This window comes from Thamnophis sirtalis, unplaced genomic scaffold, assembly GCF_051295495.1.
Source record: "Thamnophis sirtalis isolate CommonGarterSnake01/CBP01778 unplaced genomic scaffold, rThaSir2_p1.2 scaffold_13, whole genome shotgun sequence".
Lineage (NCBI taxonomy): Eukaryota > Metazoa > Chordata > Lepidosauria > Squamata > Natricidae > Thamnophis > Thamnophis sirtalis.
This window is the reverse complement of record NW_028261393.1, coordinates 12,413,513-12,474,460: the sequence shown is the minus strand read 5'-3', so window position 1 is coordinate 12,474,460 and position 60,948 is coordinate 12,413,513. Positions and strand designations below refer to the sequence as shown.

The 60,948-nt window shown below is 39.3% G+C and overlaps 3 protein-coding genes across 8 annotated transcripts; 2 read left to right on the top strand and 1 right to left on the bottom strand.

The window, feature by feature from the left end:
• Positions 1–1,423: 1,423 nt before the first annotated feature.
• On the bottom strand, positions 1,424–13,115 carry DNAJC8 (DnaJ heat shock protein family (Hsp40) member C8). Its single transcript, XM_087727192.1, has 9 exons — positions 12,993–13,115; positions 10,769–10,870; positions 9,882–9,938; positions 8,835–8,901; positions 8,524–8,618; positions 7,044–7,115; positions 6,314–6,405; positions 4,277–4,352; positions 1,424–2,196 (listed from the first exon to the last, which is right to left on the bottom strand). The coding sequence occupies exons 1-9, from the start codon at positions 13,059–13,061 to the stop codon at positions 2,074–2,076; spliced, it is 753 nt and encodes a 250-aa protein (XP_087583318.1). The 5' UTR covers positions 13,062–13,115; the 3' UTR covers positions 1,424–2,073.
• Positions 13,116–15,884: 2,769 nt separating this feature from the next.
• On the top strand, positions 15,885–18,197 carry ATP5IF1 (ATP synthase inhibitory factor subunit 1). Its single transcript, XM_014069922.2, has 3 exons — positions 15,885–16,042; positions 16,179–16,291; positions 17,975–18,197. The coding sequence occupies exons 1-3, from the start codon at positions 15,938–15,940 to the stop codon at positions 18,114–18,116; spliced, it is 360 nt and encodes a 119-aa protein (XP_013925397.2). The 5' UTR covers positions 15,885–15,937; the 3' UTR covers positions 18,117–18,197.
• Positions 18,198–22,728: 4,531 nt separating this feature from the next.
• HNRNPR (heterogeneous nuclear ribonucleoprotein R) lies at positions 22,729–55,290 on the top strand. 6 transcript variants are annotated; one of them, XR_015698364.1, is made up of 12 exons: positions 22,738–22,825; positions 29,647–29,815; positions 31,702–31,820; positions 32,164–32,271; positions 32,746–32,859; positions 33,876–34,052; positions 34,474–34,609; positions 36,037–36,257; positions 37,236–37,385; positions 38,894–39,015; positions 39,531–50,982; positions 51,262–55,290. XR_015698364.1 is itself a non-coding variant. In XM_087727823.1 (11 exons), exons 1-11 carry the CDS (start codon positions 22,751–22,753, stop codon positions 40,141–40,143), a joined length of 2,001 nt encoding a protein of 666 aa, XP_087583949.1. In that variant the 5' UTR covers positions 22,729–22,750; the 3' UTR covers positions 40,144–55,290. The 6 variants fall into 6 exon arrangements, 4 of the variants coding, with proteins under 4 accessions (XP_087583949.1, XP_013927104.1, XP_087583948.1 ...); XR_015698365.1 differs by having other exon boundaries at positions 39,531–51,343; positions 53,413–55,290; XM_087727823.1 differs by having other exon boundaries at positions 22,729–22,825; positions 29,650–29,815; positions 39,531–55,290.
• The last annotated feature ends 5,658 nt before the right edge of the window (positions 55,291–60,948 follow it).

Sequence of the window (60,948 nt, the reverse complement as noted above, 5' to 3'; positions counted from 1 at the left end):
ATTCAAATCAGGTGGACAGCTAAGCAGAACTAGCAAACCTATTGATGGCAACCTGGGTTCCCCTCCCCATTGAAATCTGATTTATCCTAGATAGGCCAGTGTGGAAAAACAGCAGCATCCTTAACTGTGTTATTATGGCACACTGAACCATAGGCATTGGATTTCACAAAATGCTGGCTAACATGTCACTTGATGGTTTGTGGCTCAGGGTGTTGTACAAGCCCACTTTTCTAGTTACCATATAAAATAAAGGTGCAGACGGATTCCTCTACTCCTTCCTCCAGACAGCTGATTATCTTCTTGTGAAATCTTACGTAGTCACATTATGTACTTTGTTGAATTACCAGAAAATGAATCCCTCCCCAAGTCTACCAAATCGTAACGGGTGAATCATATGTAACATCCAGCCTCTTCCAGATACTTCAGATGATTGCAAAAGGCGGGTCTCTTGGGGCATGTTGGTTAGTGGCCAAGAGATCAGTGGTATTCCAAGAAAGCATGACCAGCCCATAAATACTTGGAAGTTATTTTTAGATATGCTTTAGTATTCTATTGTTGGTCTGATGGCGACTCTCAGAATTTGCCTTATAGTATTAAACGCTTGAAGTGTGATACAAACTGGAATCCCAGCAAACTTTGTTTTCATCCTGAAAGGCATCAATATTCAATCGGTATAATATCCCCCTTTATAAGAACAGCAATTTTAAGAATAAGCATTTGAGTATTAAGCCTTGTCTTTGTGATACCTGAACAAATACCGTTGTGTTCTTGTACTGGGAATATCACAGAGTAGATCATAGACCAAACTAATTAAGGTCATACTTCGTGTCTTTACTTTATAAAACCTTATAAACCTTGTTTTTTGTGACATCCACTCAGATAGGAACTTCATCCGAATTCTATCCAAGCTTCCATACACAATGGGAGGCTAGGGCGGCTGAAAAGATCAGTCTTGCTGCCTATCTGAGATTAAGGATTTATTCCGAATAAGAAAAGCTTGGTTTGCCCTGGTTTCATTTTACAAGAGGGCTAAAACAGGTGGCGCCCCCAGGAAAGGTTCACTGCTAGGCCATCACAGAAGCCATATATGCCAAAATAGGTATCAATCAACAAATGTGTTATTCTTAATTTGCTGTGTTGTGATGATAGGTCAAAGACTAAAAGGTTGGTATGTGACTCAGTTAAAGCTATACGAATATTAATCTACTTAATTAATAATTAATACAGTGCAACAGAACATGCTGCTAGTTTCGGGATTAGATTTAATTTATATATATTTTAATCTTGTATTTTATATTTTAGTATGCCTTATTTTAACTGTGATGCCTCTGACATGAATAAACATAGTATGCTGAGATACAGAGAAAACATGTTTCTTTCAACCTGCAAGTTTTTGGAAAAATTGAGCACTGCCATGAAAATGTTTTGGGTAAAAATTTATTTTACATAGAGAACATTGCCACTAACTGCATATACAATGCAAGATATTATTTTATTTACAGAGGGCGGGGGTGGTTCTAGTAATCAGGCTATTTGTTCACCAAGCTGCAATCGTGGATCACAGTTGGAAATTAGGGGGGGGGGGAAACATCAGCTCCATGCAGCTCACTTGAGAACCTCTTGTGAAGCTTAACTAGGCAACTCAGTTCTAGGTTCCAGACTTCACCACTAGCAAGTGGAAAGAGATGAAAAATGGTCGGCTGGATGAGGTGAGCAGGAAGAGACACCAGGCCCAGTTTCAGGATCTGCCTTATGGAGATACTGAATGAATGCTTCCACAAGCTACAGGCTTGGTGGCAAATTTGAACAGCAATACCCTTGAAATACAGAACATTAAATTACGGGGATTACAAGTACATGTGATGGTGGCGCCTTTCTAAGTTAGCCAAGGATTCTAAAAGCAGCAGAAGGTCTGGCCTGGAAATTCAACCACGAACCTCAGGGAATCAAGCAGAAGTTAGAATATTCTGATCTTCAACCAATCATACTGAAAACAAAGATTCTACTGGAAAAGCAAGGAGAGACTTAAACATGGTAATACACAAGTGTCCACAGGAGCCTAGAATAGCCAGCTTATTCACGCTGCTCCATCTTCACTTTGGGTGGTCTCAAAAAGGTTCTATTTTTCTTCTCTTTCTTCCCTTTTGTATTTGCTTGAAAGTTCCTCCAGCTGTCCACACGTCCATCCCGACTCTCCTGGATATGAAGATGAAAGCAGGAAGACAGTCAAGAGCAGCAATGAGAACACAGCTATCATTTCCTGTCAATATCCTAACAGACAATGTCTCTGCAAGAAGAATGTGGTGGGAAGAGGGGAGGGGTTCAAATTAAAAGCCCCTAAACCAATGATGCTTCCACAGGGAAACTGTCAGTTTAGCCATAAACATTTCGAAGGCCAAGGAAAGTTGATAAAATATTGGGAGTTAAGCAGAGCTCTGTGAAAGCAACACAAAATAATTCCCTAGAGAGAAATTACTTTCATGGTGCCTCTTTATTCTTTGAAAACACTGTTATCATTATAGTCCTGCCCCATTGAACATAATTAGTCTAATTGCCTCTCCTATATCACTAGACAGGCACAGGTTTTCTTCTCCAATCAAAGACCTTTATGCCCAATCACATATCTACTCGCATAAATCTAGAGAGACTGTAACCCAAAACCAATCTCTGTTTTAGTGTCATGTATCCTTTCTCTGGTTCAAAAGTACCGGTGATCCTCGACTTGCAACTGCAATTAAGCCCAACATTTCTGCTGCTAAGCAAGGCCGATGTTAAGTCAGTTTTGCCACATTTTCACAACCTTTCTTGCCATAGTTATTCAGCAAATCACTGCAGTTTTTAAGTTGCTAGCACAGTTGTTAAGTGAATCTGGCTTCCCCACTGACTCTGATTATCAGAAGGTCGCCAAAGGGGATCACAAGACTCTAGGACACTGCAACCTTCATAAATATGAACCAGTTGCCAAGCATCCAAATTTTGATCACATGACCATGGGGATGCTGCAACGTTCATAAGTGTGAAGTCATTTTTTTCAGTGCTGTTGTAACTTTGATCACTAAATTAATGGTTGTAAGTCGAGATCTACTTGTAAACCTCGTGAACTGCAAATGTTAGCCAGTGAAGAGATGTTTTTGTCTGCCTTAGTAACAAGCTTGTTGAAAGAAAATTCCTATATCCCCAGAACAAAATTGCTACTTTTGACCTCTTGTCTCAAGATGGACAAGTCCCTGAGATGGCCATTTTCTCCACATCTATTTAAAATCACTCCATCCGTATCACTTAACTTTCTCCTGAAATAACAACTGGGTAGCATTAGTCTATCAGCGTGCTCTTTACATACCAGTCTTGACAACCAGTTTTCTTAACCTTTTCCACAAGAGTTTAGGATACATTTGACCTCCAGCACTTTGTTCAAAATGTTCAATGTGAGCTGGAGATAACTTCTGGATAGCTGCAGAAGCTTCTGTTGAGATTCTTCCGTTAAGAACTAACCTGACACTACCTGCTGTTGCTGGGAAAATGCCAGTTAGTTTTACCAAGAGCAGCCAAGCTGAATCGAAATCTGCACTTTGGCATTTCTGCTCCAGGAGCTACCACTGCATTTATGGCTGAGTTTTCTCAACCTTTTTCAGTTTATGAAAGAAAATTCCCATGCAATTCAGGAGCTGCTTCTGCTTTGCATTAAATCCCTGGACACATCACTTTCCTTTTACCTTCATTTTTATTTGCTACATTTTTATGCCACCCATCTCTGTATAAGGCAACTCCTTACCAGACTGGCTTTTGCAATCAGGATGTTTATGAGTGACTGTGCAAAAGATGAGCTATCCCCACTTCCTGAGGTGAGCTGTCAATGCACGATCATAACTGAAAATATGCCTAATCATCCCCAAGTTTTGGGAACCTCAATCACCTAAGCCCATTTTACTCAGGCAAAGTGTGACACTTATTACAAAATGCAGTCATTACTCGGCATTCGATCGCTTCAAAACTCGTTGAATTTGGTATTCAATGCATTTTGAAGCAAAAATCTTGTCCCACCTTTCTCCCGCTGGTAGACAGGCAAGGAAGAACTTGCTGATGTCAGCTGCCCCGTGACTCACTATTTCTTCCTGCCGAAATAGTGGGTCACTTGGTTTGCTCGGTACCCATTGGTTTTACCCAGCATGTCTTTTAGAACAAATGACTGATGAGGACTGAGTTACCACTCTATACGTTTTAAAATCAACTGCTGAAACTCCAATTTGAACCCCAAAGGATGCACAGCTATGGTTACCTCAAAGTTTTTCTGCCACTCTCGCTCACGCTTGGCTTTCTCCTGGGCCTCTATTTCCTCTTCTCTCTGTCTTTTTCTAGAACAAAAACCCAGAGAGGAAAAGTTAGCATTATGTTTGCTAGACAGAGCAGAAGAGATCACAAGTCAATTTCATCTAGTGTTCCCTAATCTGGCACCCATGTTTTAGATTACAACTGTCATGTTACCTGGCAGATAATGGCTTTTTGGGCTTCCCTGGTTGGTTTTGGCCTAAGAAGACGGGATGAACAGAGAATTTAAGAAGAGCATAAAACAAAAAGTTTTGGGAACTGAAACTAAGAATTCTCTCCTCCCAGGGCTAAAGACACAGATCACCCCCTGGAGCCAATATTAGATATTGCAATGTGAATACATTTAACAGAAGTATTTTCTCCTCCTATTCAATCCCTCTGTCACCTGTTATTACTATATTTTTCATCATACAGCTATGGCTTAAAAATATAGGAGGCCACAATTCAATATAAATTTTTAAGCCCTTGTTCAGTGGGCTCTAAAGAAAGTTTCTACTCCTTAAAGGAACTTGCATTACACAAATGAAAGAGTCTTAGGTTGCCTTAAGCCTCACTGAATTCCTCAAGACAGAATTTGACCAGAATAAAGGAAGGAAATCAGTAAACCATATTACCAAACACCTACGATACACAAGAGGCACAATAATATACACAAACCTGCCGGAGAGAATCTATACAACTACATTTGTCACTCACAATGTATCAGCAATAAATGATTACAATCTTTGTGTTACACAAGTGAGCTGGCAACACTGTGCTACATTTACTTTAAATGGTCACTTTGCTTATCTGGCATTTTGTACCTATTTGATCTTACTGCTTGCCATGAACCCAGGAAAATGGATTCATTCTGGCAATTTCAAGTTAGACCTAGAACAGCGATGGCGAACCTTTTTTGGCTCGCGTGCCATAAGGGGGGGGGGAGAACAGGGGGGTCGTGTGTGGGCGTTCCACACCCATAATGCAACGTGCAACCCTCCCAGTGCGCATGCTTGCATGAGGCGCTCCACATTTTTTGCATACTTTTTTCACCCTCCCCATGCTCCAGTGGCTTTATAGGAGCTTAGGGAGGGCGAAAAAAGCCTCCCCCGCCCCTTGGAGGCCCTCTGGAGACTTCAGGGACCTTCAGGAGGCTTCGCTGAAGCCTCCAAAGGCAAAAAATGATCCTATGAGCAAACCTGAACCAACCCTACGATCAAACCAGAAGTGACTTCCGGTTTGCCTATAGGGTGCTTTTTAGTCCTCCAGAGGCTTCAGGGAAGCCTCCTGAAGGTCCCTGAAGCCTCCGGAGGGCTAAAACCGACCCTACGAGCAAACCGGAAGTCTGTTCCTGAATCTCCAGTTTGCCTGTAGGGCCAGGTTTTTGTGCTCTGGAGGCTTCAGGGAAGCTCCTGAAGCCTCCAGAGGGCCTCGGGAGTGGGAGGCTCTTTTCGCCCTCCCCAGGGTCCTATAAAGCCTCTGGAGCCTGGGGAGAGCGAAAAATGCCTTAAAAAGGCTGAACTCAGCTGGCCAGTGCACGAATGCGCGCTGGCCAGCTGTCAGGGCAACGCCTTACGTGCCCTGACAAATGGCTCCGCGTGCCACCTGTGGCATGTGTGCCATAGGTTCGCCATCTCGGACCTAGAAGAATAATTTCTCATATGCGCTAGAAAGTGAGTATAAGTAGACCTCATGGTTACAACAGTATTGGGACCGAAATTTCCATCACTAAGTGATGCAGTCCTAAAGTACAATGTCATGTGATATTGCTTAGTGATAGCAGACCCCAATCCAAGCCATTCACAGCTTGTTCCCACCCAGCCCCAAGTTTCAGTAAGAGGCTGCCTCCCCAGATACTTCGTTGTGTAGGTTTATGTTTTAGCATTGTGATAAAGAATTCCATTTAAGCAGTCTTCTGTCACTGTCAATAATCAAGCCTTTTTATGTACACCAGAATGTTTAACCTCAGAGTATTCAATGCAAGCTGCAAGCCAGCATTGTGTCCTACCTTTCGTGCATTTCCTTTGCTTCCCTTTCTTTCCTTTTAATTTCGAGCTCTGCGAAGAGTTTCATTGTCTGTTTGTACACTGCCTGCTTGAACTGTAAGAAACAGAGATTCAGCACCAACGTTACGGCTCAGCTACAGTTCAATCAAACATTAATCCTGAAGCTAAATAAAAAGACCAGCTGTCTTCCAGGAACAAATCATAATAAACTAATACTAACCCAGAGGCTAGGCTTGAGGTTATATACTAGATGTAGTCAACCTATCATGAAGCAACTGCTAGAGGAAGTCTAGAGCACCCCAGCTATGCCCTTGTGGTATGCCTGCCACCAACCACTAAATGTCTATGGAGATTCTCAGTCATCCAGATCATGGTTGTCCCAAAGGTGCTTTTCCAAATGGCAACTGGATTTCTTTGGTTTTTCCTTAAAGACATTTTGCTTCTCATCCAAGAAGCTTTAGACATTATATCACTAGCACATCCCAGAATAATTTACATAAATATTGCATAAATATTTGCAGGATTGTTAATATGAAGAATAGAAACACATTCTAGTTTGGCAATGATGTGTAATAAAATATAATTCAAAGAATGCAAGAGAGGAGGAGTAACAGATATATTATTGGTCTGGAACCAAACCAAAAGTCCTCAAAATGTGGTGCAAATATTGATCAAATAAAGGAAGAGGACTAGGTGAATTTCATTCTTGGAAATATGAACTGGTCAACTTACTATTTGTGGATCATCTTCTTCTACATCGGTTGTCTTGCCATCTTTCTTTAACTGTTTCTTTTTCTCTTTTACCTAAAAGAGATTTCACGAATAAGAAACACGGAAGCTGCAGAGCATTTCATAGTACAGTATTGTGCTAGCTCATTCTAAAATCAAAAGGCTTGGACAAATCACTCTCATAAGCATAATTTTTGCTAGTCTATTTACTTGTTAGGATCTGAATGCCTGCAGAAAGAAATATATCACATGATCACTTTCCCAGTATTACAAGAAAGAGATATACTTGATGGAACTTAATTCTACCCAGATGTGTATGCTACTATCTGAACAGGAATAACTGCTCCTATTGCTTTATATATATAAAGGTAAAGGTTCCCCTCGCGCGTATGTGCTAGTCGCTCCCGACTCTAGGGGGTAGTGCTCATCTCTGTTTCAAAGCCAAAGAGCCAGAACTGTCCGAAGACGTCTGTGTGGTCATGTGGCTGGCATGACTAAACGCCAAAAGCACACAGAGCACTGTTACCTTCTCACCAAATGTGGTTCCTATTTTTCTACTTGCATTTTTTACGTGCTTTTGAACTGCTAGGTTGGCAGAAGCTGGGAGACGTATTGGAAGCTCACTCTGTTACACGGTACTAGGGATTTGAACTGCTGAACTGCTGACCTTTCTGATCAATAAGCTCTGTGTCTTAGTCACTGAGCCACTGTGTCTCTTCCATGTGTGTGTGTGTGTGTGTGTGTGTGTGTATCTATGTATGTAAAAAAGTAAAAAAGCATCAACTTTTGTATCATTCGTTTTTTGATTGTTTTAACCACTCCTCCATCTATAAGGACGTCTTTGGGTTACTGAAGGCTTTGGAAGATAATGAAGACATCTGCCACAGTGTAACATCAGTTGTCATTCTTCACAAACTGAAAAGGGATGCAAACAAGGCAGCACTGAAAGACCAGTAGCTTTATTTCTTCCATGTGAATAGGAAGAAAGTGAACAGTCTCTTTCTTACTGGAAACAACACCAACAAAAAGATACAGGCTGAAGCTACTGATAAACATTTAACAACTTCCAAGATTAATAATTTGTGTGAAACATATTAAAACTCTGAACATATATTTATTTTCTTCAACATTCCCAGCTTCATTTCTTTCTTTGCAGAATTTTAAGAAAAAACTTGAAGTAAATTTACATTATTAGACCAATAACTTTATTAATCCTTCAGATATCTTCCAATCTAAATTCACCGAATTCTAAAAGTTTAAAAGCAGATGTTAACATTCACAATATATTCTTTACAATGTGTAATTCTTTTTCTAATCACAGTTAATCTTCATCAAAGTTGTGGTGCAATAAAATATAGGTAAGCTGTGAAATAATGTAAACATATATAATTCTCAGTCTAAGCAATACGCAGACTGATGCCAACTGCAGTCGTTCACATCTCTCCCCCTGGAACACAGGCTGGCTGCCACGTGCGATACTTACAACGTGTTCCACATATTCCTTTCCAGCCTGTATCACGTCCAAGGCTCTCTTCTTTTGTTCCTGGTCCAGCAACAGCTTGTATGCTTTGTCAACAGCTGACAAACAAAACATTTCTATCAGCACATTCACACAACTTGGAAAATCTATACTACTAGAGAAAACATAAAAGCATATTTGTTTTTTTTTTTGGATCTAGCAAAAAAGGAAACCTGTAATTTATCTTTACATGCTAACATCAGAATTGCCTATTACCTATTGGATACACTGCTAATGTCTGAAATCTTGAGCCAAGAACAAAAAAAGGGAAGTACCTTCAAAGGCCTTTTGCGCTCTTTCAGGATCATCTTGATTTTTGTCAGGATGGACCAAGATGGATAACTGTATAATGAAAGAACACAGACATATCAAAACATTGGAAATAATTATATAAGCCAAGCCTTTCTTTGCAATTATAATAAACAAACATTCCTAGTTACCTACTTCTGGGACAAAACCTCCCTAAATTCTCAATTTCATTGAGCCAATTTCCTCAATGCTATATAGCTAGAGAAGCATTGCAGGTGTTTTTCAGAGGTATTGGCATCACACTAATTTTTTAAAAGGACACCTGTATATTGGTCATCTATGTGATTTATTCAATATTATAATACTGAATATTTTAGCAATCTTGCCATTAAACATCTTAGAAAAGCACACCTATAAAAATATATTTAGGTGCTCATATTTGTGATTTCAGTACAAAATATCCAAATTCAGACACAAGTTTCTAGATTGCATGGCTGTGGAGGAAATTTTGTCAACAAAACAAATACTATCAGAACAGTATTGCTAACTGCTTAGGAAATGAAATGAAAAGTAGGGGGGGGGGTCTGTGACTATAATAAAGATTGAATTGAATTGAATATTTATTTGTAGGTCACTCAAATCGGTTGCTACTTTGGGAATTTTGTAAAATACATAGTAAAAATGCAACTGAAACAAACAAAAAGTCTGCATAATAGTTACCAAACATTTCTTTGCCAACTCATAACCTGGTGAATTATTCTTTGGTTTCCTCTTTTATTATATGCTCGATGCTTATCTATCTAATCTTCTGCCTATTCATGCTGCATTGATTACTGAATGATCTTTTAAAGTAATGAAACAATTTAACCCCTCAAATAAGAGCAATTGGGGATAACCCCAAATACATGCATTTTTCTGTAACATTACAAAGCACTTTGTAAACTTAGTTAGCATGTTGCATATGTTCAATGAAACAGTGAACTGCAGTTCTCAAATAAATGTATCGATTCCTACAACTGCCAAGAGGGTCTCTTCCATGTACAGTTTCCATGCAAACTGTAGAAGCCACATACCTGACGGAATCTTTTCTTTATTTCTTCATCAGTGATTTCAGGATCCAATTGCAGTACCTGAAAAAGTCCAAGTGGGTTTTAAAAAAAAATAAAGGTCCTGCTTAGAAAACACACAAAACAGCACTATTAATGAAACGAGCTATCTCCATGCTCCAGAAACTTTTAAAATCATCAAGAAAGTAGAAAGCCAAAATCATTCAGTAGGGAAATTCTTCAGGGGGTATCTCAAAAAGCCATCCAGCAACAATTAGGCATGCTCAGTAGTTATCAAATGCTGAGGTGAAGCTGGAAAACTAGTAAAAAGAGTAAAGGACTGAAAAACATGATTCTTGGCAGTCTGAAGAGTACCATGTCATACTGCCACTTGTTACAATCCCATGTGTCCTTCCAGCACACTTAGCAACTGAAAAATAACTGTAGTGAACCAGCAAGACACAAATGCAAGAGTCTATGAATTTAAATGGGTGGGGTGAATTCTTATTTGGCAGCAAAACATACTTCATGTCTAGAGTGAATGCCTAAATAACTAGGTATACTTCTTGCTAGTTCACCAATTCATTTCTAAAGGGAATCAAGAGTGGTGCCATTTGTGGTATAAAAGAATGAGTAAACCTTAGGTTCAAAAAGAAAATCATTGGATTCTCAAATATATTAAGGAAATGATCCACTACGACAAGCAACTAAAAGATGCCAATGTAAAAGTTTACCACAAGTGACTGTTACGACACAAGGTAATAATTAGTTGTGTGCAAAACCAAATGGTACATATCCAGAATATTCCAGGAATGGACCATGCTAGTTTGCATATCTCTTTCAAGTAACTGGATCTATACAAAAAAACCTTTCAGTGATAGGACAATGACTAAAGAAAACAAATGTAAACATACCTCAAAGGGATTCAGATTAAAATAGGAGGCTCCAGGCCTAGTGAGCCTTTCAATCTGGTTTTTTGAAGTTAAAACAGAATCTCGCCTTTCAATTTGCTTTACCTGTAGAAATTAGGACATCATTAATAACCAGGACTGTACCAGATAATTGTGGGGAAAATAGGAAGCAGAAGATGTGTTGGGTAATAAAGTTGGGATACAAATAAAAATAATTTGGTTAATCCAAAAACCCTCAATTAATTGTGACAATATATCTTGTGAACGGAGATAAAGTCAGCTAGATTAAGGCACAACACTGATATAAAACTGCATAGGAAAATGTTGGGAATAATAGGAACTATTGTTCAACACATTTTGAAGACACTGTTAGGGAAGACTATGATGTACGCTTCATTGAGAGTGACTCAATGAATTAAATATGCTGAATAAACCCAACTGAATTAAATCGTTGAATAAACATAGCAGAATTATATAAATGTATCTGATTATATTATTTTCAATTTATTTCATATTTCAATAGGGATATTAGCTATACCAGAGAATCACTAGATGGCATCAGAAAGATAGATAACCTAACTCTTTGCTACCATCTATTGGTGTCCAAACCCAGTTATGATTATATATGCAACAGGATAAAATATGTTGATTATTACAGTTGTGACCGTTCTCCTCTTCTGAAGTTCTCTAAGAGGCCGTGCCGGTTGAACTCAGTATAATGTTCAATAAAAATAAACAAAATAACATAGGGCAAAATATAACAGAAAGGCAGATTTACATTTAGCCCCATACACACTTTCCAAGATTTGAAAATCCATAATTTTTACAAAATGGGAAGCAATCTCAAAAGCAAACAACCTGCACACTGTTCTCTTGCTAGCGTCACTGTAATAGTCAATGAGGTGATTAAATTACAAGCCAATTATATTATAATCCTAAAGTTGTGCTATCTATCAAATGAGATTTGGTTTGAAAGAAAAACTGAACCAATATCAACCCAAAAGGACGTGTGAGAGATCAAGCAGAAAACAAAGAAGTGAAGGAGCAGGAAGATCAGGACCAAAGAAAAGAACTGAAAGAATAATGCAGTTGGAAACCACATTAGAGACCATAGTGGTTTGGGTCAAAGTCACCAGGACACAGCCGAACTTCCACAGGTGACTGCAGAGCAAAAGTTAATGTGTCATCACATAAATGTGACTCATATATTTCTGATCGAATGCTTGTCTTACATGCAATGAAAGAAGAAGGATCAGAATTAAACCTGTGGCTCCAAGAAAAGAATTTGATGTAAAATAAGAAAACTGGCTGGCAAGCAGTGCTCTGTTCCTCTCCTACAATCAAGTGGAGAATAGAATAGAGTTGGAAGGGACCTTGAAGGTCTTCTAGTCCAAACCCCTGCTTAGGCAGGAAACCCTGCACCACTTCAGACAAATGGTTATCCAATGTCTTCTTAAAATCTTCCAGCATTGGAGCATTTACAACTTCTGGAGGCAAGATTAATTCTTCTGTCAAGAACTTTCTCCTTAGTTCTAGGTTGCTTCTCTCCTTAATTAGTTTCCATCCATTGCTTCCTGTTCTACCCTCAGGTGCTTTGGAGAATAGCTTGACTCCCTCTTCTTTTGTGGCAGCCCCTGAGATATTGGAAGACTGCTATCATGTCTCCCCTGGTCTTTCTTTTCATCATACTCAGTTCCTGCAAGTGACAGGATTCCTTTGTCTTTCTCCCTTGTCCCTTTCTCTTTTTCTACCCAATTTCCCTTTAATAGGCTCCCCGCCAACCGTAATCCCAGCAGGGATCAGCCCCAAGCGCCCTTCAAACTACAACTTCCATCCGCCCCAGCCAGAGTAACGAATGGCGACGACGGGGCAGGAAGGCAAACCCCCTGAAAGGTGAGAAGCCGGCTTGTTTGGGCCCGGCAATAGACCGCGCCTTGAAAGGCTCCTTCACCCCACCCCCACCCCCACCAGGTCTCCGCGCGCAGCAAGCTCAACGCTTCTCCCACCCTCTCAACCCGAAGTGGTGCCGGGAAAAGAAGAGCCGAGCTGGGGAAGGAAGGACCGGCAAGACAACCAGGATCTATACAAGAAAGTCGACCCAGAGAGAGAAGCCTAGCCCGGCTAGAGGAAAACCACTAACGGCCCCAGCCTCCTGGGATCGGCCGAAGCGGGCCAGGAGGACAAGGCCTCCCTTCGGGCTACGGGGACGGGGACGGGCTCGCGGTACCTCCGTGTAGAAGGTGAGAAAAGCCTCCTCAGCCGAGCCCTCCGCTTCTCGCTCGCCCGGAGCCGCCATTTTTGGTACCACGTGACCCGCCGCGCGCCCTTTCCACCTGATCGCGACAGGCGCCGCCTGGCCACCGTCACGTGACCCACAACGTCTACCTTTCCGAGGGTGGGGGTGGGAGGGAATCTCTTAAAGGGCCAGAGCGCCGAGGTTGAGATGCCTCTTAGCCCGGCGTCCTTTTCCTGTAGTTCTACTCCTGGCTCGCTTAGGCACAATGGAACCATTTCTGGGTTTAATTTTTTTCATCGCCTTTTTTTGTGGGGAAAAAGAAATATTTCTCACAATGGCTCTTAGTCATTTCCCTTCTCTTCTTTTATCCTGCTCACGGGTGTTTCTCAAACCTCCTCAACTTAGGGGGGCAAGCTTTTTTCCCCCCAAAGCACAGACAAGGAATAATGGATGGAATCTGATCAAGGAGAGATTCAACCTGGAAATAAGGAGAAAATTTCTGACAGTGAGAACCATCGACCAACGGAACAGAAGTTGCCTTCAGAAGCTGTGGGAGCTTCATCCCTGGAGGCTTCCAAGAAGAGACTGGACTGCCATCTGTCAAATATGGTGTAAGGTCTCCTGTTTGGGCAGCTGGTTGGACTAGGTGACCTACAAGGTCTTTTCCAACTCTGTTAATCTGTATCTGTGGCAGTGTTTCTCAATCTTGGCTACTTGAAGTCCTGTGGATTCCACAGGACTTCAAGTCGCCAAGGTTGAGAAACACTGATCTATGGTAACTTTTAGCTGTGTAGACTCCAATTCCCAAAATGCTGTAGCTTTTCGGAGTTCAAGGAAAAACACAAGTCCGGTTGCCTTTTGAAAAAGGATCTTTGGAACAACCATGACCTAGGTGATTAGGGGTCTCCGCAGACACACAGTTTAAAGATGCTCAGGTTAAGAAACACTGTTCTGCACAATCCTGTGGGGCAGGTTTAACTAGCTAAGAATTTCAAGCTGGATCTCTTTGGTTTAAAACCCTCAAACCAGGGGTGAGTTCTTGCCAGTTCTAGCTTCTTCTATAGAAGAGGTTCCACAAATCCACCGTGCCATTTGGAACCGATTCCAGCTCCCTCCCCCCGCCCAACCTCACCATGCTTGCCCTGCCCACCGCTCACTGGTTGGCTGGTTCGCCAATCGCCCCACCCACCTCTATCTAAACTTTAAAGTCTTAAAGCTGTCATGTTTGAACACCCCTGGAGTTTTTTTTCCTAAAGGGTTAGGGATGCAAGGGTCTTGTAACTTGACAGCTTTAAGACTTGCACACTTTAATGCCAGAGTTCCTGAGCCAACATGACTGGAGGAGGAATTCTGGGAGTTGAAGTCCACAAGTCTTAAAGCTGTCAACTTTGAACACCCCTGGTTTTTTTTTCTAAAGCAGTGTTTTTCAACCTTTTTGTGCAAAGGCACACTTTTTTCATGAAAAAAATCACGAGGCACACCACCATTAGAAAATGTTAAAATTTTTTAACTCTGTGCCTATATTGACTATATATAAAGTAATTTTCCCACAGCACACCTTACACTATGTCACGACACACTAGTGTGCCGCGGCACAGTGGTTGAAAAACACTGTTCTAAAGGTTTAGGGATGCAAGGGTCTTGTGACTTGACAGCTTTAAGACTTGTGTGCTTCAAATGCCAGAGTTTCTGAGCCAACATTTTGGTTGCTAAGCAAGACTGTTGTTAAGTGAGTTTCATCACATTTTACAAGTTGTCCATGCCCACCCAGTCACATGACTGCCAAGCCACTCCCACTCGGTCACATGGCCAACAAGCCACTCCCAAAATCAGGCCACTCTTACAGAAGAGGTTCTAAAAAAATTTGAAACCCACCATTGCTTCAAACGTATTGTTGCTCAATATTAGCACTACTGCACGCAAAATATTTTCAATCTACATTTTGCAGTTTAAAAAATGGTGGTATGTATAGTGCTCCTGTTATATTACTGAAAAGACATGCTAGGTGTATATTGTCATGGACCATTGAGCCATTATTTACTGGGGGGAAATCATTTCAGCAGTGGATTGTTGAAAAAACTGGCTTAAATTTTAGGAGTCTTCCATGCTGGGTTATAATGCAGCCAGTTTGTGTGATGTACTTACTCTATGCACAGAGATAACCATGAAAAAAATAAAAGCAAATTATGAGACAGTGTAATAAACCATTTGATATACACTCATCAATATCCCTAGGGAGGGGGGCTTTTTTGCACCATATGCTTACCCACTGACTGTAGTTAATTCAGCTGTTTTATCAGATTATCTCAGTTTTCCAGATGGCATAACACTGATCCATAAACTAGCCACACAGATTCTTGGCACATAATAAGCTAAAAAGTGCTTGATGCCCTGTTTTGCATGATATCTCAGTCACGGCTTCACTTTTTCCTTTAGTGCTTGGTAAAAACGCAGGACCCAAAAACGCGTAAAGATCGGCTTGCTAACCGAAAGACAATCCCTTGCAATCAGACCGCCCAAGCCTAATTTAATTATTTTTCAAGGATTAAAAGCAATATTTCCCATTGTTCAAAAACGAGGAAAGATTAAGATCTCCCAATAGGCAAAAAAAATTACTCATAGCTATTATTTAGTAAGTGCACACGCTACATATCTATATGTTTACAGTCAATGTCAGAATATTATCCCGGAAAGCCAAGAACAGGGACGGATCCTTTTAGGTCACGCCTCTCCATAGACAAACGTGTCCTAGAGCAGCTCCCTGGGACGACGGAAGTTCAAAATGTGAACGACCTAGCTTCTATAGTTCCTGCGTGGCTCTGATTGGCCTCGTTCTTTCCCTCTTCTCCTCCGATTGGCCTGCGCTTCACTTCGCCCCTCCTTTTCCTCCAGCAAGCAAACACACCCACCCATCCACCTCCAAGGACAGAGCTGAGATGGCTGCTGTTGGTGCGATGTTCAGGTCTGGATTGCGGGGCGTGATGGCTTTACCTCAGCAGCAGCGAGCCTGGAGCTCCGGCTCCGGCTCCGGCTCCGATCAGGTACCGTCGCCTCCGGGGCAGCAAGAGCTGTGGAAAGTCTTCGTTGAGAAGGGGAGGCGGGCGGGACTTAATAGGTGCTGGAGGCAAAGGCGGAGGCGTCTTAATGTAGGCCTCCTTTTTTCCTTCCCTTCGTGAGCTGGGTGAGCTCGGCAAAGGTGCTGGAAAAGGCGGGGGTGGCGGTGGAGCCATCCGTTCAGCTGGCGGCGCATTTGGAAAACGGGAAGCGGCTCAGGAGGAGCGCTACTTCAGGTATGGTTATGCCTGCATTCATACATTGCGTTAAACACGAGTTAGCGAGCGTTGATTTACCCGTGGAATGTCACGTCGGGACAAGAAAAACAGATCAAGGTTGAACATAGGACCCTGGTTCACACGGGCTGAAACAAGGGTTGGGCTTCCGTTTTACCCTCATCTAGTTAGGGCAGAGGTCTTCAAACTTGGCAACTTTAAGATTTGTGTACAAGTTGCCAAGTTTGGGGACCCCCTAAGCTAGGCTATTCTGCAGATTCACCCATACTGTATTTTAGTGACTTTGTCTTTTTTAGATTTAGTGATACATTTTCAATTTCTGACCTGCTTTCCCTTTAGAAATTCAAGATGGTATGCAATGCATTTCCACTTCTGATTTTTCTTAGTAGTAAAGGATTGGGGGGGGGGGGGAGGCTGAGAAAGTTCGTCCCAAACTCACCCAGGATGTTTCTGTGGCTGATGGCACATTTGAACCCAGGTCTCCCTGGTGTGATAGCAGATTTGAACCTGAGTTCCTCTCCCTTTTTCCACAACTGCATTTCCCGTCTCTTGCATAAGAGTCTGATATATAAATATTATGGGTAATACGCCAAGTTGGGAGATGCTGGATCCAAAGTCAAGTTAGGTCTTCCTTTAGTAATGGTGATACAGCCATATTCCTTTGGCTGTGAAATGAGAAAGATTAGCTCTGAAACAGCAAGTAAAGAGTGTGAAAACTAATTCCATGTTTTTGCCAAGAAAATATGGATGTGTCCAGGTAGCCAACTGATAATTCATCTCAAGAGCACGCTGGACTTTATTTTGGAGCCAAACATTTTCCAGTCAACCCTATCTCTCAGTTGTAATAAAATTAGGATTGGGAGATACCAGTATATAGACTGACTTCATTTTTTGGGAGAAAAAAGTCAATTACTCCTGTAATTACTAAAGGGTACCTAAACTCATAAACTTCACTAATCCTGAATCTGGTTTCGGCTATAAAATGTTGTAGGTATCTTATTCCCAATACTCACTTCTGTAATATGGGAGATAATATCAATTTATTTATATGGATTTATTTTAAGGATAAAATCTATATGCATGAGAACTCCTTTAAACACCTGAACACAGTGAAAGATCTAAAGAGAAGTAACTATTAACTATTCATACTACTTTATCAAATGGAAACATATTTCCCCCATTTGTTTCTCCCTTGCTCATTCAGAGGGCAACATAGCTGGCATCTCATACAAATTTAGTATTAGATTGATTTGGAGGTCTCCTCGTGATTGCATTTCATGTCCATCCGGACATATATTCCCCTAGCTAAATCCTTGAATGCTTGATATGCAATTCTACTGAAAGCAGAATATTTCATGGAATTTTGAACAGCAAACTTGAACCTAAATGTTTTGCATGCCCAAATTATGAGGCATGGGGGAAATAAGCCTTGAGTTTGTAAAAGGAAAGGTGGAATAGTTAATAGCAAATAACATAAATGAAGTTATTACGGTTCTAAATTAGCCAGACCAACTTTATATTAATGTGTTTGCTAATTAGCAATGGGATAACCTGTGAGGTAGATAGTCATTAGTATATGTTGTAAGGACTGAAGTGAAGGATGTGCCATTCTTTTTCATGACATTTAGCTGAGGTTTGAATGAATGACAATAATATATATTATTTATCCTATTATTTTTTCAGGGAGAAAGAAAGAGAACAGTTGGCAAATCTAAGAAAACATCATGAAGAGGAAATAGGTCACCATAAAAAAGAAATAGAGCGTCTGCAGAAAGAAATTGAACGTCATAAGTACAAGATCAAGGATCTTAAAGATGATGATTAAGTTGCTGCTATTATTGATGTGGTATCTGGCCTTGCCCAGGATTTGATTCTTACCATAGTGTGAAATAAACAATTCACTCTATCTTCATAGTCAGTGTCTTCTCTAGAAAATATTTAGTACTTATGCAATCATTATTGATAGGTATTTCTTGAATCATGATTTTTGAGAGGAAGAAATGTATGATTAAAAATTTGAAAGCTAAGTTTCAGAAGGGCCACTATTTTTTCCTATTGCTTGAAAGTATATTCTTACAGTGTCTTCTCTCTAAGGATGGATAATTGTTCTTGTCCAAAGCAAGTTGAGGGAAATGAGAGATTTGGGGAGGGGAGGGGAGAATTACATGAACTTTTTTCTAGTTCTTTACAAATTTCCTAGAGGACTAAGGAATGATGTTGTAATCTAACAAAAATTGGAGATAGTTTAGCCATCATAATGATTTTTAATACGGTACTAGGCTAGTTCATGTAAAAAGTAAAGCTTAAAATATTCTAGAATATGTAGAATTTCTGATCAAAACATTTAACAATATTAGCAAATCAGAATTTTAAGAGTGACTTCTGAGCACATTTAACTATCATTTTCAAGGCTGTATAATTCTAGAGGCAAAGTGATCTTTCACATTACAGAAGCTATTATTTGTATATGTGGAAATAGTAATCATTTATTGGGGCAGAACAACCTTCAAGCATTATTAGCAGTTATAGTTAGTTTATCAACCTAGAAGTTAAATGGGAAAAAAAAGTGTCCTTGTAGTGTGACTCCAAAAAGAAAGGTGATGAAAAGTCTAAGGTTTCTAGACAAGATGAGCAGCACAAAAACCTAATATCTAAATAAATTCAGAGGGAAAATTAACTAGAACATCTTATATTCTCCATAGTGAGGGAGGAGTAGTATCCAGAATGGGTTGACCTTGTCCTCTCATGATTGGATGAGTCAGATAAGCTCTTTGGGCAACGCCTCCTGGCCACCAGGTTTTCCCCAGTTATTGACTCACCCAACTCACTGGAAAGGTGCACCATTCTGGATCTCCAGTAATTTACAAGGGATTAAGGAAAATAAGCTTGGACTTGGTGAAGCTTGCCTCCCTACATCGCGCACAGCCTCCTCCTGCAAGGACTGGACTGCCACAAGCCCCTGGGGCGGCACGCTGCCCTGGCCACTGAGTGACACCGGAGTCACTCAGTGAGGACCTTTGCCGGGCAAGCAGGAGGAGAGGGAACAAGCCTCCTGGAGGCAAGCCCTTGCCGCAGAGGTTCACAGGCACAGGAGCACTCCCCCGCTCCCCTCGGGTTGAGCCACGAACCGCGGCTTGTTAAAATGCCCTGGAGGGCCTGCACTGGCAGCGATCACCAGAGAACAAGGTGAGAGAGGCTCAGAAAGAGCTGCCGGAGGCAAGGGGAGGTGAGAGAGAGAGCCTCCAGTGGCAGCTGAAGCCACATGGCAGCCTGCAAAGGCACAAGCCATTTCCATGTGCTCCAGCAAAGAGGAGCTTTTTGAATTTGGAGCCGGGGGCCATCTTGAAACCACGTGGTCCAAGATCGCAGCCCCCAGCAGCTCAGAGGAGGCTGGCAGGAGTCGAGCTCTCAGCCCTGCAGCAACAACATCGCAGAGGCATTAGCCAAGGGCGGGGGAGGCAGGCAAAGGCCAAAAGGAGGCATATCTCCATCAAGGGGGGTTAAAGAGGCAGGCTGTGGATCAATTCCCCCCCCAAAGCCTACCTCCAAGTAGGAAAGGCAGAGGCTTATTTTGCAGACAAAATGGTTAACAAAATGCACAATGATTATGAAAAATTGATCGGAAACATTACCTATATTATTTTAATATAATTAATAATTTAAAATATGGATCTAATCTGTCATTAGGATACACCAATGAACACAGCATCATTGAGGAAAAATACTATTGCAGCCTCTTAGATTGTATCCCACCTTCCTCTCCTCTCTCCGTGTGTATACACACACACACGCAGAGTAGACATACAACTCAAAACAGTGAACATACAGTATTATTTTTTATTTTTTTTATTTTTTAAAAAGATTTTATTGGTAAAAAGAAACATCCATAACTTGTAAAAAAACAATACAACTACATTTCAAGATATTCCCATACTATCAAATCATTATAGACATCAAAGGTTAGGTATCTTATTCCTTCCCTCCCTCTTCTCTTCCCTCATTTCTTCTTTTCCATACCCTTTTCTTCCCTCCCCCCCTTACTTCCTTCTCCCCTGCCTTCCCTCCTTTCTTTTATCCTTTCCTCCTTTCCTTCCCCCTCCTTTCCCTCCCTCGATCCCCCCCTCCTTCTCACATACCTTCCCTCCCTCCCTTCCTCTTTCCCTCCTCCTTTCTTTTCTCTTAATCTCCCTCCTTTCCTCCCTCCTTCCTTCCTTCCTTCCTTCCTTTCAACACTCCCTCTCTTTCCCTCCCTCTTTCCCTCTTTACTACCCTCTCTTCTTCCCTCCCTCCTTCCTCCCCCAGTTTCTTCTCTTTCTTCTCTCCTTCTTTCTTCCCACCTTCTTTCCCTTCTCTTCTTTCTCTTCCTCCTCTTTATCCTTCCCCCCTTCTTCTGCCTTTCCTATTCCTCTCCTTTCTCCTCTCCATCCTGACTTCCCTACTGTCCTCCTTCCCTCCCTTCTAACCTTTGTTACATTTGCATATTTTCCTCTGCTGAGGACAACCTGGTTCTCTTTTCCTTTCCTTGCTTAAAGAGGCAAGGATTATAAATCCTCTCGCTCATCTAAAATGAAGTTTAATCGCTAATTTCATGCAGGTAATTATAGCGGATTTCCTATCAGCTTTTTTAAGTTTTCCCAACATTGTAGTGTAACAAAATTGCTCGACGGTGGGTTCTCACCCCAATACATTTCTCCTTTCGCTTATCTCTCAGTTGTTGTATATTGTTCATTTGAGTTATTGGTTTAATCGTATTAGGTTAGTCAGCTATCTCTTTTTGTGTCTAAGTCTTCACTGACTCATCAAGCCATTTGTACAGCTTCTCCCAGACTGTATAAAAGTCTGTATCTTCTTTGTCATTAATTCGCATCGTCAATCTGTTCATTTCTGCTAGTTCTAAAATTTTATTCATCACCATTGTGTTGGTGGGGGCATTTTCACTCTTCCAGCACTGTGCGTAAACAATCCTTGACGCTGTCAGAATATGGACTAGGAGGTATTGGTTAGATTTGCAAATTTTTTGATCTATTATCCCTAATAAGAAAGTTTCCGGCTTAAGACATAGTTTAATTGACAAGATTCCATTCAATTTAATAATTAATAATATTTAATAATCCTTTGTATTTCCCCACAACAACTTTGTAAGATAGGTTGGATTGAGAGATAATTCTCAACTGGTTTTCATGGGGGCCCCTAAAATTCAGTCTCCTGGCTTCTTGGTCAGCACCTCCATCAATACCTGTAAATGACTTCTTCAGCTTGAATCTCAATAATACACAGGGAAAATAATAGTTATAAACTTACGGTTAACCGCTCCAAACTCGATTGCAGAAAATATGACTTCAGCAATAGAGTGGTCAACGCCTGGAATGCTCTACCTGACTCCTTTGTTACAGCCTCAAACACCCATAACTTTAACCTTAAACTGTCTAGCGTGGATCTTACCCCATTCCTAAGAGATCCGTAAAGGGGGGCGTGGATAAGCGCACCAGCGTGCCTACCGTCTCTGTCCTACTGTCCCCATTTATTTATACTCATTTCCTGTGTTCATGTCCATGTTTATACTTATACCTGTTATCTCGTACATGTTTGACAAAATAAATAAATAAATAAAATCAATACATCCGACTCTCCAGTGGAGTTTACTTCCTAATAAATGTATTTAGGACTGCAGTTTCCCTTTGTTTTCTCTAGGATAACAACGCAGGATTCCCTTGCCAAATGAGAAACTATTAGTTCAACTGCACAGAACAATCTTAAGTCTTTTCTTAATACTGAGGACTAGAAACATAGGAGAGTACTCATTCCCATGCCTGCTTTGCTATCACAATAGCAGAAGGCTGTATTTCCAAGAAAACAGGAAATTTAAATAAGAAAAAACTCAGAGGTAGCAATCACAAACAAGGTGTTTTGGGCATAAATAATCCTGTGTTCTTTTCTTGACAGCCTGGTTGAGAAATAGCCAAAACCTGAGATGTTGCTTCATTCACAACCCATTTTATTTTTATGGTATTATGTCTTCTCTCTACAAATAGACTACTAGCTTGTCAAGAACTCTCGGTCTAGTTTTGGTCATAAGAAGCTAGCTTTCTCTCCCTTGAAGGACAAATTTGGGTAGCCAATTAAAGCTGAAGTGGTTAAACCCGGGTACTCTCAGGTATGAATTCAGCTTTATTCAGTGCGGGACAATGAAAGGGGGGTGGGTGGGAACTGAATCCCGGCTTTTTCTCTCCATTTCGACCTTACCGGCGCGCCATAGTTTTATCGCTTGAGCGGATTGGCCAGACGGGCGCCCTCGGCCCGATTGGCTAGAAAAATCACTGTGGGGTCCAGCCTCCCGGGCGTCGATAGGAAAGCAGGCCTGTCCTTCCGAAACCCCGCGTTCCGATTGGCCCGCCGAACTCAGTCCCTGGAAACAGTTCCGGGAAACCCCTCGCGTTGCCGGGATCGCTCTGGCGGTCCATGAGGGGAGGGAAGAGGAGGAGCGCGCGCCATTTGCAGCCGCTGCTCCAGCCGCGCCGCGCAGGTCCCGCTCCGGTGAGTCTTGCCAAGGACGCGCCCGGCCGAGCGAACCCGGTGGCGGCGGCGGAGAGGAGGAGGAGGCGGTGGCAGCAGCGACGGCGGCCGCGCGCGTGCCTTGCGTCGGATGGGGAGGAGGAGGAGGAGGGGGTGGGCGGGGAAGCGGCCGGCAGGGCGAGGCCCAGGCGGCGCTGCGACGGCGCTCCAGGAGCCTTTTGTGGCCGCATCGCGCCTCCGGGCGAGGAAAGGTCCCGCTTTCGCCGGAGGGCCCCCCGCTGAGGGTCGCCTGATCAGCGCGCGCTGGGCCTTCGGCTGCGACCCTGAAGCGAAGGAGAATGAGCGGCGCCCGGCCTCCTTCCCGCCTGGGCCTCGCCCGGCTTGCGCGCTTCACCTCGATCGGAGGAAGGGGGGCGACTCCGCACATTTGGGGCACAGGCGGGGCCGTCCCGTTAACCGCCGAGAAACAACCCTCGGCTTTTGCCCCTCGTCCTCCTCCCGCGGGTGAAAGGCCAGGTTTGAAGCGTTTGCCGCCCGTCGGATAGCTTTCCTTTAGGAGGAAGCCCGGTGGAAATCAGAATCACCAATAATAAAACACGCGAGGGATGGACGGGTAGGATGGCAAGTCTTAGGCGCCGGCTTGAGATCGGTGGGCTCGCTGGCCGGTAAAATCTGCGGTGTGGATCGAGCCTCCTCTTCGCTCTGTATGACTACGGCGTTGAAGCACCGATTTCCGAAAAGAAAAAAAAAACACCCATAACAAAAGCGAACAGTTGCTGCTGCAACTTGCTATCCCCCCCCCCCCCTTGTTGGAATCACTGATGCAGCTTTCAGGTTTGTTTGTTTTTTAAAAAGGCTGCGGGATATAGTTTTTCAGTTACTTTTCTACACGCCCATCTCTGGTAATGAATAATCTGAAGTTATTTCATTGGGTGGCTTTTGTTTATTTATTTATTTTGTCAAGCATGTATATAAGATAACAGATAGAAGTATAAACATGATTTTGAATACATGAAAAGGATACGAATAGGACAGGGATGGTAGGCGCGATGGTGTGCTCATGCACACCCCTTACAGACCTCTTAGGAAAGGGCTGAGGTCAACAGTAGACAGTCTAAAGTTAAAGTTTTGGGGGTTTGGGGAAGAAACCAGTCAGGTAACGCATTCCAGGCATTGACCACTCTTGCTGAAGTCATATTTTCTGAAATCGAGTTTGGAGTGGTTTACCTTAAGTTTGTATCTGTTGTTTCATCTTGCATTGATGTGGTTGAAGCTGAAGTAGTCATTGACAGGTAGGACATTGTAGTAGATAATTTTACGTACTACGCTTAGGTCAAACCGAAGGCGGTGTAGTTCTAAGTTGCCTAAGCCCAAAATTTCAAGTCTGGTGGCATACTTGCGGGTAGAGGAATGGAGAACTCTTCTCGTGAAATATCTTTGGACTCTCAATTGTATTAATGTCTGATAAGCAGTTTGTTTTTTGTTTTCCCCATGTTGTCAAATTGGGAATGGACCGAAGGTGACTGGATGATAATTCTGGTTCTTGAGGAAAGGGTGAGGTTGTTTGAAAGTGCTCCCCCCCCCCCAATGGGAAAATTAGTGCTTCTCATTGGGACAGTATTGCTTACTATTTGGCATAGGAATTCTGAGTGAGTTAAGTTTCTTCTGTGTGTAATATTACAGTACTGTGGTACATTAAGACCACATGGATGTTCTAAGTTTATATTCCTATTTCACTCAGTGGAGGTTAAAGATGATACCATAGAATGCTTTGAAGGCTGTATATTTGTAAGAGAAGGAAGGACTCCCTGGAGAAGAGCCTAATACTGGAAACGATTGAGGGCAAAAGAAGAAGGGGATGACAGAGAATGAGGTGACTGGATGGAGTCATTGAAGCAGTTGGCGGGACTTCAATGGACTCTAGAGGATGGTAGAGGACAGGAAAGCCTGGAGGAATGTTGGCCATGGGATTGTGATGGGTCACACACGACTTCGCAACTAATGACACAACAACAATATTTGTAGGAAATAAGATTAAACCTCAGAAAATGGTTTGATAAGAGTTTCCATACTTTTACTGTCTAACCCTGCCATTTTAAAGCAGAGAATAATGACATAGTTTTTGAAATTCTTGTCAACTTGAAAATTTAAGACCCTCTGTAAATCTTGAATTATGCAGTATTCTTTGGGGTTCCCAACTTTCCATTTGGGAAATTTGAATAGCTGAATAACTTTCTGCTGCCAAAATATTCCATATGTATTTTTTGGCAATATAGCTTATGCTTCTGCAGTTAATAGCATATACAATGCATCTTATTTGGAAATTTTATGTGTGTTGGCAAAGCTGCAGCAGTACCACTTTTAATTAAATTTCCTTTGTCATTTCTTCAAGCTTTGTTGTCTTATGAGGATAGGTTAAATCAGGATTTTTAAAATTAGTATTGATTGATAGCTGTTTGGCATTCTGTGGACAAAATAAGGACTTGTGGTATGCTTGCAACTTTATTGACTTTAATGCTGTTGATTAATTTTGAGGTAATTTAATGTAGTAGGATTTTTGCTAGCTTTTTAAAGTCAAAGTTAAAATAAACTTTGTGTTACTTTGGTTGTCTTAAGACATGCATTCATTTAAAACCAAAGTCAAGCCATGCCAAGAAGCCGTTGAGCTGGATAGGGTAGTAATTATGGCTGTAGTTTGGATAATTGAGAATAAGCCCCCTTTAATGCATTTTGAATAGATATGGTTATAGTTACACAGTCTTGCATTGATGCAGTCACAATCCCTGTTCTTAAATCAGAAGAAGCAACCTAGCAATCAGTTGCCATTCTCCATGTAACAATTGATAGGAATGTATAAAATACAGAAGACATTCTTTAATAATAGATCTTTCAGGTGGCCTCGCAAAACAGAATTCGTCTTGCAAATATCTCTTCACTTTGCCACCAATTTTTATAGTAGCACATAGATTTTGCTGAAGGATGTAATCAGTGCAAATGCGGAAACAGAAGTGGAAAGCAGAATGACAACTAGTCTGGAGGATAGGATTAGTTTGAAAGAAGACAGGTAAAAGAAATGTAGAGTTATTATAAATGGAGCATTCTCAGATTTCTTCAGTGTCCTGCTTATGTATGTCATTTCTGACATTGCGCTGTATTCTTTTAAGTACTCTCTGTTAACAGTGGTACAAAGTGCAACAATTAAGTTTAGAACTTTAGTAAGAGGCAAAACAGTGCCTGTCAAATGCAGTGAAAGAAAAGTCAGGGGTCTTGTCTGCATCTTGCCTAGTTTCCAGACTTGGGGGGAGGGGGGAGAACCCAGATCACCCTCTAGCTACTTGTTTTGGGTGTTGCCATCAGTATTATGTGAAGTCAAAAGTTTATGGATGAAGGACAAGTATGATAACAGAAAGTCATATGAGGTCTGATAGCAACTTCTCTAGTTGGTGCAAGTCCTGTTCTTCCATAGCAGAAGGCTGAAAAACTATTGTAGTATCTATATCTGCAGCTTATCTCTTTTTTTTTCTTCCGTTCAATTGTATCCTATTCTCAGAGACTGCTGGACAAATCCCTGCAGTTTTCTTGGCAAAGTTTTCAGAAGTAGCTTGCCATTGTCTCCTTCCTAGAACTGAGAGAGAGGGACTGGCCCAAGGTCACCCAACTGGCTTTGTGCCTAAGGCTGGATTAGAACAGGCAGTCTCCCAGTTTCTATCCTAATGCCTTAACCATCACATCAAACTGGCATTCTCATTCTACTTGAAGACAAATTGTATTTTCTAATATAATGTGGCATCTGTAAGCCAAAGTGATAGTGAATTCCTACATATGGAAAACACTAAAGTTCTGTGTGAAACTGATAATTCAGTGAGCCTTAGATCTCTGGCGCCTTCTGGCACCATGAGAACTAGTGTATTATGTGGTTAAGATAGCATTTTTCAACTTTGACAACTTTAACATGTGTGGGCAATTCTGGGAGTTGAAGTTGTTAGAGTTGCCAGTGTTGAAAACTACTGGATTAAGATGTTGGACTAAGGGTGGGAGACTTCTAGTCCACCCTCAGTCAAAGAAACTGAGTGATTTGGGCCAGTCATTCTCATTCAGCCTCACTTACTTCACAGACTTGTTGGGAAAAATAGCAGAAGGGACTGTTTTCATTGCTTGGAGCTTCTGTGACAAAAAGTGAGATATCAATTAAATACATAAAGTTTTGCTAATACAGTATAACGATGAAGATAGTGAATATTTGTTAGAGACCATTCTTGAGTTGCTTATTGCTGATATTCTATGTGAATTTGTTTTGATTATTTAGATATTTGTTTTTTCCATTTAAAAGAATGTTTTTAAAGCGAGAGTAGTGGGATCTTAAATTATTTCCTGGTAAACCTGCATTCATATTATAACCCTTAATACCAGTCAAAACTTTGTAGACTTATTTGAATAAAGAATCTTCTAAATCTGTTTTTACATTGAGGAAGTGTAATATGAATTAAGTGTACCAATAATCTTTTGGTACTTATTAGTTGGGAAAAACTATCACTTCTGTCATAATGGGAGTTGTACTTCGCATCTAGACAATACCAGTTTAATGAACGTTGTTTTAGAATAAGTACTTTCTCTTGTTCTTTTTTGTGCTCCAAATATTTTTTTTAGAGATTACCTTTACTTTAGTAGCATTGCCGTTTTGTTGCGGAAGAGACTTTAAAGAGCATTTCTGTCATTAGGACAACAAAATTATCTAGAAGAAATGTGTATTGTTTAAGTTGATCAAATTCACACCAGTCTTTGTTGGATAATAGTCTTGCTGTTATTGCCATAAAACTATTTAATTTTTGTTCATCTTGAATTATGTTCCTCATTTAAGGAACATATGTGAAGTTATAATTCAAAATAATTCTGTCAGAAGGTTCGGAAAAGCTTCTATTGAGACAATGCTACCATAAGAGGGTATAGTGCTACTGAGTAGAAGTGGGCACAAAACAGAAAATATGTTCCATTTATGAGACAAACAATTTGTAATGTGGGAGTTAAGGGACATTCTCAGATAGCATGTGGTCCAGCAAAGCTCAAAATTAGATCATTTTGATTGTTCTGTGTTTTAACTTAGAAAAAAAAATGCAGAGATGTCTTATGAGGTGAATAAGGCAAAGCCTCTCTTCCCTTCTTCTCCTTCCCTTTGAGTAGTTGCCACTGGGCTTGAATTTAAACAGAGCCAGTATATCTTGCTTTCTCCCCATATTTCTTTCCCCATAGCTGCTGTTGATGGCCTTGCTTTTCCCCCCACTATGGAAGACTTAATGCCTCTGTTATCTCTGGGTACCCAAGAGGGTATCCATCCTTTGCATATGCCTATTACTGTGCTGTTGCAAGAAATAACCTTAATTATTTGTGAGAAATTGTTTTTCACTGTTAGATACCCTCAAACTAATGGAATACAGATGTTATCTTAGGAGGTGATGGGAATTATACTCCAACACATCTGGAAGCATCAAGTTGGAGGTGCTTGGTATAAGACTCAGTACAGCTTTTGTTGTCTAAGTATACTGAATTTGGGTGACATGAAGTACATAAATTAGGGCTGTGATTTAAAAATGCTGCAGCTTGAAAGAAATGTAAGATTTATTGGACATTTTGCAAAAATAGTAGAAATTAATTATATTTAATATGCTCATAGTAGTATAGTATATTGATATCTGCAACCAAAATTCATATTGTAATGCAAGTTCTGCAGTTTTATGATTATGGCTTACTAAATGGTTTCTTGACATTGACATAGTGGTGGTTTTAAAAGCAAGCTGGAGTATGAGTTAAGTTTTTTATTTTGACTTGCTTCTAATTATAACGAATGCTTCTGCTTGGAGGGATGCCTTTAAGTTGCATGAAGTATATGAAGATCTAGTTATAGCATTCATAATTTAAAAGCCATAACCTTCATTCTGTATCTCTTAAATTGAATTGAATGTTTTAGTAAATTCAAGGTTGTTTATCTTTCTGCTAATATGACACAGTTAATCTTTATCTTTAGCAGGGTTTATATTGCCTGTCTGTTGTGGCTGAATAACAAACTCCAGTTCAATACCATCAAATAGGAATTAGAAAAATCCACAAAACTCATTTGAAAAGATAGTGTTTTTTTAATTGATATTTGCCATCTTACTGACTTTTGCATCAAATCTTTCCTGTTGATACTAAAAATTGAAAGTGCAGTCTTTTCTTCAATCTCTAATATGTGACATGCAGAGTTTAATACAAGTTCATCTTGTTTGTATGTGATGTGCAATTTGTTTATTGACTGTTCTACTTTTGCAAACTTAATGTGGCATATTCTTTTTTTCAAAAAAAAAATTCCGGAAATCAGCGTATGTTGAAGCTGTATGGTGTCTCTTATGTAACAAAATATTGATTTTGAGCATGGAAGGAAGCCAGAAAAATATGGGAAAGATGGAAAGCAAGTATTGATTGACATTTGTATATTTAGCTGGCCTTGTAGAACTTTGTACTGAATACACTGATCAAAAATTTCTGTGAGGCCAAAGGAATAATGGCAGATATTTGTGCAGCCCAGTATCCTTCCCCCCTTTCCTTAACATAAATTAATCACACAAAAATAAAAAGTAGATTCTTTGTACATGAAGTACTTAAAATTGTTCATTTTTCCATGTACATCTTCTGCAGTATTTCAGGACTGTATTTTCTGTTGAAATTAGGCGAGCTGTATTATAAAGGCTTTAAATAAAGAGTTAATGCAAGTCACTGGCAGTATGTTTACAGTTAGTTTAGATAAATGCATTGTCCTTCAAATTAGTTATTTCTGGCTTTATGTAATATAGCTCCTGAATTTTTTCCAGCAGCATAATAAAATGGCTAATCAGGTGAATGGTAATGCGGTACAATTAAAAGAAGAGGAAGAACCAATGGATACTTCCAGTGTTACTCACACAGAACACTACAAGACACTGATAGAGGCAGGCCTCCCACAGAAGGTGGCAGAAAGACTTGATGAAATATTTCAGACAGGTATAATATGCATTTCTTGTTTCTGATTGGTTATAAAAGTGAAGGCCAAAAAAAAATATCAAATTTTTTAGGCTTTAAAGATGAAAACTGCTGTATTTTGCACTGTGTAGCTATGAATGTACTGCTGCTTTCACTTTGAGGTTGACTATATCGACAGTAACTTAGGTCTTTAGGACACTTTAACTGTTTCACAGACTCTCCCAAATAAAAGAGGACATTGCTGCCTACTGAATTGTAATTTTTTTCAACATAATAATTTGTTTCTACTTTGCTACCATCACCAATTTATGGTGCTTAGGCTAAACATAGTATTTCAGTAGGTGGTTTAAGGAGGGGAAGTAGCTTGCTTGGCTTGCTTTGGGTCTATATATTTGTCTATATTCTAGTGAATAGTTTTAATTTATTTAAGTCATCATACTGAAGTATTTAGTTTTATGATAATTGCTTGAATCATATTTATCTTACTTGGAGCAAGTGGCTTGTGTATTTTAAAAAGAGATGACACAAAAGAATTTTAGGATGCACCTACCTTTTTGCCGTGAAAAGAGACAATTTCTCTTCTTTAGTTTGTGTGTGGTGAATATAGTTAGATAAGTAAATAGAATTCCTTCATTCCCTTGCCTCAAATATTTCAGAGAGAAGATTTAACCTGTCTTCTTTTTCTAAAGTCCTAGAATGTTTTTTGCAAGTTTAAGATAATTAAAAAAGAATACCATGTCTGTCTTTATTATGATGGTATTTTGACTCAGGTGGTAACAAAGACGGTGCCAATGAATGTCTGATATGGTAGTGCTGTCTCCTTAGAGAGATACTTCTCTAGGGTTGAACTAAGCTGATATTCACATAGTGGCTTGAGTATAGTTGTTCGAAAAGGGAATGTATAGAAGATACAAGTTCATACTAAAACGTTACTGCCTGGCTTCAATGTATTCGTAGAGATGTATCTTCATGTGTAAAATTTAACATTTTAGCCCTCTTGGGTCTGTTAATGCAGTTGGATACTTCTCATTTTCATGCCTAGATAATTAAAAATATTTTCATGAGTTTTGTCCATGTACAAGTGATGCAGGGGCTTTCCACCATGCAGGATCAACTCTGAAATTGCAATCTAATGGCTCTGCTGCTATATTTTGTGCTTTAGTGTAGGGTGTTTGAGTATTAAAAACTTTAAATATTAAAAATGCATACATTATATTTCTTGAAAGATTGTTCCAATATCTGATATTTCATCATTTAAATACAAGTTTAATGGAATTTGCAATGCTCTACATTTTTATAATATGTACTTCTAAGCGTTTCATTATAGAGAAGAAACTGTATCCAAAGCTTTCAGTGTATGTGTATCAGGGCTGGCCCTACTATATGTAGGTCTGTACCTGTGTGCTTAAAATTAAGATATTGAACGTGCATAACAGGGCTCGAAATAATGGAGAGGAAAAGGATGGCAAAAACAAAAAATAGTAATCGTAATACCTACTTTTTGAAAACATCGGGGGAGGGAAATAACATTTTCTGATGAACAGGGAGTGGGCTTTATAAATTATCCCAGTAATTGGTGCAGCACATTTTAGTGAAATGATAGAACTGTTTTCTTATCTATGACTTGTAATGGCTCCATTCAACAGAAAAAAAAACCTTAAAAGCTCTAAAAACTGATTTTGTATTTAGAAATCTGAGCCAGAGCCTGTTATTTCAAACCCTGATATGTAAGATTATTTTGCTTACAAAAGTATTCCAAAACTTGTGGGAAAATAACTTTTAATCTGTAGTATGATATTATTAGTTAGTTAATATTATTTTGATTTTAGCAAAGCACAGTAGGCTTGTGAAACTAACTTGTCTTTATATAGGAATCTGTAATGTTTTTCTATTTTTAATTTTTTTAGGATTGGTATCTTATATTGATCTTGATGAGAGAGCAATAGATGCTCTCAGGGAATTTAACGAAGAAGGCGCCCTCTCTGTATTACAGCAGTTTAAGGAAAGTGACCTGTCGCATGTACAGGTAAGGTAAGAGCTTCTGTGGTATGAACAAATAGGCCCACAGTGTGGTGTGGTGCAACAAATATGAACAAAAGTGGCTGAATTCAGATTTTTTTTTCTCACAGCAAGACTGTGTTTCCATTCAAATATTAAAAATAAAATTAATAGCATTGCATGTGAGTATTAGTGCCTCATATTAGCCTGATAATTGAACTGCCTGTTAGTTTTAATGTTAAAATATCAACTGAGGTTATATTCAAGATACTGGTTGATTCTCAGGGTGTAACAACGTTATTCAAGCTTCATTGACTTCAGATTATTTTTAATTCCTTCTGCTTCACTTCTTTTATTAATTATATCCACAGAATAAAAGTGCATTTTTATGTGGAGTTATGAAGACTTATAGACAGAGAGAGAAACAAGGAAGCAAAGTACAGGAATCAACAAAAGGGCCAGACGAAGCAAAAATTAAGGTAACATATATACAGGAAAGCAAATAAAAGTGGAACTTATTCTCAGGAGTAAAGAACTGTATCTCAAAAATTCCTCCAGTAGTTCCTTTTATAATAAACTGTTACTATTGCAAATGTAGATTGGCAGAAATATTGAAAATATAAGACAATGTTGCCTTCTAAGGTAAATTTTATAAATTGTAGAATTTTGTAGGGAAAAAATGATTGTCATGTTAGAAACTCTTCAGTGGCATGTTAAGAAGAAATCTTACCAGACAGATATAATTCCGTCAGTAGCAAAAGTTATGGGTTTTACCATCCTTAGTTGATATTCTGCATTTCTCTTGCAAGCAGTTAAATTTTGCAAATGTGTTCTAGAATATGAAGCAGTGGGGAAAGTGTCCTATTGAAAGAGTTCCTTGAGGTGAAATGTTGTTTTTACCCTATTGACATTAAAAGCTACTTGCTCTCTCTTTTTTCCTTTTAAAAATTCAGGCTTTGTTAGAACGAACTAGTTATACTTTGGATGTGACCACAGGACAACGGAAATATGGTGGTCCTCCCCCAGATACTGTCTTCTCAGGATCTCAGCCTGGCATTGGAACAGAGGTTAGCATACGCAGTTTATATGTCTAAATAAGACCATTTTGACCTTAATAAACAAATTTGAATGCTTACAGGTAGTCCACAATTTACAACTACAATGGAGCCCCAATTTTCTGTTGCTAAGCAAGACAGTTGTTAAGCGAGTTGTGTCCCATTTTACGGCCTCTAAATCACTGCGGTTGTTAAATGAATAGTGTGAATCTGGTTTTCCCCATTGACTTTGCTTATGAGAAGCCATCTGGGAAGGTCGCAAATGGCAATCACGTGATCCTGGAATACTGCAACTGAAATAAATACATGCCAGTTGCCAAGTGCCCAAATTTTGATCATGTGATCACAGGTGCTGCAACAGTTTTAGGCGTGAAAACTGGTCATAAATGCTTTTTTCAGTGGTGTTGTACATTGCACAGTCACTAAACAAATGGCTATAAGTTGAGAACTACCTGCATTTTATAAATTAAGAGACAAATCATTAAGTTAAATTTAGCTTTATCAAAGATATTACTAATTTTAAAGTTACTAAAACTGATGGAAATTGCAAAATAGTTTTCTCCAGGAGGTGGAGAGGCAGGTGGATTGTTGAATAGTAATAACCCCCTTTGAACAGTAGTAATTATCAGAGTTAAAGTATTGTGATGTAGTGATAGAAATTGTTTTTGAAAGCACTTTTCTCTTGTAAGACAGATGACTATGGTTTATGATAATGGAAGCAGTTCATATTTATGACTATTTTCAGTTACCTTTCTGCAAAGGTGCAGGATTCATAATGAAGACTGTACTGTGATACTGGACGTACTGGATATGGCCTTTGAAAGCCCTGAATACAGCTCCCTGGGCACCCCCAAATTAGGTTTAATTTGATAGGAGGAATAAATTAGAAATTGGAGACTGAGAAATTCATATTAACTACCTTTAATTAACTCATTAAAATGTTTCCAAGAAGACTGCATATTCATGACCAGATTAAAAGCTCTAAAGTACCTTTTGGTTCTTGTTAACAAATATTAATTCTCCTTCAGGTTTTTGTTGGAAAAATTCCTAGAGACTTATATGAAGATGAATTGGTGCCACTCTTTGAAAAGGCAGGCCCCATTTGGGACTTGCGACTCATGATGGATCCACTTTCTGGACAGAACCGAGGCTATGCTTTTATCACATTTTGTACCAAAGATGCAGCGCAGGAAGCTGTTAAGTTGGTGAGTGTTCTGTCATAAGACCAAGAACGGTGCAAATTAGAAAGTAAGTGTTCACCTTACAATTTAGAAATTGATAGAGCAAGATACACTGTATAATCTCACTTTTCTCCCTATTTTTTCTCAGTTAAACTGATCCTACTTGGGTGTTTTTGTATTTATAAATAATGTTGGCTGCAATATATAAGTTGCTTGATGATGAGATGGGAGGCATACAAATTTTAAATAAATAAATAGCAAAATATATTTTATTGGAAACTCTAAATCTTGGAGTTTTTAAAACTAAATTTTGGGCATGCAAAGATGCAAATACTACTAAATAATGTAAACACCTAGTCATTCAATCAATATAGGCCAGTAGAGTTTGCTGGTATCGGTATTTTAATAAGCGTTCATGAGAAATGTTTAATTGTTTTTCTTTCAGTGTGATAACTATGAAATCCGACCTGGAAAACACCTTGGTGTATGCATCTCAGTGGCAAATAATAGGCTATTTGTTGGATCAATTCCAAAAAATAAAACAAAGGAGAATATACTAGAAGAATTCAGCAAAGTCACAGGTAAGGAGATGCAGGCATTGGCTTCTGTAAAAAATGGCTTCACTTTAATGTAGCTTAATATCTAAATTTAGAGGGCACCAGATTCCTGGGTGACTGTGTGAGGCTTACAGATTTTTTAAAATGCCAATAAAAATATGTATATAAAAAAGAAACCTGGCTGACAGGAAAATAATACACTAGACTACAACAAGTTAAATCATGTCTAAAAATAATGAAATGCTAAATAAGCTTTCGTAAAGCAAAAGGTTTAGGGGAATAATTATGATTCTGAACTTAATTTTAGGTTATATGTAGGTTTTCATATGAAAGTCTCACTAATTTGGCAGAAGATGAGCTGCTTTCATTTGTGAATTTTCAATCCATCGCCAATCACAATACATTATTCTGTCTATTTTCATTTTTGCTATTATTGTTTTTTAATGTTTTTATTTGGTGATCTGTGACTGCAATAAAAATTGATTGATTTTCATTTTGGCATAATGGCAATAGAATAAATTGCCCTTGCATTGTTCATACCAAAAACAATAATAGTTAAAATAGAGGCGTACACAAAACAGGAAACAAAGCAGGCCGTATTTGAATCATTCTGCTGAACAATCTTGATTGTTTTATGTAGTTTGGGGACTGACGGAAGTTGAAACATTTTAAGTATTTTGTTTTTGCTTTCAAACAAAACCCTTGCAACATACACATTTTCTCTAGCTTTGAATGCCCAAACAGTTTGCTTCGAGGTTCTTTTCTGCAACTGGAAAATTTTAAACTATCAAGTTTTACTCTGAAAAACATGGCACATTTTTAAACTAGAGACACTTTTCACACTTTTAGTTTAAGACACTTTAATTGTTTAGGATGGATTGAAAGAGCAAGGACAGCAACTCCATTTTCCAAAGAATTGATACATTGCACCAGGGCTGCAAGCAATTGCATCTTTCATGAGGTAGTCTACAAATAGTGATGAGATCAGTAACATTTTCCTGTAGCAGAAAAGCTTGGAAAATGGTTCAAAATAATATATCAAAATCTAGCCAGGCCACTTGAAGTAGAATTCCTACCAGTGATTCAGAAGACTATTTCCTTATTCTGAATACCTGATGTTGGCTAGGTAGTAGTTAAGGGAATCTGTTTTTGCCACTTTAAAAAACAACAGTCATGAGCTGTGATTGTTCCATTTCTGTGCTGGGTCAGGGAGCATCACCTTTTTATCTCTCTGCCAGAAGCAAATGTAGTATTGCAACAGTAAATAGAGTAAAAAGAACAACTTTGTAGAATCCTAAGAATTTCCTTTATGCTCCCCAAAAGGTGTATTTTCACAGTGCATTAGTTAAGAAAATCAAGTCTCCAGCATACTTAGTAGTCTATCCTGAAAGCTCTTTTTTTTAAATTAGCTTTTCAAATGAGAAAAGTTTTACTCTTCCGTAATTTATCAGGTGTTTTCTTAACAGAGGGTTTAGTTGATGTAATCCTATATCATCAACCTGATGATAAAAAGAAGAATCGGGGGTTCTGCTTCCTTGAATATGAGGATCACAAATCAGCAGCTCAAGCTCGACGCCGATTGATGAGCGGGAAAGTGAAAGTCTGGGGAAATGTTGTGACAGTGGAATGGGCTGACCCAGTAGAGGAGCCAGATCCAGAAGTCATGGCAAAGGTAGTAAAGTAGTAGCTAAATCGGCATGATGTGAATTAAAATTCACCAACAGATTTATTTTTTCCCTTTCTGATTATCTCTAGAATACCTGTTTACCTTGTTGGGGGAGGGGAGAGGCTAGGCCATTTTGCACTCAGAAGGGATAAACTGACAAGAGTGCCATTATGTATGTGTATATTTTTATACATATAAACAATATAGGATTTGTATCTGGTAAAAAGTAATTTCTAGGTGTTTTCAAAGATGGTTATTCTAAGCATCATGGATCCTTTTTTTCTGGATTACATGCTGAACCACACCGTTGCAGCACACTCTGTTTTTCATTAGTTTGATAGCTGAGTTAGAAAGTAGAGTATTTGCTAATCAATACCTATTGTTTAGAAATAGGCATTGTTAAAATTGAGAAAAAGGGAAATATTATAATCTTCCAAATGGAATCTGAAGAGGGAGGGGTGAATAGTTTTACTGAACAATTTCTATAGAATAAACATTGTTAAATATTCTTTTAGTTGCCACTGTTCATAGTGAAGGTAAAGATAAGAGTTGAAAAAACTTTTATAATCGAGATAGCTTGAAATCTTTGTTTAGGATGTACTGTTCTTTGGGCAGTTTTGCACAACTGAATAGGTCCTGAATGAATGTGAGGGTTGTTTTCCAGAGCAGCATGACTGGAAACCATCATCCAAGGTTTTTTTTTTAAGGCTCCTGTAACATCTTCCCACCTGAACAAGGTAGAAAGGGAGCAAGTTAGGCACTTACCCTAACTCTGGTATCTCATAGCTTAGAAAAAACTGTCAATCCTCACTAATGACACAGTAATCTCAAAACAGTTTACTGCACTGCAAAAGTTGCTGTGGTTTCTGTAGTTTAATAATTCTGTCTTGACTGTTTTGTCTAAGGATAATCTCAAGCACAAGGGGGATTTGGCCTTACAGATAGCTTAAAAATATTTTAAATAAATGCCAGTTTTCTTGACAGGTGAAAGTTCTATTTGTGAGGAATTTGGCCACTACAGTGACAGAGGAAATATTGGAGAAATCATTTTCAGAGTTTGGAAAGCTGGAAAGAGTGAAGAAATTAAAAGATTACGCTTTTGTTCATTTTGAAGATAGGGGAGCAGCAGTTAAGGTAGGTAACATTGTTATTAAGCAAAATTAGGTCACCCAGAACTTACAGAAAATCTTCTCAAAAGCAGCCTTTTTTTCATATGGGTTAATATGAGAATGGGTTATAATAAGATGTCCTCTTGTAGATAGTTGTGCTACCATTTCCTGTCTGTTCCTATCATTTATTCCTTGGTTTTCTAAACAAGAAACATGCTTCTTCTACTGTTTTGTCTTTATTGCAAAAATAGTTACGGTGCATAGATCTTCCTATGGAGCAACCTGAGACTTCCTTTACTTGCTAAGTAAGAAAAGTTAATGCTAATACAACTTTTATCTTTTACACAGTTTCTCCAAGGGTAACTTCTATCCACTTCCCGCATTGAACTCAGATTTATTCTGACAAAAAATACTATATAGTTGCATAGTAATGGCCTTTTGGCAACTTTCACCTTCCATTCTTATTCCAATAATCAAAGTAATAATGACTTCTCTATTGTAGTGATAGAAAAAAGAGTATTAGTGGATTAAGATAACTCTGTTTGGATTTCATGATTCCTTCCTTTCATTGCAGATTAATGTTTGCTAATTCCCCTCTTGGAGGGGGGCGGCTCTGTCAGTAGTGAAAGATCAGGTTCTGGAAGGTCCAATTAAAGTGATTTATTACTAATCATGTCTAGGCACAGGAATCTCCTTAACTAACAGTTAGCACCTGCTTGAGATTAGATAAGGGTCAACAGAATTCAAGGAAGGATGGACTTAGTTCGCTTACAGCTACATAGGGATTTGAGGCTACATGTCCCCCTTTTAACTCCATCTCTAGGTTTTGCCACTCCTTCTACAGGTCCTCGGGGACATGTAGGGGCTAATTTGGGAAGAAAGGACAGACAATTTATTTTTAAGTTCTTTGTGCATTAAACGATATTACAATGATAATACTGTTGGGGAGCCCCAGATTTAAATCTACCATCATCTACAGAAGCTCAGACAGACGTTTAGAGTTTGACTGTTTCGGGGGGGGGGTCAGTGAGGGAGAGATATTGAGCACCCATATGGAATGTGGAATATATTAATATTGCAGGTTTCTATTTCTTGGTTTTTAAAAACTATTCTTTCTCACAATAGGTTTTAAAATTTTTATAAAGCAAATATTACAGCTGCAAAATAGCATTTAGAGCCTTGCAACTTCAAATTCTAGGGGAAGGCTTCCATCTCATGCACTGTTTGTCTGTTTGTCCCAAAATTTCTCTTTCCTCTCAGCCTTGTATGCTCCCAAAAGGCAAGGCAAGAATTGCAGACTTTCCTGTTGCATTGTTTCTTACAAGGGCCTGTGTATTTCATTTTCCTCCCAGGAAAGGTTTGCCGTCTTATTTTGAAACAAAAGAGCTAAAATGAGAAATGCAGTACGTAAAAGTTGGGATTGTGTAGGTTGGAAAATATTTGGACTTGGGACCTGAAAGGTGGGAAATGCCAAAGTGACATTATGCTCTCAAATACAATTTAAATGTCTTTTTTTTTCCCCTTTCAAAACAGGCCATGAATGAAATGAACGGAAAAGAGATAGAGGGGGAAGAAATTGAAATAGTGTTAGCCAAGCCTCCAGATAAGAAAAGAAAAGAACGCCAAGCTGCCAGACAAGCCTCTAGAAGTACTGCGTAAGTGTTAAAACTTCAGTAAACTGAAATCTAGCTGTAAAGGCACAGTCAGATTATTATACTTTCCTCCAGATGGAACACTTAATTTGCTCAGTCCCGTCTACTGAAATTTACTCCGACTTGTAACAAGGCTGGAGAATTGTACAAGTTAAGGTGTACTAATTGGTATATGTTAGTGCCAACAAGAAAAAAAATACCCACACTTAGTGCTCCTCCCATGGGCTGGAGAGGTGGAGGCCAATTTTGTCAGAGGGCTTAGAGCTGCAGATGATGTAGAGCAAATCCATCAATATATTTAAAAGTAATCGTTCCCATAGCAAATCTAGTGTAGCTTCCTGGGAAGTTCAGTGGAGAAAGCAGTAGGCCGCGACCCCTTTCCTCTGTCCTCATGTGCTTAAATCAGAAAAGTTATTCTCTTTCTAAACTGGATTCTTTAAATTAGAAAAAAACTTGAGACAGATGTTGTTGAAAAAATACACCATAAATGTGTTGTTATTTTTCCCCCTCCTCACTAGGTATGAAGACTATTATTACTATCCTCCACCTCGTATGCCACCTCCTATTAGAGGCCGAGGTCGTGGAGGGAGAGGCGGCTATGGCTATCCCCCAGATTACTATGGCTATGAAGATTATTACGATGATTATTATGGCTATGACTATCATGACTACCGTGGTGGCTACGAAGATCCTTACTATGGCTATGATGATGGCTATGCTATAAGAGGAAGAGGAGGAGGAGGAAGGGGTGGGCGAGGCGCACCTCCACCACCTAGGGGGCGGGGAGCACCACCATCAAGAGGTAGAGCTGGCTATTCCCAGAGGGGGGCACCCATGGGACCACCAAGAGGAGCCCGGGGTGGGAGAGGGGGCCCTGCTCAGCAGCAGAGAGGACGTGGTGCTCGTGGAGCGAGGGGCAATCGTGGGGGCAACGTGGGAGGCAAGAGAAAAGCGGATGGGTACAACCAACCTGATTCCAAGCGCCGTCAGACCAACAACCAGCAGAACTGGGGCTCGCAGCCTATCGCTCAGCAGCCGCTTCAACAAGGTGGAGACTATGCCGGTAACTATGGTTACAATAATGACAACCAGGAATTTTATCAGGATACATATGGGCAGCAGTGGAAGTAAGACCAATAAGGAGGGTATGGGAATATTGACAAGATAAGAATTTGGCTATAGTTTTACATCCTTCCAAAAAAAAAAAAATGGGCTTATTGTTTCATCCTTCAATAGTGATTGGCTGCCATGTGTATTGGGCTGAAGAATCACTCTATTATGTATATATTCAAGTCTTTTTTCCCCTCCTTTTCTCATAAATGCACTTGGACATTACTGAGCTTGCAGATTTCCCAAACATAGTTTGGGGATACAATGCTTTTTATCGTTTTAGGCTTCATTTTAGCAGTTTTATCAGCAAGGATGGGCAACACTGTTAAATCATGATTTTTGCAAACCTTCTGTTTTTGGACAGTTTCTTTTCTTTCTTTTTCCCTCTTTTCTTTTTGGATTTGGGATAGATTACGTAGGCTTCTGCTGTACATAAAATAAAGCTAGTACTTTGTCTCCGTAGTTTTAAAGAATTTAAAAAAAATTAAGTTTTCTTGTATTGAAAATAACATGATTGTATGTTTTGCATTCCTAGAAGTAGGTTAACTGTGTTTTTAAATTGTTATGACTTCACACCTTTTTGAAAATCTGCCCTACAAATTTGTTTGGCCTAAACGTCAAATCCGTGGCAATTTGTTCCTTGATGTGATTGTATTTCCAATTTCTTGTTCATGTAAGATTTCAATAAAACTCAAAAACCTATTCAAAACATTACCTATTTCAAATTCCATTGTGTCCTAAAAGATTATTTTATTGGTAATCCTTGCAAGAAACATTTTTTAAAAAACTGCCTATGTGAGTGATCAAATTCATGAAAAATTCTTGCGATTTCCAACATTTGGCATTGGTGGCATGTGAGTCAGTGCTAGGTCCAGTAAAATCAAATTGAAATGTATTAATTGATACTGTAATCTGGTTGCATTTAACAGTGAATTGGTTGCTTTCTTAACAACTTTTAAGTACATCTGAAAACTTGCATTTAAGCCCTTTTTCAATCAGTTGCAAAAGATACTGTGTATGAAGACAGCCCATAAATTTAACCTATCTCACATTATTCATATGGATCCTATCCAATAACTCCAGCACAATTGGATAATTCTGAACTGTAAAACAACAATAGCATGGTCAGTTTTACCTTAAAGAGACTGATTCGAACAAAGATATGAATTTGGTTGTAAATTTTTAAACAAATGTAAAATCTTGATGTTAGAGATAACTAATAAAAAACAGATAGATTTCACATCTTGTCAAAGGAGTGATTTCAAATGCAAATTTCCATTAATTTGGGATATTGCTAGTTTTTTTCTACTCAGGCTATTTCCATTCATTTTTTGTGTGAACCATTTTGTATTGATTTTTAACATACGTTTGATTCTCATCTCATGCTTGTTTCATCTGTTGTCTTTGCACTTTTCTATGTTGCTGTGATGTGCATTTGGGATTTTTTGGGGGAAAAACCCAGACATTTGAAATTTATAAGATTGGCCATCCTGAATTTTCATAATAAATAGCCCCTTATTTATGGATTTGCATTTGATTAGATTATAGAGAAAAAAATCAAGTAATTGGACTTGCTTCAGGCTTTTTCTGATGGGAAGAATTAGTGGTTTTCTTCCTACATTTTGTTGAGGGTCAAGAAGATAATTGGGTTTGTAATTCATTGTCTTGAGAGAAGAAAATGTTTTTGAAAGTTATTTTTTTGAAGGTCAGCCAGTAAGAGTGGAGAGGCCTTTTTAAAAAAATAAATAAATCCTAAATCTAAACTATGTTAATAGAAACTGACCAATATTATGATCAAATGAAATATTGTAGCTAGATGTATTTATTTTTATCTGAATAAAGTTCAGAATGTACACACTGAGGCTTTTATATGGCTTCATGGCTGGCTTTTTAATAATTTTTTAAGTCTTTTTAAAAATGGTTTATCAATTGTTTAGCAGTTAGCCCTCCCCTCCCCCCAGTTGAATGGTATGCTGATCTATGAAGCAAACTGAGCTTTAAATATATGCCTCAATGAAAAAAAAGTCATTAGTTCTTTTATTGTTATGGATCATAAAGACTGTAGAAAAATAAGCAGCAGCTTTGTATTGACATGAAAATATCTGAATCAGAATTTAGAAGGAATTGGACTTTTAATACACACATATTGTTCTGTAATGAGAAATCTTGTGATGTGTTTGTTATTCTTACCAAAATACTAAGCTGTAAAAATCCTCAAAGCAAATGCAATATTATGTGCTGTATTTTTTTAACTTCTGGTAGCCCTTCCAAGTAGCATAACATACATACTTGGCCTAACTTGATTGGTAACACAAACTGCAGTTCCATCTGTCCAGTAAATATCATTTCAGATTTTATATTTTAAAGACAGAAGTATATTGTCTGAATATTTCAGTGGTTTCCATATTCAGTCAAGAGGCGCTAAAGACTTTTCAGTTTTTCAATTATATACCATGCACTATGGCTTAAAGAAATGCACATTTTAGATCCTCTTCTACTAATAACTAAAAATTCAAGTGCAATCCAAAATATATTTTGTTGATCTGTGTCTTGACCTTTGTTCATCAAAGCAATCCGAGGGAAGAAAACTCCTATTATGCAAGAATCTCATGCCTTTTTGTCTTCAAGATGGGGAAGGAATCATGAAATGGGATATTTGATCACTCATTTATAGCAGTTGCTTCAATGTCATTATTGACACCAAGGTGATTTTGGAAACAAAAACAAAAAAAAAACCTGATGCCAGAGTTTTGGTACTTCAAAAACTTTTATCCAAAGATTTATACAAATTCTTAATTGTTTAGAATCCCACATTGTCTCATTAAATGAGTTTCAACTCAAAAGTTAACCAATTTCCTGAGAACCATTCTTCATGAAAGGAAATGTCTAAAAACGTTTAAAGGTTTAATTGTTCTAGGCTTATAGTTTCTTTGGTAGATTTGGGGTTTTTTTTCTCTCTAAGTAATGATACCAACTGTAGTAACATAAACTATTTTGAAAATATTTCTTCAGAATTTCTGTTAAAATCCAAAAGAATTGGGAGAACATTTTAACAAATCCACTGTGAATAACTGCCTCGTTTATCAAAGCCTGTTTATATTTTCACCCTCTGCATCTGTATGCCTTTCTTTGAACTCATTTGCATTTTAAACATTAAAAAACATGCTTATAAGTAAAGCTATAATGAGCAAAGTGAGGAAATTATGAAAATATCTTCATATAGAAGGGAGATCTTACAATTGGAGTCTTTATGCAAAAAAACAAACCTTGGAACTTCATTATGGCTTTTTTTGCCTTGGCTGTGCATGGTTTGGATTCTTGTAATTGTGAACAAATGAGCCAGAATTTTTCAACGCTTGCATATAATCTCTCAATTTAAATTTGGAATTATTTCATAAAATATTAACAGACAAAACTAAGGTTTGTCTCTGAATTGGATTCTTAATGCCTCAAAGTTTTGTAAGGCCAGAATTGCAGGCTGTGATTCTCATTTCTCTCAAAATGGAGGTTTCTCTTAGGGCAAACATGTTGAGCTGTTTTACATAGCAAATTTGATCGTCTTACCAAATACAGACTGGCTCATCAAGAGGCATGTGATTTTTGTCCCAAGAGGCATACCGTTGGAATGGAAAAACTATTAAGACTGTAAAAAGGAGGTTACCAGAAGCTCTGAATGACCATTCGGAATATATTGCTCTATCTACATTTTCTAATGTTATCCAGAAATCTGCCAGTGTAACTTCTGTTTTAACTCCTTCCTTTTATTACCTGACTATCAGGGAAGCGTGGTTGATGTCACGATGTCGACTTGCTAGGTGGGGTTCGCAGGGACAGTAACCATTGGAGTTATCGGTAAGAGAATTTTCTTTTCTTGTTTTTATTTCAAAATAGGAGCCTGCCCTCCCTCTGCCCCCCGGGGTGGGGGGGGGGGTGATGGTATTGCTATTCCCCCTCTCCTCCAGGGATTTTAAATCATTTTGTGGGGAAGGGGTCTTTTTTCTTTTTTATAGATGCCTGGCTAATTGTACGTGAGAGAGGTGAGTTTGGATATGATCCTGCCAGTTATGACAGATGCATAGATTTGAGTAAGTGCCTAAGAGCATAAAGGGAAGATTTTTTTCAGGGGTATCTAGTGCTTCACGCAAAAAGAGTTTTTGTAAAACCCAGCTAAGGTTTGACGTTTGTAGTTAAAATGTCCTGAAGTGTACTGGGCTGACATGTTTACCTTTTCCTCAATATAGTGGCCAAACCTTTTTGAAATATTGATGGAGGGACGAGTAGGAAAAGAGCTGTCGTCACGTTAACCTCCTTTCTTAGTGGGATTGTTTTATAATAGTCCCATGGTTCAAATAACACAAAATCCAATTACAGGTTGTCCTTGACTTATGGCCCCAATGTTTTCCGTTGCTAAGCAAGATAGTTAAATGAGTTTTGCCTCCCATTTTACAACCTTTCTTGCCACAAGCTGTCAAGTGAATCGCTGCAGTAGTTAAGTTATGAGCCAAGGTGGCGCAGTGGTTAGAGTGCAGCACTGCAGGTTACTTCAGCTGACTGCTAGCTGCAGTTCGGCAGTTCAGTTCCCACTGGCTCAAGGTTGACTCAGCCTTCCATCCTTCCAAGGTCGGTAAAATGAGAACCCAGATTGTTGGGGGCAATAGACTGACTCTGTAAACCGCTTAGAGAGGGCTGTAAAGCATGGTGAAGCGGTATATAAGTCTAAGTGCTATGGCTATTAATTTGGCTCTCCATTATCATTGCTTGTCAGAAGGTCACAAAAAGTGATTGCATGATCCCGGGGCACTGCAGCTGTCATAAATATGAACCAGTCAACAAGCATCCGAATTTTGGTCATGTGACAAAGTGGAGGCTGCAACAGTCATAAATGTGAAACTGGTCATAAGTCACTTTTCAATGCCATAGTAACTTCAAATCAGTCACTAAATGAATGTTTGTAAGTCAAGGACTACCTATATGAAAAGCCTGCTTAAAGGTACTTTTTGAATAGGGAGAAATATGAAGCACATCTGAAATAATACTGCACAAACTTATAACACCACTATCCCCCCCCCCTCTTTATTTTGAATATAATGTAGTCACGAACACCTTTACTTTCAGTTAGATAGTTAAACAGTCTTAAAGCAGTTATAAAACGAATGCACTGTACTTTTTAAAAGTGACCTTGGATTTTAACAAATCATGGGGGGGGGGGGAGTCTGATGATTGCAACACTGATATTATATCAAGAATGATAGTAACAGTTTTTAAATCAATAACATTTTTTTATTTTTATTTATAACACTCTTTCCCTCTCCTATTTGCCCCCCAACAACCATTTGAGTTGGATTGGGCTGCTTTATATTTGTCTAGTGGATTTTGAGTATGTCTATATGTAAGATATCTTTTTATTCTAATGAAAGATGGGCTTCATTCTTTACCTCAGGGACATAAACCACGATTTACAAACCCGAGTGGCTGTTTTTATCAAGTGTCCTATGTCACAAATAAACCATATTTTTGTAATATGGTATATAATTCCGCTGAGTCAAATAAGCTTTGGTATTTCTAGCATATTTTTTACCTCTTTGACTATTTCAGCAGATACGTTCCTGAATTGTCTTCTCTGGGGATGGGACCAGTGAACAAGGTTATGCTGAAGCAAAAATAAAAAAAAACAAAAATAAAATCTCTGGGGGAATCACTGGTCTGACTTCCAGACATTCAAGTACCTCTTCGCCCCAAAATAAAATGATTGCCTACATAACCATAGTAAATTGATGTTGCAGCAATTGATAAATCTGGGTGGCAGAAACAGAGACTCCAAGTGCTGATGAATTGCATTCTGAGTTATCAATCACCAATGAGGAATGTTAGGAGTTGCAATTTTGCAACAGCGCCTAGAGAACTCCATATTCCTAATCCTGGAGATAAGCACATTTCAGAATGAATCAGTGGTACAGCTTCTTTTTAAATAATTTGGAATAAATTACTTTGTTTTATCATGGTAGTGGGTAAATTACTTGATTTTCTCTGCTATTTTTATTTTCACTTTCAGGCAAATATTTTAAAAAGTTCTTTACATATGGACTGAATGGCTAAATTATCAACTAAATTTCTGGTTACTTCAGAAATCAGACATGCGAACAGCAAGACCAAGTACAAGTGGCTTTTCCACCTTAAATACTGTGACCTCTTTAATCAACTGAATTACAATTCGTATGAGCACCTTTCATCTGACCCTTTCATTTCAGCTTACTTAATAAAGACTGGAAATATATATATGGGCCATTAAAATTTCCATGTTCATTTGGCATTGTGTCCTTTACCTATTGGAAATATTTCCAGGTCAAATGGTTTTCCTAATTCCTTCTGACTTAAATACTTTGCAAATAGTACTTGGAAATTCTGACAGTATCATCAATGGTAATCTAATTCTTATCCAATACAAGTTTCTGGAGCTTTCAAAGATTTTAATATATCCCTGTTTGTCTTTTTTGAAAGCTGTTGCACCTTATCCCCCTTGGTAATTTTCCAGAAATAGGATTAAGGTTTTTAATATGTGACAGAAATTCCAAAATTTACTAAGTTGATAGCTACTAGAGTTTCTAGATTTACATTTTGGAACCTGAAAAACAAAATGCTTAGCTACAATGGGTCAACTTGGATAGCTCACAGAAACCCGAGCAAAACAAATTTAGTCTTAATATTTAATCAAGCTTCTGCAGTCCAGCAGTAATTACAAGAACAAGAAAATATTGCATCTCTATAAAGTGACACTTCATAGTATTAATGGTGATACCAATGTGGTTAATTGTGTTATCCATTGTGAAATACAAACATCGTTAATATTACAAGATATCTTTGCCTGACAGTATTGCTTTTGCATTTTTAGTATCCAGAGACAAATTACCTCTTTTCATCAGCACACTGTTTTTTCTGGTGATTAATCATTTGTGTATTAATCTGTCAGCAAATTATGAACTTCAAATGTTTAAGTACCTTATTAAAAATACATTAAGATTCTATTTTGCATGGCTATGTACAAGCCACTTTTTTTAGTTATACTTAGTTCTACCCATTGAGATTTATTTATAGAGTCAATTCAACTCTTGAAGAACTCGCCTCACCCTAGCTGCTTGGTATCCAGCTGGTCAAAGTTTGCTGTCTCTGAGAGGAAGAGATCAGCAAATCAATGGAGCATCTCATATTAAAAGGTAAAAAAGAAGCTGTTATAAAACTATGTTATACAACTAGAAGAGATTTGATAAATGGGGAAGAAGATGCCAATTTCCCCCAACGCCATAAGGAAATCATGCTTTATTCTGCTACTAAAAAACCCCTCTAAAACATTTCCACAACAAATGAAATTATTTTTCTCTAAAATCTATATTAAAGTGATTTCTGTTGTTCAAATCCAACAGGACTTGTTCAGTGGGAGTATGTCTCAGGTTCTGTCCTTGTAATCTGTAGGTAAAGGATTTTAATTGGACCGGGAACCAACTACTGCTGCAGAGATCCTAAAATACAATCACCAGTCATTAAATGAAAAATGCTAAACTTGATGGACCACAAGGTCAGACTCGTTAGAATTTGTTTCATAGGTTATATTCAGTGACGTTTTGTTTAAGGAAAAGTAAATGTGTAAAACTCTGTCATTTCCCCTAGAATACATTCTCACAATACCGTTTTTGCTGGTTGTGGTCCCCATGAGTTGATTAGGGTTGGCATTTTCCTACTGAATGTCAATAATTTTCACTGCTTTCAGCAATTTACATAAGCAGGTTAAAATTCTCAAACGACAGCTTTCTGTGAGAAAAATCAAAACCCTTTTCAGCTAAGGCAATTAATGCTGCTGATTTTCAAATCTGAGCAAATCATAGATGATTAACATTTATGAGTAATGTATCCATATAGAATAAAGCTACATTTCTGGAACAGTCATGCTTTATAAATAAAATGCAGGGTTCGGCACCTGGTTATTTGAAATGCACCCTAAAAACCAAGAATAAAACAAGACCAAACGAGTTAGAAAAATAGGAAAAGCATGTCAACATATAGGTAGTCCTCAACTTACAATCACAATTGAGCCCAAAATTTATGTTAAGTGAGACATTTGTTAAGTGACTTTTGCCCCAGACCTCTTGCCACAGTTGTTAAGTGAATCACTGCAGTTGTTAAGTTAGTAATGATGGTAAGTGAAACTGGCTTCCCCATTGATTTTGCTTGTCAAAAGTTTGCAAAAGGGGATCACATGACCCCGGGAGACTGCAACCGTCATAAATATGAGCCACTTGCCAAGAGGCTTAAATTTTGATCACATGGCCAAGGGAGCGCTGCAATGGCCATGAGTAAAATGATCATAAGTCACTTTAGTGCCATGGTAACTTTGAACAGTCACTAAATGAACTGTTGTAAGTCGAGGACTACCTGTATTAGGAATAGCACTTGTATGTATACCGCTTCATAATGCTTTACAGGAGTCTCTGAACTGTTTACAATGTCAGCATATTGCTCCCAACAACCTGGGCCCTCATTTTCCTGATCTTGGAAGGATGGAAGGCTGAGTCAACTTGAGCCAGTGAGGATCGAACCTCTGGCAGTCGGCAGAATTAGCCTGCAGTAATTGGGAGATATGAAATTGCAGTTTCAGTCTACTGTGGCTCTCTGCCTTCATTTAACAACATTCTAGGATGTCCTAGAAATTGTCCTAATATAAGAGCTCCCCCCCTCCAATACACACACACCACCCTTAATTATTTTATATTCCTATTCATGTAACAGTGAAAGTGAAAAGCATGTAAGGGAAACATGTAAAAATATGTGATTCTGTTCATCACAAAAAACAGTTTATGCTTCCTTTTGTCTCTTACGTTTCAGATAGTTTTTTTTAAATTTTCTCCCAGACAGCGACAATATGATATAGAATATTTATTTATATTTTCCTTGCCTTTATTATTTTTTATCACTTATTCAAGGTGGCAAACATACTTAATGCTCTTTCTTCCTCCTGTTTTCCCCACCACAACAACCCCATGAGGTGGATTATAATTATCTGTATAAATGTTTTCAATATAAATGATATGCATTTTTTTACAAACGTACAGAATATTACAGGTAACAGCACACAATCTAGCAGGGAGAAAAAGCAGGCAAGAAAAACAAGGTAAGGATTAGGAGGAGCAGAATATTACAGGTAACAGCACACAATCTAGCAGGGAGAAAAAGCAGGCAAGAAAAACAAGGTAAGGATTAGGAGGAGCAAACATTTAAAAATAACAAGACAAACGCAATTAAAGCGGCATATATTTTTCACCTTAAGTGATGCATTAAAGACTCAAAAGCCTCTCTCCTATGATAAAACCATTTGCAAGACCAATGAAATGCCATATAACACTAATTTAGTTCCATATTGAATCCTGGGGGCTTCAGTCAATGAGATCGTAGCAGATAACCTCCTTGAAAACTGTTGTGCTTTAGCTATTGAAAAAAGGAAAACTCCATGTTTTGAATTATTAGGGGGGTTAGAAATAATTGGATATGTAGAATGCCTTCACATAGATTTATAAAGAACACATTTATAGCATTATAGCATTTTTTTCTGATTTTTTTTTTCTTAAGAATATCAGGCAGCTGGAAAGTGTAATTAACAACAGAATCTCATACTTATTCAACATTAATAGTGGGGTGGCTTTTGTTGGCAATGGAAAGCTGGACTAACTGGATTGTTCATTGGATCCAGCTGGCTGCCCTTGCATTATAATTAAGGCTCAAGCATCTGTGCTACATATTATAAATAGACAGTAGATGGGTGATAGATTTTGTGTTAGCCGTTGCTTCCATGGGAAGTAGAGCTCTTAAACTCGAAGTAGAAAGCAATGCACGGAGAATCTACTCGAGACCTACAACTCTCATCATTGCTTATTATTGGCTGTAGTTATTGGGGCTGCTGGGAGATAAAAACAGTTATCTGGTATAAACCCACTTGTTTGTTTTAATGGAATTTTATATATCAAGAACATGACCGATGAAACTCTTAGCTATTTTTCGGGTTTGTTCATATTCTCAACTAATTGCACAGAATATTTTTGATCTTGCTGTTTTGCGACATCTTTGTAAAGGGATAACAAGTAGTTTTGGAGGAACACATTTAGCTAATATATTTCTCACCACTCCACCAACTTCTGACTTCTAATGCATAGAAACTACTGGTGAAGAGTAATCCCATTACCATCCCCATTTACATCTGGAAGGGAAGATTGAAAATAATAGTTCTCAAAGGAAAGCAAACAGTTTAATTAAAAGCTGGCTGATACCACACATATTTTTATTCTGTATCAGAGTAAGGCTTCCTCCTCCATTTAGCTCATTCAAGCCAAATCTTTCGATGAAGAGAAGAAACTAGATAAGAAACAATGACCATGGCTTCCAGGGAAAGACCTGATACCATTTCTTGTCTAACATTGTGTGTTTTTTTGTTTTGTTTTTTTCTTGCTGGTAAGAAAGAAAACATCCATGTTAGCAAGATGAGATACTCTACGTTATCAGTTATATGCATTTCTATTCTCTCCAACTAATTGAATAATACGTCTAATATTTTAGAATAAATAGGTTTGATTTTTTTTTGTTTAAATATACAAATATTTTTCCCCCATTCAATTGTGTCTGAGTCTTGAAGACTGCCTGGACAAGTGCCTGCAGTTTTCTTTGCAAGAGTTTTCAAAAGTGGTTTGCCATTGCCTTCCTTCCTAGGGCTGATGATGTGACTGGCTCAAGTCATCTAACTGGCTTCATCCTCAAGGCAGGACTAGAACTCACAATATCCTGGTTAACCTTACTGCTACACCAAAATGACTATCCAATTTGGTGAGCTTCCTTTGTTTGTATTATAAATTTTCATATTATAAAGCTTCTTTTGTTTCAATTAACTTTTAGGTTTTTTTTAATGTGTAAGAAAGGGGAAATGAATTATTAAACGAATAGTGAATATTCATACTAAATGTTTGCAGTGAATTACTCTGGGTTTTTTGGAGCATAGTCCCAATATACCACTCAAGAAAAAAGCAAGCATGAATATTGGGACATAAAATTATGCTTCCTATTGTAATTGTTATTTGTATAATGAAAGTTTATTTTTAATAAAAGTTCACTTCTATCAAATTTGCATGCTGTGAAAAAAGCCCAGTAAATGCCTTGAAGACTTGGACAAGTAGAACAGCACTTGCAGGTAAGAAGAGATGTTACGGTATGTGGTTTTTGTTCCTTTTGTGGTTTTTTTGGTGCACACATATAAATCTGTAATGTATCAAGCGATGCGTTAAATTTGTACTTAATGGAACTGCCCCATTATGGCAGAAAAGTATTCGATACTGGCTGATGAGCTCTGTGCTTCAGACCCAAAAAATGGCATCTCATTAAATGATAGCAATCACTTTATCCTATTATCTGACTACTTAAAAGAAAAATAAAAGTGTGCAAAATAACTCACATTTTAAAATGCACAAGACTTTGTGATCGAACCAGAATTTCAAATATCCTGCAAGATAGGGGGGGTCTAGGACGACTCAACACGGCCATGTTGCCGCAGGACAATCTGTGTAGGATAACAATGCGATATTATCTGCCACTGTTTCTTCTACATTATTTCCATTTTTGTCGGCGGAAATGTCAAAGAAACAATGGTGGGTAATACTTTATCCCATTTGAGTTATTCCACGTGAATTGTCTTCGGCAAGATGGCTGAGTTATCCCACGAGGAATTGCCCTATGGCATCAGCAAGTTGTCCCATTCCGGTCAAGAGAAGGGATAACTTAGTACATTCTAGATCATTAGGAATTTTTTGCTGACTCAGGAATTCTGGGAGTTGAAGTCCACAGGTCATAAAGGGACCATAGTTTCCCTGCCCTAGAGCATTGCCATGGAAGCTAGGTTTTATGGCAGCTTTTCCCAACTTGATGCTCATCATTGTTGGAAGGGTGGAAAAGGAGGTAGGAACTGTCCCTCCATCAAAGATATGTCTTATGCAGCTGGGGAAAACCTCCAGTGAGCTAAGGGTGCACAAGTGTTAGAAGGTCACCCGCATCTCTCAAACCCAGAGGGTGCCCCTTCCGTTTGCCCTTGGTGAATCTTCTTCCATCTTAGATAGAAATGCTAAGAGCCCGGTCCAGTCTGCCTGACCAATCAAAATTAAGTTAATAGAAGCAAGTTGTTTAGAAAAAGTGCCCCTAAATTTAGTCTTCTGGGGTTCCTCGGTGTCCTCCTGGGTCCCCTGTCACTTTTCCCACCCTTTGACAATCCTAAGTGTTGGATTAGAGCTTGTGCCTGGTAAAGCTTCCAAGAAACCTTGCGGTATTCACACAGTGGTGTTTTAATGTCCCGCGATTGCTTTATGACTTTGCAAAATAAGCTGTGCATATTTAGGCCATAGAGCCCATTGATCTTGTCAGTTACTTGTCAAGAGACAATATGCACACAGCATCATGTACTTTCTAATGAGATATGTTTGATCAATAGAGCTCATTGTTCCAATTTCTTGGTCCAAATCTCTGGGCTATGGAATCAAATAGAGGTCAGTACATGGAGAAGTCTGCAGATTCGTCGTAAAGCAGCAAATTCAACATAAATACATTTTATTAAAGGTAGAAAATATTATTTAAGAAATCAGGCACTTTATATGGGTCATTTGCCTTCTGTTCCTGCATTACCTATTTATGTTTTCCAAGTAATACATTTAAAGGTTGAGTGGAATATGAATTTGTTTTCAAGTTAGCTAGCACTTAAATTCTTGTAGCAAATGGAGTACTTTCTAAAAACTATGAACCTTTCCAGACCGTTCAGGCTTTCTTGGGTACTTAGCAAATATATTGAAATAGAAAATATTAACATTTTCTGATATAGTAAAATAAACTTGAGAATATAACATTTTTTTGTAATATTGTGAAATAATCTAATTAATAATTTACTTTCCTACTGAGAATTCATTGGAATTAAATGCACTTCTGGATTTTTTTTTAATCCACATTTTGGAAGGTTAGGTTCCAATGATTAAAAAAATACTTACGTTTTGCAGTTTTCTGTATTTCCACATAACAACAAAAATATAAGTGTATCCAATTAACTTTCCTAAATCTCTTGCTATTTGAACATCATCACATTTTTATTTAAAGTTGTATGAGAGGCTGTTAACATTATTTTCTGTATAGAGTTGGACTAAGATCTTGGATCAGGTTTCTTTCTTTAATGGCAGCAACAATGATAATGTCTTGCTTATGCTGTGAAATGTCCTGACATTTCAGAAGTATCAAAAGGGGTAGCCAGAAGGACCCCCTTGGGGATGCGATGCTGTGGTGAAAACAGCTTCCTTTCATTTGGGATAATGGCAGCGCCAGAATGATGACATCATCATCCAGACCTGGGAAAACCAGTGGTGAGTTAGCCTGTTCAGCTGACCTCCCCCCCCCCCTTTCCTAAGTGATTATAGAGTCCATAAATCTGAGGGACAAGGAACGATCCATCTATGAGCAGCCACATTTCCAGCCATGAAATCAAAGCTAGTTGTGGCAAGAGAGCAGAATTACGATGCCCAGTGCTAAGGGTCCTCGAAAGCCAATTTGCAAAATCCCCACCTTAAAAGTCAAGAGCTTGCTACTGAAAATTATTTGACCGCTCTCTTCAGGCAAATGAATAATATAGCAGCCTTCATAATTATTTTATGAATACTGTTTTAGGGGTAAAGAACAGGCACAGAAATTAGGAAGAGTTAGGGCTTTGGGATGTTAAGAACAACTTGCCAAGAGATTCTTTCCCAGCCTGGTGTTTTCTGAATGTGTTGGGCTTCAACTCTCGATCAGCTAACTCAGTGGTCTCAATATTTATGGAAATCACAAGGCTGGTAAACCTAGTCTGAACAGTATTAATCCTAATACAGATGAGGGCAAATATATTGAAGACTTACTCATCCTCACTTAAAGGCACATACTGCATAATTGCATTTGCTTTCGATACAAATATATGTTATTTGTATCCAAAGCAGACTTTGGACTTTCCTGATCTTGCCCAGTAGCTGAACAAGATTAAGAAAATGTACCTAATTTTTCCTGAGCCCATGCAGTTCTTATGGAACTTATTTAACAGGTTTAAGCTAACTGGTACAACAAGGATATGTAAGCCAGATGTGAAGCATCTTATTGTCTAATTTGGATCCACATCTTGCAATGATCCAGGATACAACCATGCAGTCGGGATTCTGGGTGGTTTGGGTTAACTCATGTTCTCTTAGGATCAGTTTCCCATTAGAATAATAATCACGTGTCTTGCAAATGTGGGCAGTGTGCCAACCTACTTGGGTTGCAGAATGCTTTGCACCTGTTGGAATGTTGCCAAGTAAAAAGGTGAGAACTCCCCTCTTGCCTATGTAGTCAAGCACTGAGAGGCAGACAAGTACTTTTCTCCCTGATTGTATAGACAGAGAAGGCATTTTTATCCTTTCTTTTTTTTTAAGGGAATCTACCCCTTCAAAGTGGTATGATCCCCACTCTCCACCATTTATCATATGTATCTTCCGAACAACCTGTCAGTCCTCCGAGAATAAGATGTCTACCTTGTGATAGTTGAAGGGAAAAGTATTGGTTCACTAGTCCTAGCTAGATGTTAATTAGGATCAACTGCAAAAAGAGCAGCAATTCCCTTGCCAAATACCATCTCCCGCCAAGTTTGTAGGTCCATGTGTTATGATGATAGCAGAGCTGGTACATAGGTGCCAGAGCCTGTTTTATGGACTTACAGATTATGTGGAGCAGTCTATGTAGCTAGAGTGCTATTACTGTCTTCCCATAAGTTTTGTCCTTGAGCTTATTTAGGTATTTTTTCCCCTTGTTTTTATTTTGGGCTCAAAAAGAGCACATAAATTGTTTTTAAAATGCAGGAGTTGGAGAATTAATGATACAAAAAGGACATGTAGCCGAGATGTTGACCTTCCTCAACATTTTACCCTTTGAGTTGCCTATTAATTTATAGCCCAATAGATGTTTGCCACAATGCCAGGTAGGTAGAATTAATTACAGCAAAGAAAGTAATTGTTGGGAAATCACTATGCTTTTTTATTGGTTTATTTTATGTCCTTTTATGTTGTAAATGGCTAGTTTCCCTTTAAATAAATATTGCTTTTGAAACTCTATGTTGTTTGTGTGGGTTTGTCTTCCTGCGAGTTTGCTCAGAGAACATTGCAAAGGTACACAATGTTGTTTTTCTATTGCTGATGCTCAGTTACTGTGACATAGTAAACTTCCTGGATTAAAACAACAGCAAGAAGAAGCTGTGCATAAAGCAGAGGACTCCTCAGAGAAAGAGGAAGGTGAAGTGACACATGCGGCATTTTTGAAAGTAAAAAAAAAACCCATTGTACAATCATTGGTTAAAGCCTGGGTCTCATCTGTGTTCTTGGTAGAAGATACAAAGTTTGCTTACATTATGCGCAGAAGTGGCAATAGCCCAGAAATTATGCCAGGAGATAGCTATGTGTATTATCCCCCAAAATATGGAGAGACAAGAATTTGTGGCACCTTAATCTAAAGCAGTGGTCAGCAACTGGTGGTCTGTGAGAAAACTTTGGTGGCCCGCAGAAAAATTATTTGCATTTTTTATATTGCACTAAATCAGGAGTCCTCAAACTACGGCCCCTGGGCCGGATACATGCAATGAACGCTTTGTTGCTACAGAGTCTCCCCCTTTGGGGTCTTTTTGTGTGGGTTGGAGGGGGGTAGAAATTCTGACTTGGGGTCTGCTTCAACCTCCTGGTGCGGGCAAAGGCTGGAGGAAAGTGCCACTGGTGATGAAGAGCTGGAGGGGCTTGTTCCAGTGAGACTGCATCATGGCCTGGAACTGGCTGACCATCTCAGCCCGCTGAGATCTAGGCATTGGTACCTGGCTTCACACTCCCGACATCTTCCTTCTGCTTGGAAAGCTATGCTCGTAGTCCTCAGTGAGGTGCTTCTGCTGAGCCTCCTTCTCGGTCAGGTCCAATTTGAACTGAGCTGCTTGTCAACTTTTTCTCGTGGCTGCTTAGCTCCAACAACTGCTTCTCTTTTGGGCCCTAAGGAGCCCGGGGGGGGGGGGCAGGCGAAGAGTGGCTGGGAGGGGAGGGGCAAGTAGAGGCTGGCGAGGTACCTCTTGACATGAGTGACATCGAGTTGGCCATGCCCACCCAGTCACATGCCCACCTAGCCTTGCCCACCCAGCCAGTTATTAGGCAGATCGTACTAGTGGTCCGCGGGATTTAAAATTATGAGTTTAGTTGTCCCTGAAGTCCAAAAGGTTGGTGACCCCCGATCTGTAGTATAAAGTATAAACTTTTTTGTATTGTGATCCACTTCATCAGAATGTCAATAGGGAGAAGCCACTTCAATTGCTTTGCATCTGTTTCTGTCATCTTTTTTCTCCAGCAAGTTGAGGTTTGATTTCTTTCTTTTTCTCCTCACATTATATCCCCACCGAAACCACTCCGGGAACTTTAGCTTGAAGGGTAGCTAATAAATATAAAGAAATCTCACTCTTGAGCAATGCAAAACTAGAAAGCTCTTCACTTCCTTTTTCACATCTAGGGAGAATGCAGTAGGAGTGTATTTTGTTTCTCCAGCAAGTTAAATGGGGGATGGAGCTGTTCCCTTTAGAGCAGTTTTAATTTTCAGAAAAGTAATGGAACTTGCACAATTCTGTGCAAGGTGAAAAGGAATTAATTTCCCCCCTTCTGAGAATATTTTCTTGAAATACTAATGTGGCACCACCAAAGAGGTACAATCCATTTTTTTTCCTTGGGTGTTTTTTTAATTTAAGCAAACATTCCTATATTATTGTGATACTGGTTTAAATTACAATCCTTTAGAAAACCTAATTAAAACATTGTTGAGGTCTTTAGCAATAACCAAATACTCAGTGACTTGGAGAATGCCTTTTGTTCTTGTGCAATTGGGCAGAAAGGAGGCAGCAATCATTGAGGTAGCAAAATTGCTTGTGATTTGCTGTCAGAAGCTGGAAACAGGATCTTTTGTGTTGTTGAAATGTCCTTTTCTGCCCTAAAAGATGGGAGTATCACAAATTCTGTGTTTGGTGTGAAAGGAACAGCATGCTCCTTCTAAGAACCAAGTCTTTTTTTCAAGTGTAAAAAACAGAAACATTCTCCTGTGATCGTGGAGACAACTCGGTTTACTCCGTCCAGTAACCAATTGGACTTTGCGACTCCTCCCCAGTTCAGACTCAGTCCAACTAGGACTAGCAGTGAGAATTGATCTCTCCTCAAATTTTAGCTTTATAGCACTAATTGGCAATTTTTTACAAAATTTCTTTCCTTTAAATTGGCTTTTTAAATCATTTTTTTCTTTTGACACTACCAGGGCAGCAAATTGGAGGGAAATTCAAAACTGCTTCCAGGCTGCCTCTCTTCAGCCATTCTGACTGCCTGCAGCCACGAATTCACTCAGGAAGCCTGCCTTGCAGTCGGATCAGCCAGCTCATGAGCTACAGCTCCGTAGCTGTTTCTCCAAGGCGCTCCTGGACTCTGGGCACTCGAAGAGACATGCGACCGGCCGTTTCACGCGCAGTGGTTCCAGGCGAGGTCGATGGCCATTCTGTGGAGCGCCCGCCCACTTTGAGTATTGGCGGCCATTTTGCGGATCGGAAAAGTCCGTGAAGATAGCGGTGGCCATTTTGTGGCTTGGAAAAGCCTTGGAAGAAAAAAAAAGTCAGCCATTTTAGACACTTTAAGAAAGGCACGAACTCTGCAGCAGCCGTTAGAGGTGCCCAGCGACCCAGAATCATTCCAGGTGGACCGAATCGGGAGCGCCTGGCCATCAAACGGGTGAGACCGTTGCCTATCTTTATTGTGGCTTGATTTATGTCGTGGGAGATGGCTGACCAAGCTGTGTTTGCAGATAGAGGATTAGAGGAGGCAAGGGCCATCGGGGGCGAAGAGCAGTAGGAAGAGGCAAGCCAAAGAGGCTCCTTCCTCAGGGGTAAATCCCAAGCTCTCTAAAGCCACTACCAGGGCAAAAGAGTGAAGGCAGAAGGCTCTTGGGAAAGAATTTCAGAGGGCCCAAAAGCAACAACAAGTTCTAACTGCCCAGCCCTCTCCTCCCAAGGGTCTCCAAGTTGTCTCCCCAGATCCACCTGTCTTGCCTCCCATGGGCTCTTGCCCTTCACCGGCAGAGTCAGATGGGGAATTGTCTTCTGAGTCCTCTTCTTCTATAGAACCTGACAACAGAGGCAATATCCCTCTCAATAGGGAACGCACCTTTGAACAGGCTTCTCTACCTATGGCGCATGGTTCTGGGATTCCCCAAGCCATGTGCACCTCTCCTCCGGCAACCATCATCGCTGAAACCATCAAACAGGTCATGGCTGCTGGCCTACAACAGCGCCCCCCACCTGCTCTATCACATAGCCACAAGCATAAATCTTCGGCAGCTGCTCAACAACCTGATCCCTCTGCTTCCACTTCTCAGGCCTCAGGTAGTGGTGAACTAGATAATCTGCGGGATTCAGATCTGTCTGACGACGAGGTGGTCACCCCGGATACCCCGGCCTTTGTCCATGAGATCCACTTCTTTGAAACTGTTGTTCCTTTAAGACATTGTTTTTGGTGGCTATAACATCTGCCAGATGTATTTCTGATTTGGCTGCCCTTTCAATCAGGCATGACTTATGCGTGTTCCATCCAGACCGAGTCATTTTAAGACTGGACCCCACATTCATACCAAAGGTGAATAGCTGCTTCCACAGAGGTCAAGAGTTAACCTTGCCTGATTTCTGCCCGTCTCCTCGTCATGAGAGGGAGCATAAGTGGCACACTCTTGACGTACGACGTGTCGTCAAGATCTACATCAACCGCACCGCTTCGTTCCGCCACTCGGAAACTCTCTGTATCCTTTCACCAGGCCTCCTTGGGTAACGAGGCTTCGTTGTCGAGTCGGGCGGTGGTTCAGAGCCTGTATTAAACTGTCTTATGAACTTCAGTCCTTGCACGTTCCTCGAAACATTACAGCTCCTTCTACCCATAGTCCTGCGACAACTGCTGTTTGGTCCACGCAAGCCACATTGGAAGACGTCTGCCGGGCAGCCACATGGGTGTCTCCCACGGCCTTCATACTTCATTACAAGTTAGACAAGTATGCGGCTGACGCAGCTTTTGGGCGCAGGGTGCTGCAACAAGTGCTTGTGCCTTAATGGACTTTCTTTAGTATCCCCACCCTAGTGGACAGCCCAGTCTTTGGTACGTCCCAGTCTGGCTGCTGTCTCCACGATCACAGGAGAATGGGCATTGGTTCTTACCTGATACGCTCATTCTCTGTTGGAGACAGCAGCCAGCCCCACCCAATTGCGTCACGCAATTCAGAACTTTTTTGGGCAGAGGAGAGAGAGAAGCAGAGGATATGGACCTGACACATATACATTTTTGCTCACAATTCTCACGAGTCTACAGTTTTCCTTCGTCTGAACTGGGGAGGAGCCACAAGGGCCCGATGACATCATAAGTGTAGACTCAGTCCAATTGGTTACTGGAGGGGGTAAACCCAGTCTGGCTACTGTCTCCACTTCAACAGAGAATGAGCATCTCAGGTAAGAACCAACGCCCATTTCACAGTACATTGTAACTTTTCTGGGCATCAAAATTTAAAAAAGGTTTACCGTAAAGGAAAAGATACAGAACAGATGGTAGCCATTCAGAAGTACCACCCCTTGGGCCACTAGGTGGCATTCTAGTGTGGATAAAATGCTGCTTTTCTCCTGAATAATTCAGGGATAGAATAGTTTCATCCCTTTTCAACTATGGTGAGAGTCTGTAAAGCTTCATACAGAAAGCATGCCTTTTATTTTTAAGCAAACACAGTCATCTGTGCGTGCTTCCCCCTCTTAGTTTCTGCCAATTGCCTGCCAGAAGAGTTCATAGCAGCTGTTTATAAAAAGAACTGTCAATTAGGCCACTGCAGGAAAGTCAATTGAAATCAATACATTTGGTGAGGCTTGTTCTGTTTTCATTAGCTGTGTTGAACAGCAGTCTTCCACTACTTGCAGTCGTCCGTCCGTTCCCTAAAATCTGCCCTCGAGGAAAAACCATATTTGAACAGAGTTGAATTCAAACAAAGAGGTCTAATCTAAATAATAATAAAGTGTAGATTTAATGGTGTGACTATCGCGTACGTTAAAAGAGACCAAGTGAGTAGCAGATATGAAGAGTGAATCTCTAGTGTGCCTGAATATCAGTTTGTGTCATCTTTATGAATAAACACATTTGAGTGTCCTGTACTTTATGTTCCAGTTATTTAATTTGGGGGTCTACAAGTAGATTACAGATGGTTTTATGAATGGGGAAATATACTTTCATTAACCTATAACCAACATTCAACTGAAAAGGGGTCCGTGACACAAAAAACTTCTTGATTTAAACAGTGAGGCTGAATTATAAAGTTAACAGCCAGGTTATAAAATGGGGGGAGGGGGTTTGTCTTCCATAAATGAGCTGTAATGACGCCATCTCTAATTGCTACCTGCTAAAATGAACCCCTTGTTTGATGTAAAGTGTCAGTGTATACCAAAAAGGTTAAGTGTTGTGTGCACTTAACCTTCACCGATAAAATAGGAAGTTTCCTTACACCATATTTGGGCAATCATGGTGGGATGTGGCAGGGCTGAGATATGAAGTGGGAGAAATCGTATGTTTGAATTTTTGTTCTTTGCTTTTGTACCACATTAATCCTACGCCAATCCTTCCTATCTCAAAATGACCGGAACATTCATCACTAATGTTTGGCAATTATCAGAGGAGGCTTGGAAGGCCATGA

Excerpts from the sequence above, each read along its gene's own strand:
- DNAJC8 (XM_087727192.1), bottom strand. The coding sequence starts at position 13,061 with ATGGCGGCTCCGGGCGAGCGAGAAGCGGAGGGCTCGGCTGAGGAGGCT. Across the intron at positions 9,939-10,768 it reads TTAATCTGAATCCCTTTGAG|GTACTGCAATTGGATCCTGA; the intron begins GTATGTTTACAT and ends GGACTTTTTCAG. Across the intron at positions 7,116-8,523 it reads AGGAATATGTGGAACACGTT|GTAAAAGAGAAAAAGAAACA; the intron begins GTAAGTATCGCA and ends AATCTCTTTTAG.
- ATP5IF1 (XM_014069922.2), top strand. The coding sequence starts at position 15,938 with ATGGCTGCTGTTGGTGCGATGTTCAGGTCTGGATTGCGGGGCGTGATG. Across the intron at positions 16,043-16,178 it reads CCGGCTCCGGCTCCGATCAG|CTGGGTGAGCTCGGCAAAGG; the intron begins GTACCGTCGCCT and ends TCCCTTCGTGAG. Across the intron at positions 16,292-17,974 it reads CAGGAGGAGCGCTACTTCAG|GGAGAAAGAAAGAGAACAGT; the intron begins GTATGGTTATGC and ends TTATTTTTTCAG.
- HNRNPR (XM_087727822.1), top strand. The coding sequence starts at position 22,751 with ATGAGGGGAGGGAAGAGGAGGAGCGCGCGCCATTTGCAGCCGCTGCTC. Across the intron at positions 29,816-31,701 it reads TGATGAAATATTTCAGACAG|GATTGGTATCTTATATTGAT; the intron begins GTATAATATGCA and ends TAATTTTTTTAG. Across the intron at positions 34,053-34,473 it reads CGCAGGAAGCTGTTAAGTTG|TGTGATAACTATGAAATCCG; the intron begins GTGAGTGTTCTG and ends TTTTTCTTTCAG.